Source organism: Neomonachus schauinslandi, chromosome 1, assembly GCF_002201575.2.
Source record: "Neomonachus schauinslandi chromosome 1, ASM220157v2, whole genome shotgun sequence".
NCBI classification, from domain to species: domain Eukaryota; kingdom Metazoa; phylum Chordata; class Mammalia; order Carnivora; family Phocidae; genus Neomonachus; species Neomonachus schauinslandi.
The window spans coordinates 85,254,031-85,326,119 of record NC_058403.1 but is presented as its reverse complement, the minus strand read 5'-3'; the positions used below and the strand labels follow the sequence as shown (position 1 = coordinate 85,326,119).

Here is a 72,089-nt window from a genome sequence, read left to right as displayed (position 1 = left end):
TTAGGACAACTGGAAAAGAAACAAAATATATTTTTCTGCTCTTATTCACTTAGAAAATAAAATATACCCACAAAGCTATAAAACACACACACAGAAACCAACACATATGCATGAGCAGTGCAAAAAAGGGTCCCATGTGTTTCTGGACCAATGCAAGCTTTGGACCAAGCAAGACCCAGGGAAATAAAGGGGAGAGCAAAAGGTCAGAGACTGGAATCTAATCCTGAACGCTGACACCCTGCCTGGGTAACCCTGCACAGAACACTGCTCCTCTCTTAGACCAGTAAGTGAAGTGGCTAGATTAGATTAAAAAATAGTTTGTTTCGGCTCTGATAAGAACTTAATACCAAGAATACCAAAGACTTTCAAAAGGCTTGTTGCTATATTCCACAATGGTTGTTTAAAATTATTAAGCAAATCCTGAGATTTTTCAGTTCAGTGGTGTTTATTATAACAGACTTCATCCAGGGTATCCCAAACTGAACCTTTAAATATATGCAGTATATAGAGTAAAGAACCAACTAGTACAAGGTAGAATTAAACATGGAAACTTCTAGGGGTTTAACCTGAGAAAGAGGGAAGATGGTATGTTTACAACTACAAACCTCCTCTAGAAAAACACACAAACACACATTTTGCATACAATTTTAGAAGATTCACAAACCCTTAGAAAGATTAAATTTTGAGAAAAACTAGAATTTGAAGACGGGAAGTAAGGGGGTGGGGGATTACATAATGGGAGCTTCCTAGCCAGTGAGGGGAGAAGGGTATCCATGTGGTATTTTGCTTAAATTCTAAAGGCATCATATTTGACAGCCACTTTATGATATAATAAACCTTAATACAGCTAGTCTCCAGCTAAAATTCAGATCTCTTGAAACTAGAAGACAAATCCAGCGTTTTAGCCATAATTAAGCTTTTGAAAACATTAACAGAATATTTTCATTCATTCATTCTGAAAAGGAAACGCTACTCGTTTTCAAAGACCAGCTTCCTTTCCATTCTTAAAACACACACACACACACACACACACACACACGCCTGAAATAAGGCATGATGAGATGCCCTCTTCTGTTTCTAAACAGTTAATGCAAGGGTGTTTTGAATCCCAGCAATTTGGAGGATTTCATATTAAACTGTGAACACAGCAGGATTTTAAAATCCGAAAGCACTTCTATTGACCTCCACCAACCGGCATATTTCCTTATGCAGCAGAAGTTCCTCTTTGCCAATTAAAAAGTCCTCATTCCTCTCTCTGTGTAATAGCACACCCTGTTCCTGGCTGAAAAGAAAATGAAATTAACCTTGGGGGGGGGGGGGCTGTGCGCCTGATTTCCCTGGGCGAGTGAATGAGCTCACCAAATGTATAAATAATGTGCCCAAGTCTCCTTGCTGCTCAGGCTTTTTTTTTTTTTATTCATTGCCCAGAAGCCTGGAGCACAATTCCAAACTGCTAATATGTTAATACTTTCACCAGGGCTTGATTCCAGTTGCTGAAAAACCAATAAGATAACAGTCAACCCAGAAGGATGGCCCAAACTTTCTGTTCTTTGTTGGCAGGCTTTGGGTGTGCAGCTTGCAAAGTTTCACAAATTGTGCAAAGAAACAAACGTAAAAGGACAGTTTGGAGATCTAAATTGGGGTGCTGGAGCTCAGTTGTTTTAGTGGAACTGCCGCTGGGCTGCAGCCAGTTGCATCTGGGCAGGAAGGAAATGCAAATTAAAAGGAAAAATTAGGCCATTTTAGAGCAAAGCGATTTTTCAGCAAAAGCTCAGTGCTGACACTAACGAATAAAGAAGGTATTATTTAGTGTTAAATTGGATTGATTGATTCTTTCCTCGGTCATTCTAAACTGCTTCTTTGCCTCTTCCCTGGAGTCACTGAGGTGTTTTGATAAGGGCTCATTATTTCTGCAGACTACCAATTCTCATCTTTGTTACTTCATACAACCTCTTTTTTTAAAGCTGTATTTATTTTAGAGATGGGCAGGGGAAAGGGAGAGGGAGAGAGAGAGAATCCCAAGCAGACTCTGCGCTGAGTGCAGAGCCCAATGTGGGGCTCGATCTCACAACCTGAGATCATGACCTGAGCCAAAAGCAAGAATCGAAGCTTACCAGACTGAGCCACCCAGGCACCCCCATACAAACTCTTTTCATCTCATTTGACTACAGAAAGTGATTTTGTCCTCATGTAAGACCTGTACACTTAACTGAAGTCAAAGCTAATTGCTTTTTTTGTCTTTTCATTATCTTCAAAACTAAACAAACAACTCTGATCTAGAAGATTAAACTTTGGAATCAGAGCAGAATTTTAGACACCTCTCTAGTACTTACCAGTCCCGAGAACTTGAGATCCCTCCACTGTAAGAGTCAGAAATACCTGTTTCGGTTAGATCATCAGGTGGCTGTTAGGATAAAATGAGATACATATGGAAATGCACTTTGATACTATTCTTCACACTTATTATTTATTGACTCATTTAATCCTCACGACTTTATAAAGATAGTTTTATCCCTATTTTACAGATAAGAAAACCGAGGCAGAGAGATTAAGTCACTTGCCAGGTCTCCCAGCTACTACGTGGAACCTCTGAGATTCAGACCCAGTTAGTGTGGGTCCAAAGCTCACACCACCACCTTTACACACACTGCCTTCCAGTATGGATGGCTAGTATTGTTATGCATTCATTTATTCATCACCTCCATATTGACCATCTACCATATGCCTCACACTCTCTGGTTACAACTGGAAAATGACCAAATCAATGAGATTTTTACTGCTTTTCATTTCACCCTCTTTATTCTTTACCCTCCAGGAAATAAAGAAAACAGGGGATAGGAAGAAGAAAGAAGACTCAAAACCCATCGTTGAGACCCTTTTGAAAAATAATCATGCAGAATCTTAAGATGTTGTTGTTCAGTTGGGAAGACCTCTCTGTGGCATAGACTCACCTACCATTGATAGGAAGAGTTGGGGGTGAGCAAGGCAATGATGCATAGCCCAGTGTCCCCTCCACAGGCAGGTGTGGAGGGGGAAGCCTGCAAAAGCACAAAGTAAGTCTGGACCAGGGTGTTCAGCACACTGAACAGCAGAATCACATCATGGCAAACCTCAAAGCCCTAGCCACCCGAGCCTCAGCGTTCTTCACTAGGTCACCACAGGGTCCAGGGGGACAACGTCCGTGAACATGCTTGCTGGACTGTGAAGGGCTCTACAATGTTAGAGGTAAAGACCAGATGACTAACAGCAAGTGACCTCCAGCTTCAACAAAGACTCCAGAATTGGCAGCTCTATACAGGAGACATAGATATGATATTTAATTTTTTAAATGGGGGGATAGGGGGTGAAAATCTCAGAATTTGTTTATAATTATTTAGAAAAAAGTAACCATTTCAAAAAAGGTAAATAACACTTTTAACACTAATAAGGCTTTCTCTTCCAAAGCAGTCTTCTCCAAGAACTTCAAATAAGTTTAACCTCATTAGTTAATCACCTTCTCCCATAGTAAGTGGTCATTGTGATTAGTTACCTACTTTTAAGAAAGGGAAAATTTAAACAAAACAAGAATAAATGGAACCGAAATATAATACAAATTTATATTTTATTTTCATGCCCAGTTCTCACACAGAACCCCAAAAACCCTAGTAATTTCCTGAGTGATAGGGGTGAGAGAAGTGTCTTATTATTCAAAATAAGCCCCTTCCAACCCTACCTGAGTTTGTGCTAAAGTGCTGGCTGCTGGATAGCTTTGGATGAGAGTTAGTTGCCAGGGGAGACAATCATGTGATTAGAAGGTTGGAATTTTCAGTACCCATTCCTGACCTTTAAGGAGGGGAGAAGGGCTGGAAATTCAGTTAATCATCAACGGCCGATGATTTAATCATTTGTGCCTACATAATGAAACCTTCATAAAAAACCTAGATAGTAGGATTCCAAGAACTTCCAGGGTGGTGAATGTATTCATGTGCCAGGAAAGTGGCACACCCCAAACTCCACTGGGACAGAAGCTCCTGCACTCAGGACTTGTCTGGATCTCACCTTATGTACCTCTTCATCAAGCTGTATATTTGTATCCTTTATAATAAACTGGTCATGGTAAATAAAGTGTTTTCCTGAGTCCTGCGAGCCCTTACAACGAATTACTAAACCTGGGGAGGGGGTCATGGGAACCCCCGATTTGTAGTCAAGTCAGATCAAAGTGTGGGTTACCTGGGGACCCACTACTTGCAATTGGCATGTTAAGTTGGGGGCAGGCTTATGGGACTATAAGTTCTCTTAACTCTGGGTAGTTAGTACCAGAGTTGAATTAAAGTATAGGACATCCAGTTGGTGTTGACAGAGAACTGGAGAATTGCTTGGTGTCGAAAACCCACACATGTGGTGTCAGAACTGTTGACAATAGAAGGGATATTTAGGCATTTCTACACAAAGCCAGGGAAAAGAGTCCTCTATCAGGAAGCATGCACGTTCTCTTTACTTGGAAGTACCAATTCCTTTTTGAAATGCTGGCTACATAGGGACTCGGCCTTCTCCTATAATTTGCCCTTGTGATAAATAGTAATAGTATTATTACAGCCATTGCAGTACATTGGGCTCCACAGAGACAGCACTGGGGCAAGTGAGAGCCAGATGGGTACTGGGCGACTCTGTGCCTCGCTGAGGAAAATAATTAAACATGGGCAAAGGAGATCCTAAGAAGCCGAGAGGCAAAATGTCATCATATGCATTCTTTGTGCAAACTTGCCGAGAGGAGCACAAGAAGAAGCACCCAGATGCTTCAGTCAACTTCTCAGAGTTTTCTAAGAAGTGCTCAGAGAGGTGGAAGACCACGTCTGCTAAAGAGAAAGGAAAATTTGAAGACATGGCAAAGGCGGACAAGGCCCGTTATGAAAGAGAAATGAAAACTTATATCCCCCTAAAGGGGAAACACAAAAGAAGTTCAAGGATCCCAATGCACCCAAGAGGCCTCCTTTGGCCTTTTTCTTGTTTTGTTCTGAGTATCGCCCAAAAATCAAAGGAGAACATCCCGGCCTATCCATTAGTGATGTTGCAAAGGAACTGGGAGAGATGTGGAATAACACTGCTGCAGATGACAAGCAGCCTTATGAAAAGAAGGCTGCTAAGCTGAAGGAAAAATATGAAAAGGATATTGCTGCATATCAAGCGAAAGGAAAGCCTGATGCAGCAAAAAAGGGAGTTGTCAAGGCTGAAAAGAGCAAGAAAAAGAAGGAAGATGAGAAAGATGAAGAGGAGGAGGAGGAAGATGAAGAAGATGAAGATGAAGAAGATGATGATGATAAGAGGAATACTGAACATCTGAGTCCTGGATGATACTAATAAACTAATAATTGCAGAGGTTTTTAAAATAAATAAATAAATAAATAAATAAAAATAGTGATAGTATTAACATGGAAAGTGTAACATCCCTCTCTCATCATACCCTTCTCCCCATCTTCTAGGACACCTAGCAAGATGAGGATCATGGGGCCTATTGCTGTCAATCAGTTCTCATCACGCACCACATCACACATACACACGCGCGCGCGCACACACACAAATGCACACATGCAGTGTATGAGAGCATACACACAGTTCTGACCCTGAACTTGCTGATAGTAAGCTTCATGGACATAGATGGAATGGATATGAGATTCCCTAAATTCACAGTAGCCACTCAAGGCCCAAGAGTAATCCCAGGCCCCTGAGTTCAGACATTTACTCAAAGCAACAAATCCAAAATCATCTCAGAAAAGTGAAAGAGTAGACAGAAATAACTCCAGATATTTTTTCAAAAGTAAAGTTGAGGGGTAAAAGGGGCTGTAATTACAAAATGGATAAGAAACAGGAGGCTTCATTGTCAGTGACATTTTCTTACCAAGCAGGGCTGCCATTTAAGAAGCAGAAAGATAATGGAAGGCATCAATAACACACTGGTGCCTAGAAACTTTTCTTTAGATAGACCTATGGGGTCTAGAAAGAGGCACAACATATCAAGAGGGATAAGTCTCATCTAAAAAAGTACCTCAAAACAGAAAGTAGTTAACACATAGGTTTTCCAAGGCTTAACAAGGGAAGAAGTAAATGCTGTAGATTTAGGGGACATATATCCTGAGGGCAGAAGAACCAATTAAGTGACAAGGAATCACAGATTCTTGGACAATGTTTTAGAGATGTAGACACTCATTCTACTCAACATGGCTCCGTACCCTTTGACTGAAAATTTCCAGTGTCCAGAAGGTTACTAGCAAGGCAGTCTTACATTTTTAAATGCTAATTTAAAATATTTGTTTTCTTTTTACATTGGGCTGAAATCTGCCACCGTATAACTCACATCTACGGAAGCTAGGACTTCTGCAATAATGAGAATAAGTGTCCGTGACAGGTCTTGAAAAATAAAAATAGTTATCAGTCCCTCTACAAGCCTGCTTTTCTCCAAACCAGTTACAGTTCTCTTTGAAACTCAGATGGTATGGTTTCTAGATGTCTCAAAAACCCTAGAGGCTATGTTTTGACATCAAATTTCAGTGTGCTTAAGAATACCCGAAATGCTTGTTAAAGATGAAGACTGCCAGTCTCCCAATCCCCCACCATGTTCTGATGCAGTTGGGATATCTGGAACGGGCCCTCAACCAGAATATGTAGGTCTCCCTTCCTGATGCAGGTAGCCTAAGGCCATACTTGAGAAAGTGCACTACTAGTGCATATCCTTGCCACATTAAAGAAAGATACCACAAACTGGACATGGTATTCCAAACTCCCTCCTACTAATTCAGGGTCCAATGAGACCATTACCTTCTCCGATCTCAACACGCATGTCTCTTGCCAAAGCCTCACCTCTTTTGTATAAAATATTTTGTCAATTCTGTCCTTAGAGAATATAACTGCAAGGCACATTAACTTTGATATCTAACTGAGTATGCTTTATGTATGACCCAAATCAGAATGATGAAAGTTGTATTAAGATGTATATTATGATAGACGCAGACATATTTCAAAAGCAAACTTTCAAGTCCTGACTCTGGTCCTGCCTGACAGGGAAAATTCCTGACAGCCTAGGAATATTTTTATATGCTGATCTATTTCTAGTAGAAATTTTTCTTTACTATTATTTTAGTTTCAGAAAGCTATTTACTATTTTAAAAGTTAATCATTTTATATGGCTGTTCTTACTTTTGATCAGAGTCCACCCTGTCAAAATTCTTCATAACCCCCCAATGTCACAAGTTCTGTTGAAAATTACAAGATCCTCTTCTGGGAAAAACAAAGGACAGAACAGACTATTTTTGGCTGGGGTCAAATGGCAAGAGATACGGTGTCCTACCCAGCAGAATAGTGAAGTGGAAAGTAGAAACTCTGGGTTCAAGTATGAGTCAGGAACAAGGTATGATGCACTGTCCGAGCCAGATATCTGATATGCCCAACAGGAGTGAGGCCTCCCCATGAGCAAGGACAAGTGTCCATATCAGATTCAGGTGTGTTGACTAGAATAGAGACTTTTCCTGTCTCTGATCTAAGCAGAGAAACTTTGGAAGAAACTTGTTCAAGAGCAAGGCTGGTTCAGACACTCCAAAAGAATAATGTTTATGGAAATAAGACAGAAGATACTGATTATCAACATTCATAAAATAGTTCAGAGAGGTCCCATGTACACATCAAGCTGTTTCCTCCAAAGGTTAGAATTTATACAACAATAATATAATATCAAAATGAAGAAATTAACATTGGTACAAGTCACAGATCTTATACAGATTTCACCTGGGTTTTTTTTTTCCTTTTAAAAATACCTGAATTTTTAGGGGTTGCCTGGGTGGCTCATTCAGTTAAGCATCTATCTTCAGCTCAGGTCATGATCCTGAGGTCACGGGATGGTGCCCCAAGTTGGGCTCCCTGCTCAGTGGGGATCCTGCTTCTACCTCTCCCTCTGCCCTGCCCCCCCCCCCCCCCCCCCCTGTTCTCTCAAAAAATTAAATATAATTTTTAAATAAATAAATAAATCTGGATTTTTTTTAAGTTTTTATTCAAATTCCAATTAGTTAACATACAGTGTACTCTTAGTTTCAGGTATACAATATAGTGATTCAACACTTCCATACATTACCCAGTACTCATAACAAGTGCATGATTTCATTTGTTTTATATGCACTCATTTGTATGTGTTTGTGTGTGTGTGTAGTTTTATGTAATTTTATCATATATATAGATTCATGTAATACTATATCGTGATACATTATCATGATACATTATGATACATAAGATCATATCATGATAATATTATCAAGCTTTAAATTTCCTAAATATGGTGATTTATTCTTTATACTTCCATATTTTTGGTAAAGTTATTGAATTAGCATTGTAGTGATGTTCAACCTCACTATTAATCAAAGAAATCCTATTTAAAATCCTCTTTTTTCCCTTTAAATCAGCGAAGTTTTTAACTGATAGTATTTAACTTCAGAGTATAGTAAGTCAGGCATTCTCTCTTAGAAGAATGCTGCTCTTAGAAGTCAAATCAGTACAAGTGTTCTGGGAACAAATGTGATCAAGGACCTTTTAATGTTTCATACCCTCTCTTCTAGCAACTCCCCTTCCAGAAATATATACTAAGAAAATAATTAGAAAATCAGGCACTTATTATGAAAAAAGCACGTTTACTTAGTGTTATCTAAATGAGTGAAAAATTGAAAATAGCCTAAATATTTTTAAAAATAAGAGATTAGTTTAATAAATTGAGATCCAACAAAGCAATGCTATATTATACAACAATTAAAAGTGACCTTTTTCAGGCATTATACCCTAAAGAGGATCCCTATAATAAAATGTTAAGTATAAATAGCAACTATAGTTCATAGCTCACTTTTTTTTGTGGAGATATATTTACAAAGCTCTGAACTTCTGCTCCTGGGAAGATGGAGTAGGTGTATTTTTCCCTATTCTTCCTGCTCAGTACAACAAAAAGCTCTGAACATTTTATGAAAAACAAACATAAGAATAATCAGAAAGGTGGAGAAAAGAAAGCAGAATGGCAAGGGATCCCAAGACCCAGGGAATAATATGGTCATGAGTTCTCTGGATTTTCTGTTTACCTCATATATCTCAGACTTGCAGCTAAGGAAGTCAGGTGCCAAGTAAACACCAACAAATGCAGATTTTTTTAAAAGCCTGATGTCTTGCTAAAAGACTAGGAAAGGGGGAGCCAAGCAAGATAGAAAACTTTTAGACAATAACTGCTCTACTCCATCCTACACCAGAGAAAAACACTGTAGTCCCCACCCTACCTATGCCAACAAAGGCTGAGTAGGAAGCCCAGACTTCTAGCCTCACCAAGGTGCAATATCCCTGCCAGAATTGTGTCCAAAAAGGTCAAATAGAGCCTTGAATTTCATCCCCTCAGCCAGTAATGAACCTCCCCTCCAACAGTGTCAGGAGAAATCCCATGGGAGCCTGGACTTTCCCCACCCTCCCCACTGGTGTGGTGTCAGAGGTGGCCTACAGATGAGGTAGGATCTTCACCACTGCCCTGGAGAATGAAAATGACAAAGGAAAGAATCAGTGAAATAGAAAATATAGCAGTAGAAATTATCAAATCTGAACAACCAAAAATAAACAGATTTTTTAAGAAATGAACATAGCCTCAGGGACATGTGGGACTATAAAAAGAACTCAAACATTTGTATCATCAGAATTGTAAAAAGAGGAGAAAGAAGATGGGGCTGAAAAAGGCCTAACGGTGGTAATGGCTGATAACTTCCCAAATTTGGCAAAAGACATAAATCTACTGATTCAAGAAGCATTAAAATCCTAAAGAGGAAAATCCAAAGAAATCCACACCAAGACACCTCATGTCAAATTTCTGGGGAAAAAAAAAAAAAAAACTTTTGAAAATAGTAAGAGAAAAAAATGCATGTTATCTATTGCAGTGGACAATTTGGATGATAGTGTATTTTTCATCAGAAACCTTAGAGACCAGAGGAAATGACATAACATTTTGCAAATGCTGAAAGAAAGAAATGTCAACCCAAAATCCTATACCCAGCAAAAATAACCTGTAGGAAGGAAAAGAAAATCAGGTCATTCCCAGGTGGAAGAAAACTAAGAGAATGGGTCACCAGCAAACCTACCTTAAATAAACAGCTACAGGAAGTTCTTGAAACAAAAAGGAAATGATAAAAATCAGACTCCTTCTGCTCTTCCATTTTCTAAATTATGTTTGAGGGTTGAAGCAAAAATTATAACACTATTTGTTGTGGTTCTAAATGTATAGGAGGAAACCATCAAGACAATTATAAATGGTGGAGGGTAAAAGAACATAACAGTGGGTAAAGTTTCTATACTTCACTTGAACTAGTAAAAAGACAACACCAGTAAACTGTGGTAACTAAGGTGTATATAATGTAATAGCTAAAGCAAACACCAGAAGGTTATGTAAAGAAGATAGTACCAAAACACTATAGATAAATCAAATTTAAATCTAAACAACATTCAAGCAACACACAGGAAGGTAGGAAAAGGAAAACAGAGAAAGAAAAAGCAGAGAAAATAACAGAAAACAAAATAAAATGGAAGATTTAAGCCCTACCATACCAATAATTACATTTAATGGAGCTGGTCTAAATACAACAATTAAAAGACAAAGATTGACAGAGTGGATTAAAAATCATGACTTAACTATATGTTGTCAACAAAAAACTCACTTTAACTATAGCAATATAAGCATGTTGAAAGTAAAAGGATGGAAAAAAATTTTACCATGAAAATACTCATCAAAAAAAAAGCAGTAGTAGCTATATGAATATCAGATAAAGAAGACTTTGGAACAAAGAAACATACTGGAGACAAAGAGAGGCATTACATAATGATAAAGGGATCAATCCACCAAGAAGATATAGCTGTCCTAAATATAGATACACCAAACAATAAAGCTGCAAAAACTGATCAAACTAAAAAGAGAAATAGACAAATCCACAATCACAGATGGAGATCTCAACTTTCCTCTTTCCACAATTACCAGAACAACTGGAGAGAAAATCAGCAAGGATTTGGAACTCAAAAACAGATCAATCAACACGATCTAAATCAACATTTATAAAATATTCCACTCAATAACATAATACACATTCTTTTCATGTTACCACAGAACATATACCAAGATAGACCATATTCCAGGCCGTAAAACAAAACTCAGCAAATTTTTATGTTTTTTTATTATGTTATGTTAATCACCATACATTACATCATTAGTTTTTGATGTAGTGTTCCATGATTCATTGTTTGTGCATAACACCCAGTGCTCCGTGCAGTACATGCCCTCTTTAATACCCATCACCAGGCTAACCCATTCCCCCAACCCCCTCCCTTCTAGAACCCTCAGTTTGTTTCTCAGACTCCATAGTCTCTCATGGTTCATCTCCCCCTCCGATTTCCCCCCCTTCATTTTTCCCTTCCTGCTATCTTCTTTTTTTTTTTTTTTAACATATAATGTATTATTTGTTTCAGAGGTACAGGTCTGTGATTCAACAGTCTTACACAATTCACAGTGCTCACCATAGCACATTCCCTCCCCAATGTCTATCATCCAGCCACCCCATCCCTCCCACCCCCCACCACTCCAGCAATCCTCAGTTTGTTTCCTGAGATTAAGAATTCCTCATATCAGTGAGGTCATATGATACATGTCTTTCTCTGATTGACTTATTTCGCTCAGCGTAATACCCTCCAGTTCCATCCACATCATTGCAAATGGCAAGATCTCATTCCTTTTGATGGCTGCATAATATTCCACTGTATATATACACCACATCTTCTTTAGCCATTCATCTGTCGATGGACATCTTGGCTCTTCCACAGTTTGGCTATTGTGTCATTGCTGCTATAAACATCGGGGTGCACGTACCCCTTCAGATCCCTACATTTGTATCTTTGGGGCAAATACCCAGTAGTGCAATTGCTGGGTTGTATGGTAGCTCTATTTTCAGCTTTTTGAGGAACCTCCATACTATTTTCCACAGTGGTTGCACCAGCTTGCATTCCCACCAACAGTGTAGGAGGGTTCCCCTTTCTCCACATCCCTGCCCACATCTGTCATTTCCTAACTTCTTAATTTTAGCCATTCTGACTGGTGTGAGGTGGTATCTCATTGAGGTTTTGATTTGGATTTCCCTGATGCTGAGTGATGTTGAGCACTTTTTCATGTGTCTGTTGCCCATTTGGATATCTTCTTTGGAAAAATGTCTCTTCATGTCTTCTGTCCATTTCTTGATTGGATCATTTGTTCTTTGGGTGTTGAGTTTAAGAAGTTCTTTATAGATTTTGGATACTAGCCCTTTATCTGATATGTCATTTGCAAATATCTTCTCCCATTCTGTTCGTTGTCTTTTGGTTTTGTTGACTGTTTCTTTTGCTGTGCAAAAGCTTTTTATCTTGATGAAGTCCCAATAGTTCATTTTTGCCCTTGCTTCCCTTGCCTCTGGTGATGTTTCTAGGAAGAAGTTGCTACGGCTGAGGTCGAAGAAGTTGCTGCCTGTGTTCTCCTTTAGGATTTTGATGGACTCCTGTCTCACATTGAGGTCTTTCATCCATTTTGAGGCTATTTTTGTGTGTGGTGTAAAGAAATGGTCCAGTTTCATTCTTCTGCATGTGGCCGTCCAATTTTCCCAACTCCATTTGTTAAAGAGACTGTCTTTTTTCCATTGGACATTCTTTCCTGCTTTGTCGAAGATTAGTTGACCATAGAGTTGAGGGTCCATTTCTGGGCTCTCTATTCTGTGCCATTGATCTATGTGTCTGTTTTTGTGCCAGTACCATACTGTCTTGATGATAACAGCTTTGTAATAGAGCTTGAAGTCCCGAATTGTAATGCCACCAGCTTGGCTTTTCTTTTTCAACATTCCTCTGGCTTTTCGGGGTCTTTTCCGGTTCCATAGAAATTTTAGGATTATTTGTTCCATTTCTTTGAAAAAAGTTGATGGTACTTTGGTAGGGATTGCTTTGAATGTGTAGGTTACTCTAGGTAGCATTGACATCTTCACAATATTTGTTCTTCTAATCCATGAGCATGGAACGTTTTTCCATTTCTTTGTGTCTTCCTCAATTTCTTTCATGAGTTTTTTGTAGTTTTCTGAGTACAGATTCTTTGCCTCTTTGGTTAAATTTATTCCTAGGTATCTTATGGTTTGGGGTGCAATTGTAAATGGGATTGACTCCTTAATTTCTCTTTCTTCTGTCTTCTTGATGGTGTATAGGAATGCCACTGATTTCTGTGCACTGATTTTATATCCTGCCACTTTACTGAATTCCTGTATGAGTTCTAGCAGTTTTGGGGTGGAGTCTTTTGGGTTTTCCACATAAAGTATCATATCATCTGCAAAGAGTGAGAGTTTGACTTCTTCTTTGCCAATTCGGATGCATTTTATTCCTTTTTGTTGCCTGATTGCTGAAGCTAGGACTTCTAATACTATGTTGAATAGCAGTGGTGATAGTGGACATCCCTGCCGTATTCCTGACCTTAGGGGGAAAGCTCTCAGTTTTTCCCCATTGAGAATGATATTTGCTGTGGGTATTTCATAGATATCTTTTATAACATTGAGGTATATACCCTCTATCCCTATACTCTGAAGAATTTTAATCAAGAGAGGATGCTGTACTTTGTCAAATGCTTTTTCTGCATCTATTGAGAGGATCATATGGTTCTTGTTCTTTCTTTTATTAATGTATTGTATCACATTGATTGATTTGCGGATGTTGAACCAACCTTGCACCCAGGGATAAATCCCACTTGGTCGTGGTGAATAATCCTTTTACTGTACTGTTGGATCCTATTGGCTAGTATTTTGGTGAGAATTTTTGCATCCATGTTCATCAAGGATATTGGTCTGTAATTCTCCTTTTTGATGGGGTCTTTGTCTGGTTTGGGGATCAAGGTAATGCTGGCCTCATAAAATGAGTTTGGAAGTTTTCCTTCCATTTCTATTTTTTGGAACAGTTTCAGAAGAATAGGCATTAATTCTTCTTTAAATGTTTGGTAGAATTCCCCTGGGAAGCCATCTGGCCCTCGGCTCTTGTTTGTTGGGAGATTGGATTACTGCTTCAATTTCCTTAGTGGTTATAGGTCTGTTCAGGTTTTCTATTTCTTCCTGGTTCAGTTTTGGTAGTTGATACATCTCTAGGAATGCATCTATTTCTTCCAGATTATCTAATTTGCTGGCATAGAGTTGTTCATAATATGTTCTTATAATTGTTTGTATTTCTTTGGTGTTGGTTGTGATCTCTCCTCTTTCATTCATGATTTTATTTATTTGGGTCCTTTCTCTTTTCTTTTTGATAAGTCTGGCCAGGGGTTTATCAATCTTGTTAATTCTTTCAAAGAACCAGCTCCTAGTTTCGTTGATCTGTTCTACTGTTCTTTTGGTTTCTATTTCATTGATTTCTGCTCTGATCTTTATTATTTCTCTTCTCCTGCTGGGTTTAGGCTTTATTTGCTGTTCTTTCTCCAAGTCCTTTAGGTGTAAGGTTAAGTTGTGTATTTGAAATCTTTCTTGTTTCTTGAGAAAGGCTTGTATTGCTATGTACTTTCCTCTTAGGACTGCCTTTGTTGAATCCCAAAGATTTGAACAGCTGTGTTTTCATTTTCATTGGTTTCCATGAATTTTTTTAATTCTTCGTTAATTTCCTGGTTGACCCATTCATTCTTTAGTAGGATGCTCTTTAGCCTCCATGTATTTGAGTTCTTTCCGACTTTCCTCTTGTGATTGAGTTCTAGTTTCAAAACATTGTGGTCCAAAAATATTAGGGAATGATCCCAATCTTTTGGTACCAGTTGAGACTTGATTTGTGACCTAGGATATGATCTATTCTGGAGAATGTTCCATGGGCACTAGAGAAGGATGTGTATTCTGTTGCTTTGGTATGGAATGTTCTGAATATATCTGTGAAGTCCATTTGGTCCAGTGTGTCATTTAAAGCCTTTATTTCTTTGTTGATCTTTTGCTTAGATGATCTGTCCATTTCAGTGAGGGGGATGTTATAGTCCCCCACTATTATTGTATTGTTGTCAATGTGTTTCTTTGCTTTTGTTATTAATTGGCTTATATAATTGGCTGCTCCCATGTTAGGGGCATAGATATTTACAGTTTTTAGATCTTCTTGCTGGATAGACCCTTTAAGTATGATATAATGTCCTTCCTCATCTCTTATTATAGTCTTTGGCTTAAAATCTAATTTGTCTGATATAAGGATTGCCACCCCAGCTTTCTTTTGGTGTCCATTAGCATAGTAAATGGTTTTCCACCCCCCCACTTTCAATCTGGGAGTGTCTTTGGGTCTAAAATGAGTCTCTTGCAGACAGCATATCGATGGGTCTTGTTTTTTTATCCAATCTGATACCCTGCGTCTTTTGATTGGGGCATTTAGCCCATTTACATTCAGGATAACTATTTAGAGATATGAATTTAGTGCCATTGTTTGCCTATAAGGTGACTGTTACTGTATATTGTCTGTGTTCCTTTCTGGTCTATGTTAGGCTCTCTCTTTGCTTAGAGGACCCCTTTCAAAATTTCTTGTAGGGCTGGTTTCATGTTTGCAAATTCCTTTAGTTTTTGTTTGTCCTTGAAGCTTTTTATCTCTCCTTTTATTTTCAATGACAGCCTAGCTGGATATAGCATTCTTGGCTGCATATTTTTCTCATTTAGTGCCCTGACTATATCATGCCAGTCCTTTTGGGCCTGCCAGGTCTCTGTGGATAGGTCTGTTGCCAATCTAATGTTTCTACCATTGTAGTTACAGATCTCTCATCCCGAGCTGCTTTTAGGATTTTCTCTTTGTCTCTGAGACTCGTAAGTTTTACTATTAGATGTCGGGGTGTTTTTTTTTGATTTTGAGGAGGGTTTTCTGTGCCTCCTGGATTTTGATGCCTGTTTCCTTCCCCAAATTAGGGAAGTTCTCTGCTTTAATTTGCTCCAATACACCTTCTGCCCCTCTCTCTCTTCTTCTTCTGGGATCCCAATTATTCTAATATTGTTTCATCTTATGGTATCACTTATCTCCCGAATTCTGCTCTCATGATCCTGTAGTTGTTTATCTCTCTTTTTCTCAGCTTCTTTATTCTCCATCATCTGGTCTTCTATATCACTAATTCTCTCCTCTGTCTCATTTATTCCAGCAGTTAGAGCCTCCATTTTTGATTGCACCTCATTAATAGCCTTTTTGATTTCGACTTGGTTAGATTTTAGTTCTTTTATTTCTCCAGAAAGGGTTTCTCTAATATCTTCCATGCTTTTTTCAAACCCAGCTAGTATCTTTAAAATCATCATTCTGAACTCTAGTTCCGACATCTTACTAATGTCTGTATTGATTAGGTCCCTGGCAGTTGGTACTGCCTCTTGTTCTTTTTCTGAGGTGATTTTTTCCATCTTGTTATTTTGTCCAGAGGAGAAGAGATGAATGAAAGAACAAACTGCTAACAGGGTAACAACGTCCCCAGAAAAATATACACTAAACAAATCAGAAGAGACCTGAAACTGGGGGGAAAGAAAGGGAAAGAAAGAAAAAAGAAAAAGATAAAGATAAAAACAAACAAACAAACAAAAAAACAGAATATGATCAAATCTGATCAGGCTAGTGCATAGATCAGTGCCACACACTAGATTTTGTGCATATGTTGGTCTGTTAGAAGAAGGTGCCTCCCAAAATTTTAAAGAAAGAAAAACTTATATAGGTACAAAAGTAAGGGTAAATATGATGAAGGGATGGAATATGACTGTAAAGATGAAAATTATAAAAGATTTTATAGAAGGAATTGATAAGATAAGAAGTTGGTTGAAAAAAGAAAGAATAGGGGCGCCTGGGTTGCTCAGTCGTTAAGCATCTGCCTTCGGCTCAGGTCATGATCCCAGGGTCCTGGGATCGAGCCCCGCATCGGGCTCCCTGCTCGGCAGGAAGCCTGCTTCTCCCTCTTCCACTCCCCCTGCTTGTGTTCCTGCTCTCACTGTGTCTCTCTGTCAAATAAATAAATAAAATCTTTAAAAGAAAAAGAAAAAAGAAAGAAGAGAATTTAAAAAAAAAAAAGGAGAGAATGTGGTCAGGCAGGAGACTAGAACAAAGCCATACACTAGAGATTTAGGGTACATTTTGATCTGTTAAAAGAAACTATCTCAAAATTTTAAAAAGAGAACAACTTATATATATATATATATGCCAAAAATAAGGGTATCTACTCTGAAGGGATAGAATATGACTCTAAAAATGAAAAATAAAAATGTTTTTTATTTTTTTTTTATTTTTTTTAAAAGATTTTATTTATTTATTTGAGAGAGAGAATGAGAGACAGAGAGCATGAGAGGGAGGAGGGTCAGAGGGAGAAGCAGACTCCCTGCCGAGCAGAGAGCCCGATGTGGGACTCGATCCCAGGACTCCAGGATCATGACCTGAGCCGAAGGCAGTCGCCCAACCAACTGAGCCACCCAGGCGTCCCTGTTTTTTAGAAAAGGGATTGATAAGATGTTGGTTGAAAAAGGGAAAAAGAAAAATTCAAAAAAAAAAGTTAAAAAAAATAACTTTGGAAGACTAAAGAATCATGGTAAAAAAGCCATGGATTCTATGTGCATTATTCCCTTAGCGCTGGAGTTCTGCCGTTCTCATTGATCGGTAAACTTGGTCTTGGCTGGCTGTTCTTGCTGATCTTCTGGGGCAGGGGCCTGTTGCCATGGTTCCCAAATGTCTTTGTCGGAGGCGAAATTGCCCCGCCCTTGCCGGTCCGGGCTAAGTTATCTGCTCGGGTTTGCTCTCGGGAGCTTTTGTTCCCTGCAAGCTTTCGGTACAGCTTTGGAGGAAGAGAGTGAAAATGGCGGCCTCCCAGTCCCTGCCCGGAGGAGCTGAGAACTCGGGGCCCCACTCCTCAGTGCGCTCCCAGAGAAAAGCAGTCAATCACTCCCATCTCCCAGGTCTCAGGCCGCACTCCGTGCTCACCGGGCCTGTGACCTAGCGTTTCTATCTCTGGCACCCGACTTGGTGTGGAGTCTCCAAACCCAGCAGATCCCTGCAGTGCACTCCCGCACCGCTCCTCCCGGGGATGGAAGGGGAGTCTCCCCGGATCTGCCGCTTGTTGGGTCCCTGCTGGAGGAGCAGTGGCCCGACTGTGCCGCGGATCACGGTTTATGGCAACCCCGAGCTGAGAGCCCGCGCCTGGGCTCTGCCTCTGCAGCCGGCTTCCCTGCTCTGTTACCTGGGAGCTCTGCCACACTCAGGCACCCCCGGTCTTCCTGTGACCCCGAGGGTCCTGAGACCACACTGTCCCACGAGGGCTCCACCCCCCGCTTAGCCACCGGAGTGACGTCCCTCAGCGGAGCAGACTTCTAAAAGTTCTGATTTTGTGCTCCACAGCTCTATCACTTGCTGAAGCTGCCCACGGAGGTCCCCCCCACCACTGTCTATCCTCCCGAATATCGCCTCGGATTCACTTCGCACATCCTACCTTCCAGAAAGTGGTCACTTTTCTGTTCAGAGAGTTGCTGCTATTCTTTTCTTCAATCTCCTGTTGAGTTTGTAGGTGTGAATTCCTGGGACCAGATGAAATTTAGGTCTCCTACTCCTCTGCCATCTTGCTCCTCCCCCCCAAACTCAGCAAATTTTTAAAAAGTGAAATCAGGGGATGGGCGCCTGGGTGGCTCAGTCGTTAAGCGTCTGCCTTTGGCTCAGGTCATGATCCCAGGGTCCTGGGATCGAATCCCACATCAGGCTCCCTGCTCGGCAGGAAGCCCGCTTCTCCCTCTCCCACTCCCCCTGCTTGTGTTCCTGCTCTCGCTATCTCTCTGTCAAATAAATAAATAAAATCTTTAAAATAAAAAATAAAAAGTGAAATCAGGGGCACCTGGGTGGCACAGTCGGTTAAGTGCCGACTCTTGGTTTCGGCTCAGGTCATGATCTCCGGCTTGTGAGATTGAGCCCCATGTCGAACTCTGCGCTGGGCCTGCTTCAGATTCTCCCTCTGCCCCTCCCGCTTATGTGCACTCTTGCTCTCTATCAAAATAAATAAGTCTTTCAAAAAAAAAGTGAAATCAGACAGAGTTATTCTTTGACCAAAGTGTTACCAAACTAGAAATCAACAATAGAAAAATAACAAAATCTCCAAACCCTTGGAACTTAATACATTCTTCACTCTTAAATAATCCATGAGTCAAAGAGGAAGTCTCGAGTGAAATATATATATATTAAATATATATATATTAAACTGACCAAAGAATACAAAAACACTAATTCAAAGGAATGTTTATTGTAGCATTATTTACAATAGCCAAATTATGGAAGCAGCCCAAGTGTCCATCAATAGATGAATGGATAAAGATGTGGTATATGTATATATACACAATGAATATTATTCATCCATAAAAAAAGAATGAAATCTTGCCATTTTCAATGTCATAGATGGAGCTAGAGAGTATAATGCTAAGCGAAAAAAGTCAGAGAAAGACAAATACCACATGATTTCACTCATATGCTCATATGGGGAATTTAAGAAACAAAACAAATGAGCAAAGGGAAAGAAAGAGAGTGAAACCAAGAAACAAACTCTTAACTATAGAGAACAAATGGGTGAAATAGATGATGGGGTTTAAGGAGTGCACTTGCTGTGATGAGCACCGAGTGATGTACGGAAGTGCTGAATCACTATATTGTACACCTGAAACTAATATTACACTGTATATTAACTAACTGGAATTAAAATAAAAACTTTAAAAAATTGACAAACCTCTAACAAGATTGACAAAAATAAAAAAAGAGAAGACACAAGTTACCAATATCAAGAATAAAAATGGGGATATCACTACAGACTCTGCAGTCAGCAAAAGGATAATAAGGGAATATTATGAATGACTCGACACACATAACAAACATTGACAACTAAGACAAAGAAAAACATATCTTCAAAAACACAAACTTTTACAACTCACCTGAAGTATCAATATAGTGCCAGTCTACTCATTTTAATAATCCCAGCAATGGGTTAATTGAAGCATTAAAGCAATGCCTTCTTTTTATTTATTTTCTTATCTTTTTTTTAAAGATTTTATTTATTTATTTGACACAGAGAGATAGCGAGAGAGAGAGCACAAGCAGGGGAAGCAGCAGAGGGAGAGGGAGAAAAAGACTCCCCAATGAGCAAGGAGTCCAATGCGGGGCTCAATCCCAGGACCCTGGGATCATGACCTGAGCTGAAGGCAGATGTTTAACCGACTGAGCCACCAGATGCCCCTATTTTCTTATCCTTTAAAACAAAACATAAATATTCCCTCTAAACCAGTGTGGGCCTCCCTCCATCAGGTTCACCTTAAGTACGTGTTCAAAATGCAGAATCATGGACTCAAGCCCTGGTCTACTTAATCCATATCATGGAGGGTGGGGCTAAAGAACAAGCACTCGGGGTTCTACTGTGCCCTGAAGCTTGAGAACTACAGTCTCCATCCCAAGAAGCCTCCAAGGGCAAAGAGCCCTCTGGTTGTTTTCAGAACGTTGCCTTGTTTTAATTAACTTTTTCACTTTAATTCCAGTACAGTTAACATACAGTGTTATATTAGTTTCAGGTGCGTGATATAGCGATTGAATGCATCACCTGGTGCTCATCACGACAAGTGCACTCCTTAATCCCCTGCACATAGTTCACCCAATTCCTCACCCTCCTTCCCCTTGGTAATGATCAATTTGTTCTCTATAATTAAGAGTCTGTTTCTTGGTTTCTCTCTCTTCCCCCTCCCCCTCTCCCCTTCTCTCCCTCTCTCCCTCTCTTCCTCTTCTACTCTCCCTGGCCCCTCTTTCTCTTTCCCTTTGCCCACTTGTTTTGTTTCTTAAATTCCACATACGAGTGAAATCATATGGTATTTGTCTTTCTCTGACTCTTTTCAATTAGCATTATGACTCTCTAGTTCTATCCATGTTGTTACAAATGGTGAGATTTCATGGCTGAATTATATTCCATTGTAGATATATGCCATGTCTTCTTTACCCATTCATCTATTGATGGACACTTGGGCTGCTTCCATAATTTGGCTATTGTAAATAATGCTGCAATAAACACAGGGGATAAACATAGGGGTTCATGTATCCCTTTGAATTAGTGTTTTTGTATTCTTTGGGTAAATACCCAGCAGTGTGATTGCTGGATCATAAGGTAATTCTATTTTTAACTTTTTGAGGAACCTCCATACTGTTTCCCACAGTGTCTTCCCCAGTTTGCATTCCCATCAATAGTGCACAAGGGCTCCTTTTCTCCACATCCTCACCAACACTTGTTTCTTATGTTTTTTATTGTAGCCATTCTGACAGATGTGAGGTGATATCTCATTGTAGTTTTGATTTGCATTTCCCTGATGATGAGTGATGTTGAGCAACTTTTCACGTGTCTGTTGATGAACATAGATGTGAAAAATCCTCAACAAAATACTAGCAAACCGAATCCAACAATACATTAAAAAAAATCATTCCCATGATCAAGTGGGATTTATTCCTTGGATGCAAGCATTGTTCAGTATTCTCAAATCAGTCAATGTGATACCTCACATCCATAAGAGAAAAGATAAAAACCATATGATCATTTCAATAGATGCAGAAAAATCATTTGACAAAGTACAACATCCATTCATGATAAAAACTCTCAACAAAGTAGGTTTAGAGAGAACATACCTCAACATGATAAAGGCCTTATATGAAAAATCCACAGCTAACATCATCCTCAGTGGGGAAAAACTAGCGCTTTTCCTCTAACGTCAGGAACAAGACAAGGATGTCCATTCTTACCACTTTTATTCAACATAGTACTGCAAGCCCTAGCCACAGCAATCAGACAACATAAAGAAATAAAAGACATCCAAATTGGTAAGGAGGGAGTAAAATTTCTACTATTTGCAAATGACATGATACTCTATATAAAAAACCCTAAAGACTCCATCAAAAAAAATCTGCTAGAACTGATAAATGAATTCAGTAAGGTCACAGGATACAAAACCACCAGATGTCAGTTGCATTTCTACACACTACTAATGGAGCAGCAGAAAGAGAAATTAAGAAAACAATCCTATTTACAATTGCACCAAAAAAGTACCTAGGAATACATCTAACAAAAGACGTGAAAGACCTGTACTCTGAAAACCATAAAACATTGATGAAAGAAATTGACAGTGACACAGAATGTTGCCTTTTATCCCTCATTCTTAGCCTCCCTTCTGTTACCATCACGTGAGTAAAAGGTAAGTGCCACACTGAAGGGCTTTTAGGCTTCTCAATAAGGCAAGGATGACACAATACCATGACAGCCCAAGTGTTTCACAAAAATAAATGTGGAAAAAAAACAGCCATAATGGGGAAATGGGAAAATGCCATTTCCCTGTCCCACATTTTCTTTTCCATTACTTTACCCACATATGCATCCACACACCAGTTTGTTCACTTCGGCTTAAGCTCCAGGTTAAATCGGTAAAATGTCATACGTCTGAGTATTACATCCCCCAATCAGGCACACTAACCTACCATGGCTCCACACAACTATATTCCCGCCTGTGTAAATCGGTTGTGTGTCCCCACAGGATGGTGATCCGATGGTGGCAAGATTCCCACAGACACCAAGGATATTAAGTTTCTTTAATGGCGGAGGATATGAAAACCTCAAAGGGGGCTGTATAAAGCTGGCAATAGCACAAATAGAAGCAAAACTTTCCAGGTCTCCACCACATTCCACAGGGAGATGCACTGCTGTGGTTAAACCACCCTCCCGGGGATGAGAATTTGCTAGGTATGGGACGTCTTTTCCATTCTCATGGAGATCTGATGCCTATCTGTTCTGGAAACCACCCAGCCTATGCCTGACTACAAAATACCACCAAATCCTTCCTAGGTGTTCACAGCAATGCTGGGAAAAGCAAAGGTCCTTTCTCCAGAAGCATGCTCCTCCTGGACTGAAGCTTCTGAACAGTGTGAGGTGCATTCCTGTAACTATCATTTCCAAAACATACCAGAGCCTCAAGTACTGTGCTTTCTGGAAGTGCCACAGGGAACACCAACAAAAGAGGAATGATGCCATTTGGTAAAAGTAGTTTAGTTGCCGAATACTCGGCAATGCGCTAAGAGGCAGGTAAAGTATTACTGGTGGTTCAGGAACTTTTGCAAAATAAGACAAAGGCCAATTTACTCTTCCTGCTTCTTTTTTTTTTTTTTTTTTTTTCTGCCTAGTCAAATTCAAACAGGGTCACTGCCTCCTACGGTCACATTAGCTGGCCTTGTCTCCTGTTTCACTGAGAAAATGTAGGCCAACAGACATAAACCACCTCGGCTCTCTTTTCCCCATGTATTTATTTTCTACGTTAGCTTCCCTTAAGAAGTGATAAGACATAGTGGTCAAGAGCATGAACTCTGAAACCAAACTACCTGGCATCCTGACTACCCATCAGCTGTGTGATCTTGGGCAGTTACTCAACCTCTCTGTGCCTCTATTTCCTAATCTGAAAAATGGGGACAGTAATTATACACATACGTAGCTCAGAAAGTCCTTGGAAGAGAGGCTAACATTTACTAAATATTTTGAAAGCACTTGGAACAGAGGTTGGCACAGAGTAGGTATATGTCAGTGTTTGCCATCGCTATTCCAATCCCGGAGAATGAAGGATCCTTCTTCTTTGGAGGTAGGCTGCACCCCTGATGCCATTCTCTTCTCCAACAAGAGCTGCCCCATGAGCGTCTTCTTCCCGTTTGCAGATCTCTCCCTCTCCTTTAGCTCCCTCTCCTTAGCCTTTAAAGATGCTTGTAGTGGACGAGTTAGAGAAGGGTCCACAGAGGAAGTTAAACTGAAGCTGGCCTTGAAGATCAAGTAGGAATCTGCTTCATGAAAAGGAGGGTAGCAGGAAATTGGGGGGGGGCGGGCAGCAAGAGTGGGCCTCCCACAGAGGAAACCACGCCAGCCACGAGCCTTGCTACTGCATGCAGTGCTTGAGGAGTTAGCTGCTCAGGGCCGTCATGGTGTTGAACACAGGGGATGGGTTCCTCGAGGGGTCGCTAAGGCAGGGTCGTAACCACAAGTGCCTCCAGAGCCAGGAAGGTGAACTGAATGCGTCAAGTAAGCTGGGTTAGGAAATTTGGGGATGGAGGAGGTCTTAGCCTCGGTTCCCACCTAAAAGCAGAGCCTGCAATGGGGGCCCAAATGTGGAGCGTTTATTTTAGGAGGTGTTCCCAAGGAATGAGAGCGAGGAATCAGGAAGAGTGAAACAAGGAGAGGAAGCCAATATTGTTGCGGAAAACAGGCTCTTGTCCACCGGGGACTCTTGAAGAGCTATGTAGGATTACTAATACAGAACACACCTCGGCATTCCCCACCTGAGACATAAAAGTGGGGCGCACCGATCAACTAGCTCTTGATCCTTTTTTTTTTTTAAGATTTTATTTATTTGACAGAGAGAGAGAGAGAGAACAAGTAGGCAGAGAGGCAGGCAGAGGGAGAGGGAGAAGCAGGCTCCGCGCTGAAGAGGGAGCCCGATGCGGGGCTCGATCCCGGGACCCTGGGATCACGACCTGAGCCGAAGGCAGCCGCTTAACCGACTGAGCCACCCAGGCGCCCGCTCTTGATCCTTTTTACTCAAAATTTGCCCATAGGGCATTAACACTTCCACACTTACAGGCACCTGTACCACAAAGATTAGTGACCTCCTTCCTGCCTCCCAGCTCACAGCAGAAAGGAAGCTGTAAAGCAGCCTCTTATTTAACCATGTGCTATTCTAGCTGTGAATTCGTTCACCCAGGATACAGCTTAAAAACCTACTCTAGACAGAGATGACTGGGTGGCTCAGTTGGTTAAGCATCTGCCTTCAGCTCAGGTCATGATCCCAGGGTCCTGCGTTAGGCTCCCTGCTCACTGGGCAGTCTGCTTCTTGCTCTGCCCCTCCACCTGCTCATTCTCTCTCTCGCTCTCAAATAAATAAAATCCTTAAAAAAAAATTAAAAACATTTTAAAAAGTTTTTTTAAACATACTCCAGAGAATTAAGACAACCAATGTTGAAGAGTTCATTGTTGTGGCAGAATTATATTTTAAAAGACATGTCTTGTTTTAGGTGGACAAAACTGTAGGGCCACAGCCTTTCCTGGGGATGAGAGATGTGCCTCTATTTTTGCTTCCAAATTCCCTTGTTCTCTAGTGCCAGAGGCTCACTTCACCAGCAGCCTGGGAGATTTTCATTTGCTGAGCGTGAGACTGTTCTTCCTCTGCTCCCTTCTTCCACCTCTGCAGGAGTGATGAATTTAGTTCTGTAGGAATACTCTTTGATTGCTGACAGGATAGCACCCAGCCAATGGGTTTGTGTTTCCAGCAGGAGCCATAGGAAATAGTCATTGTGTTCTGCAATTGCGCATTCCACCAACATACCCTCCTGCCAAGTCCCTCTTAGTGGACCAAAGAACGGGAATGAGCGGCTTCATATCTCTTTGCATGTGATCACCATTTTATCACTTGGTAGCTGGCAAGCAAAACAGGATTTCGTCTCTGGGCTCAAGGACTTTGCAAAGTCACTATCAGGAAAACTGGGGCCTGTGCCGGATTTTAGGACAGATCTGCATGCTCCCTCCTAACTGCCCTATTGCAGGTGGTCGCCACTTGGGAATTTATGGGCTGATGGGCCAAAGAACAATAGTCAAGCATGTGAAGAAGGGGCACATTTCCAAATAAAATCTCGTCATAACATCATTTGGCTTTAAAACTTTCACTGGTTAGCCAGCGCCAAAAATTTTACTTCTCTTACAGAATTAAATCAAAGCCTTCTTAAAGCAGAGGCCACAAAGCAGCACGGAGTTTGTCTTGCAGATATGTTTTGTTTGGCCCCAACGTGTTTCAGAGGAAAGAGAATTACCAAAAGACCAAGGTCAAGAGACTTAACATAAAAATTTGGATTTCTGCCCATCTTGGCCAGCATTATTGTATAAGGTTAAATAAGATGCACTATAATAAATATTACAAGTAGAGGACATAGAAATTCTTCTCCATAAAGCATAAAACAATATATTTAGAAATATACAGAAAAAGGCTTGGAAGGATAAGCATTATGCTAATAATACCAGTTACCTCTAGGAAGGAAAAAGTGGGATTGGGAAAATGGGGAGTTTAAGGAGTATTTGCCCTTTACAAAAGTGTTGACTATTAGCAAAAATGTATGTATGTCTCCTTATGTGCTTGAACATGAATTTGAGTAATGGAAAAAAAAGAATTTCCTGTCTCCGAGAAAGTTCCTTCAGGTCACATAAATATACTCTGAAATCCAGTTGTGACTCAAGAACTCTGTTGTACAACTATTCACAAAAATGCACAGTGATGGGATAGATGAATAATTAGCCCCAAGCCTCCCCAGGAGTTTTCCCAGTTTTGACTACAATGATACACTGTTGGGGAGAAAACCTCACACCACTAAACGACAAAGTGCTGAGTGATCTTCCTTCTGGAAGCAGGAGCTCTGTGTGCTCCCTGACCATGCCCTGTGGGATGAGCGGAGGGCAGCTTCGCTCTGCAGGTGTCCCAGGCTGGAGGTTGAGTCACGGGTGCTGCAGGGCCTCTCTAGGCACAGAGCAGAGGGATTCACCATCCTGGAGTGCGTTCTTCCCCCTTCTTAACAGGTTCTTCTGACTTTCTGATAAACTGCACTATCCCACGCAAAATTTCAAGGTTTTCTAAAGTGGCAAGGAAATTTCCCAACAAATATTAAGAGAAATAATATTAAGAAAGTGCTTTCTAGGAGATTATCTGATACATAGTTAGTGCCTTCCAAGTGTTTGTTAAGTAAATTAGACTCTGTTGACTAAAAACGAATTGTACTTAAAATAGGATGAAGCATTTGCTCGAGTGTTTTGATAATTTCCTGGATTAAAGTTCCATTATAGTCTGTACCTGCCTGACATAGGCCATTATGGGTAAAACTCTCCTTTCTGGAGTGGCATCCCAGCAAAAGCCAAGCGACACATACAATGCAGTCACAGTTCTATTGGTCCAAGCAGTCATTCTAAATCTTGGCTACATATTAGAATCATCTAAGGAGCTTTTAAAAATCCCTGGAGACCTGGGCACACCCTAGAGCAATTAAGTCAGAACCTCTGGGGATATGACCCAGGCATAAGGCTGTTTTTGCTTTTTTTTTTTTTAACTTCCCAGATGATTCCAAAGTGCCACTAAGTTTGAGACCAACTGCTCAAACTTCAATATGCCTATGAGCACCCTACATAAAGGAAGATCTTACTAAAGATAAGGTCTAATTCAGTAGGTGTGGAGTGGGGCCTGGGATGGTGTATCTCTAATGAGCTCCAAGGTGACGTAGCAAGGATCTGGTTTCTAGAGCCTTTCACACAGATGCCTATGAAGATATGTAAAAAACTTGCATTCACTGCAGTATTGCTTGTAATAAGGAAATATTTAAAGCCACCTAAATGTCCATCAACAGGACAATGAATTAATTGTGGTATATGCAGACAATGGAACACTATATAGCATTTAAAATGGATAAATTATGGCTATCATCATAGATAAATCTCAAAATGTTGAGAAAAAACACAAAGGCATTTGCACATTGTGATGCCATTTACATTAGTTTTTTTCTTTTTTTTTTTTTTTAAAGATTTTATTTATTTATTTGACAGAGAGAGACACAGCGAGAGAGGGAACACAAGCAGGGGGAGTGGGAGAGGGAGAAGCAGGCTCCCCGCAGAGCAGGGAGCCCGATGCGGGATTCGATCCCAGGACCCTGGGATCATGACCTGAGCTGAAAGCAGTCGCTTAACCAACTGAGCCACCCAGGCGCCCGCCATTTACATTAGTTTTGAAAGCATAAACAACACTATGGATTGTTTATGGGTACATATGGTATTAATATAATAATATACATGAAAATAATAAATACCAGATTCAAGACTCTGTTTTATCTGGGGAGGGAGAAAGATTAGAACTGGGGAGAGGTACACAGTGGTCTTCAGCTGATACCATGTTTTATTTCTCCTAAAAATAAAACATACAGCAAAATCCTAGGATTTGATGGTGCTGGTGAGTTTGGTGATGAGCACCTGAGTGTCTATTTCATTATCTTCTATACTTTGCATCTTTGAAATAATTGCTAAATTTTTAAAAGTTTTTAATTTATGTATACCTGTGTTCAGAGCAACATTATCCACAATAGCCAAAAGGTGAAGCAGCCCAAATGTCCATCAACAGATGAATGAATAAACAAAATGTGGTATGTACATACACTGGAATATTACTCAGCCTTAAAAGGAAGAAAATTTTGACATATGCTACCGTACGAACCTTGGAGATATTATGCTAAATAAAATAAACCAGCCACAAGACAACAAATACTGTCTGATCCCACTTGTATGAGGTACCTAGAGTAGTTAAACTCATAGAGAGTAGAATGATGGTTGCCATGGGGCTGGAGAGAGGGAGAAATGGGTGCTATTGCTTAATGGATTATGGGGTTGCAGTATGAGAAGATGAGAAAAGTTCTGGAAATGGTTGGTGGTGACAATGCCCAACAGTATGAATGTACTTAATGCCACTGAACCGCAGACTTGAAAATGGTTAAAATGATAATCAAGTTTATATTATGTTCATTTCACCACAATTTTTTAAAGCTTTCAGTTTAAAAAAAAATCATGGAGGACAATCAAAGAAGGACCAGTAAAAGATATTTTGGAAATCATATGAGGGAATACCATACAGTCAAAAAGAATAAGGTCCACATGTGCTGGTATGGAATGATTGCCCAGGCACACTGGTCACCAGAAATTAAAGTGTGTATGCAATGCCACCTTCCATATTGCATAGAATATCTCTCGAAAATACCTAAGAAACTGGTAACTGCCATCGTTTCTGGGGAGGAAAACATGGGAGCGTGAGTTCAGAGGTGAGCTCTGGACCTAACTATTCAAAAAAACGCAACCAATTTTTAAAGATCAATTCTCTAAGTCATCATTCTCTGAGAGGGATGAAAAGAAATAACTGAAATGCACACTTAATACCCCAATTCGGAATAACTGAAGAGTTAAGTGGTATGTCCAGGAGCACACGGGTGACAGAATAGGCCCAAAGTTATCCTAGTGCACACTATTTCTAAATGTTCGAAATATTTAACAAAAGACTTAAAAATACGTCTACTTCTATATTGCCAACTTATTGAAACAGAAAACATTGTTTTCCCCAAAATGAATTATGTTTGGGAAAACTTTTTGTATTTTTCATTTTGTAGTTTAGTTTTTATATTGTCAGCATCATTTCCACATATATGGTAACATTTGCCCCATATGTAATTTTTTATTTTTAACAATCTCCTTTGATAAGAGATTTTTCTAGTCCTTTGCTTCCAATTTGAGGCTTTCGTTGACAATTACTCCTATTTAGTTGCCATGTTGGCTGTTCACATACCCAAAAGTGCATGGATAATGGATTCTTTTAAAGCAAAATAGACATTTTTAAAAATCACAAAAAATTGGGGCGCCTGGGTGGCTCAGTCGTTGAGCGTCTGCCTTCGGCTCAGGTCATGATCCCAGAGTCCTGGGATTGAGCTCCGCGTCGGGCTCTCTGCTCGGTGGAGAGCCTGCTTCTCCCTCTGCCTGCCGCTCTGCCTATCTGTGCTCTCTATCTCTCTGTCAAATAAATAAATAAAATCTTAAAAAAAAAAAAAATCACAAAAAATCATACACACACACACACACACGTATGTATTCTGATTCCCAATCCACTGCTTTTCCCATTCTGCATACTTTAGTAGCCAATGATGTAAAAGAATACACTCCTTGTTATCCTAAAGACATGATGTCTGCCCTTGCTTCATGGATTAAAAACTCCTCTCCTCCACTAGGTGGTTTTTAGCCAAAGAGCCTGCTGCCGAGGTAGCGTACCAACCACATTTGAACTGCTAACTGTAAGATTTAAAGAGTCCACATGGTGGCACTAGATACCTTTGGTCAAAGTCTATAACCCAGTAAGCTATTTCTAAAAAACAGGGAGAGAGAAGAGCCTCTGGCATTAGCAAAGATTAAAAATTAAAGCTAGTATGAAAGACATCTTGTTTCTGTCTGGAAGGATGGCTGCCAGCCAAAGCATATGTGAAGCTCTAATTACATACTTAAAGACATCCAAAATGCCAAGCGGATATTACAGACTCCTATGACAAAGCCTATTTCTTCCAGTGGCAAACATACCTCTGTTCTTTCAGACATACTTCATTACAACATACATACAACATATTTCCACACACTTCCTCCTAATACACATTTCTCTCTCTGTCCATCTATCTCCATCTCTCTTTCTCTGACACATAGGTACACATATGCATCTACACCATGGAGTGTATTTTTAGGTGATGGGGGGGGCAAGATTCATAATCACATCCCTATTAAATAATCTTTAAAGTGCACAATTGTTGCCTGTCTTCATCTTTTTCTAAGTTCCCAAATTTCAACAGTTCATGAATATCCCACAAAAAGGTATAAAATTTGATGGGTTAAGTCTCAACTCAGATGATAAATATCTTAAAACTCATCACAAAAAAGATCTACTTCTGATCTCTTTACAATCTTATTAATTTATAACAGACTGGGAAATTTCACTGCTAGTCTTCTACATACAGACAATTTTAAAGGGTAACACCCAGCGATTGATCTTGAATAGATTTTCAGCAAATAATCCTCAGAAATGCCTGAAGAAAAGAAAAGCTAGTGGTTTAAGGCTCTATTTTTTGATGCCCATTATCATAGCTTTCCTTTAAGCTAAAAATCTCTTAGAGATGATTTAATAAAATGTGCTGCCTTGAGTGTTTTTACAACACACAGACAGACTCAATGTGATCTATTCACTTCATTCAGAAACATTTTTTTGTGCAGACACAAGAATTTTTCCCACGACAGTAAGTGTATGTGTCTTGCATCCTGATTAAACAAACCGTAACAGCACCTTCCCAGACCTATAATCTACTTTTTAAAATGAGCATTTAAAATCAAAAGCACATTGCACTGAGTAAACCAGAGTTCTTAAATGACCATAGCCCAATAATATATTGTATATATAAGCTAATTATAAGATTATTTTTATATGTGAAACACCCAAAAGATTAATGGGTAGATGCCTTTTCATATGTGTTTATTTTCAGAAGCAGTGATTATGGTCCTGCTAAGCCCAAAATTTCTCAGAATTTGAAGGGAAGATAAATTTTAAAACATATCAATAAAATTGAGAACTCGCTCCAGTCTCAGGCTAACTCCAGTGATGTAGGGAAGAAGTGGGACCAGTTAGGTCAAGCCTACTGTAAGCCCAAGAGCTGACAATACTCTGCACAAGTTCAAGAAGTCCACGGCAGATCACATGCAGACTGATGAACGGTGAACCTACAGCCACTGACCATCGGCACTGAAAATAACACATCAGTGCGGACAGTGTATCTTTTTCCCCGTGATCTCCAACTCAGAACAAAACAATGTGCAGACAAGACTCAGAAACTGTTTTATTAAATTGAACACAAAATACCTGTTATAATAATGTCAAGCTTTTATCAGAAATCAGTACATAAGTGAGGATACACAGCCAAAATGAGCCATCAACATAAGCACTGTAAATTTTAAATAACTTTTGGATTTCTATATTCAATATGCGGAAGAAAATAAAACCAAAAAAGCAATTTCAATTTCACAATTCACAGTTGATTGGTTTTAATCCCATGACACTTTTGCCATTTTATAGCCCCAGAATGCAAACAGATTTCCAAATTGGTGACTGGCACTTAGCCCCAACAACATACACAGATGTTAAACCCCTGTATGACATTTAGAAAAAATTTTAGGAAACAACCCCAATTTCATACAGTTCTGGCTGGCGGTTTTTAGCCATATCCTTTACTAGATATTTTTCTAGTGAAATAGCAAAAGCAGTTTTAAAAGTTTGCCATGCCATTAAATGAAGGGTTCTAAAGTCTCCCTTGTTTGTTTGTTTTTTTATGATTTTCTTCTCTAATTTAAAACAATAACTACACTAAAATGCAACCTTAACAGTGAAAGCAAAATCAGTTTTGCTTCTGGATCTAGAGCATACATCCAAGAGAGGCAACTTATTGCCCTAGCAGATACATGGAATGCTTTAGAAAAGCAGAATCTGACATGCTCTAGTAAGGCATTTCAAAGCAGATACACCATACCCAAACTAAATTATTATGGTCAGCTGAGGATACCACAAGGTGAACACCAATTAACACAGAATCAACATGAAATTCTTACAAAATGACACACTGATTTACAAAACCACAGAAGGGTGCTCAAGTACCAAAGGAAGGCAAAACAATGACCAGCCACTCTAAAAGAGTTTTGTTCCCGTAAATGCCAGATTTGCAGAGTAGAAATAAACTTTATATGTGCTTTGCCCTAGGATATCACTCATCCTGACACGTGGGGTTACTTTTCCTTAAAAAAATATATCATGTAGAGAATATACATTGAATCAGTGATATAGAACATTTATTTTCACTAGTGACGGGGTCACTTAAGCACTTACATAGAAAAAGTTATGAGTAATCATGAAGGTTATTTAAATGCAAAAAGAAATCTGATAAAACCTGCATTATTAGTTGGTATTCAACAGTGAAGTGAGGTTTTTAGCAATTACACTGGCTTAATGAGGAACATGACCGTGAAAAAAATCTTTAAGTTCAAAGAATCATGAAATGCCTAAAAACTAAATAATCAGTAAAAAATACATACTTTCATTTTAAGGTCCCCAAAGGAATGTTCAGTTATCTTGGAAGCCATGATGCTTATCACACAAGCACAAGAATTATGAATCAGGAACAGTGAAGTTCTGATTCTGACTTATCCATTGAATCTTCATGACCTGGAGCAAGTCACTTAAATTCTTCAGATTTTGTCCAAAAAAAAAAAAAATTGGCATAAAAATAAAGGCATGTGTCAAAAAAAATTTTTTTTCTAAACAGTACTAGAGTAAAGCTAAAGATGGTTACTAAGGCTCACAATTTCAACAACTCATTGTACAGTACAATCATTTTTGATCCTGCTAATTATGGCTAGAGGCAGCATGGGCAATGATAATTCTCAGGGAATTCAAAGGCTTTAGAGAAGTTAATGGTTTCAACTTTCAAAACTACAAAACCTTCTTCGTGAGTTGTTTAAAACAGCTAATCATCTATGGGTTTGACTCTCTCCACCTCTCTATGTGCTGGTAGAGCAAGTGAAAGTAATGACAGAGACATGGTTTCATGGAGAAAAGCATCCATAGAATGAAATGAGGTATAAGCTGATTTAATAAACCCCAATCCATAACTTACAGTTATTTTAAAGAAGCTGCATAGTTCAGCAAAAATATATCATAGAAGAGGGATAAAGAAAAAATTCTTAATGGAACTTTAAAAGGTGTGACAACTAAGCATTTAAAATGACCAACACCAGAAAACTTGAGGTTGGAAAGGAGTGGTCTTCCTTCACGCTAAGCACACATAAAAACAGAAACCAGAAGGCTAAAGTCCACAAGAGAGAACAATGTATGTTATTTGGTTCCAGTTATCAACTTCATACACTGCTTTTTAAAAGACAGTCATATTAAACAGATAATAAACTCTAGTTAATGATACCTATGTTGAAGTATTTAAGGGAAATGTACTGTCTGAAATTCACACTGAAATATATATTTTTTAAAACTCCATGGATGGATGGATAGAGGGATGGACATATATGTGGTAATACAAGCCTAGTAAAGTGTTGATGTTAGAATTTGCTGGTGGATATATTGTAAAAAAAAATTTGACTCCAATGTATGTTTAAAATTTTTCATAATAAAATGTTGAGGGAAATGTTACTATTTCTACAATAAAATTAATTTAGCAGTGTGTTTTAAAGACTCAGACAATTTAGAATTGTAAATTAACTGAAGTGGGAATTTTTGCTTAAGGCCTCAAACCCAATTTCTGAAGATCCTTTCTTTAACATCGAGATGAACTAACACAGTAAGTATTGTGGAAAAGACAGTCTCTTCTTCACACACCTCATTTGCAAGTAAATAATTCTCTCCTCCCTACAGAATAGACAAGTTTTGAAAAGACCACTGGAATAAAGTTTTTCCAAATATCAGTGTCAAGCCCTTCCCAATCCACCATACTACTATTCACTAAATATAAAGGCAACACAGATCAAGGTGAAAAATAATCTATGACTATTGTCAGCCTGGGACAACTGGATTTATTTTCAGGGTGTATGGTTCCTGATCAATAATGTTAACAGTTTTACTCAGTTTCAAATTGAAATCGCATTAGGCCAAAAAAAAAAAAATGCAGAATGCAGAATTTACACAGACCTTTGCTATTCCAAGCCTCTGTTTTATGAATTCTGATTAATGACAATAATTTTATCATCTCTTCTCTCTGTGAAATGCTAAAACCTGCTAAAGGCACTCATATTCTGGGCTTAATGGGGACAGGGTCACATGGGACCATAAGCCAGTATTTTTTTTTTTTTTTTTTGGTAGCTACCCAGAAAGGGAATTTACAAATGATCCTCCCATTCATAATGGGAAGAAAAAGTCAAACAGCTATCAGCAGAAACGTCATATGAGAAGCTATTTACACAGCTATTTGTCCATTCAGCTAGACTGCTAGTAACAGCTTCCGATGAGAGAGGTCTACAGCCAAGAAAAACCCCCAAAAAACAAAAGCAACAACAAAACACTATTATGTACGAAACTCCTGAACAATAATTTGGCTGGTTAAAAAAAAAAAATGGTAAGGTGGAATATTTCTTAAGCATTTGTTCAAAAGCCTGCACTAAACTTTTGCCTATATTGACAAAATATTTCTAAAGTTCTATTGTCTTATATATGCCTCACCAAGTTCTTTAGAGAGCACTTTCAGCCTACATTCCAATATCAGGGAAACAAAACAGGTTTCACACCATCCCTAGGCCTCTCTGTAGAGGATACCATGCCCAACAGTTATGTCTCCCCTGACACAAGCAAGACTCATTTTACACAGGTCACTGGACAGTCCTCAAACTGTCGTTGCTCACAGTCCCAGCCAACTCAGGAGTGAAGGAGTCATAATTCCCACCACTAATCCTTAGAATCTATCTACAGAGGAAGATTTAAGCAAATATGTTTGCTCAAACATATTTCTCCCATTCCCCTCACTGAAAGTGTAGACAGTAGCTATAAGCAAGATATCAGTTCTGTAAAATAAGGTGGAAGGAAGATCTCATGCTTCCCCTCAGCTGTGTAAGTCAGAGGAACATAAGAATGGTCTCAGACAGCCATGATTCTTCATTCAATCTTAGAGTTTCAAAAAATCCTAAATGGTTTTCTAAGACTCATTAGGAGGGGAAATAATGAGGAAGAGTTGGAGAAGGAACTTTTTCTAAATGAACAGTATAAAATATTATGCATCTTGCAATTCAGTGCAATAAGAGACAAGCAGACAAATGTAATAAAAAACATGCACATATTTACAAGTTGTAGTACATGATATACAAAGACAAGACCAACAAAGTATTTTCTGTTCAGTGTGGAGCCAAAAGGATTTACATGGTACACTCCGTTTTGTAGCTTAACTTGTTGAAAAAAACACTTCAAACGCTGCATAGGCAGTCCAATCTTTTAATTGGAACATGGAATTTTGCCTTTACAACTTCTTGGCCCTCAATATCTTAAGAAGAGTTTCTAATTGTTATCTTCTAACATGGACTTCAAATGACAACTTACACAGAGATATTCACAGAGAAAAGAGACTTGGATGCTATGAGTTCTTCTTGCGGATGATTACTAAAATCTATTGACTTGCCTAAGGTCTTCCATTGTTTAGGCCTCTGTCCGTCCTTGTATACAGCATATAAAAAGATACTAACGTGACTCCTGGGCAGCACAGGGTGCGGATTCTAGAGCACATTACAAAGCAGGACTGGACTGCACAAAAGGAAACCAACGGAGATCACGTATCACTGACTATGGTAGTAACAATGGCCTTCTTCAACAGGGAAAAAACACTGTCTAATAGAAATGCATGAAGGTGAGAAACTGTACCATGCAGACATGTATTTATTTAGGTATTTCCTTTCTGACCACCTCTGTCACCTTTGTATCACCTATGGAGCGCAGGAGAATACTGCAAGGTAACAAGCTCAAAATAACCCACTGTCATAGAGATTTGCGATTTTTTGGGGGGGGGGGGATGTGTATGTAACCTCTATAAATGATCATGGAAGTTATCAACTTCCTACAGTTTGGAAATTAAGGAACAAACCGAGTTATTGTAGGCAATATGGTATCTAAAGTGTCATATAAAACAAACACAGCTCTTTTTTAGTGCAAAGAAATAGAGCAAGTAAGAAATAACACTATAAATCTAACTTTTTTCTTTAAAGAAAATGCATTTATGCATTCATAACATCCATTAAGGGCACTGGGAGACTGGAAACCTGAATATGCAAGGCCAGGAAAAATATCAAGGCCTTTAAGTCCACTGCTTTTTGTATATATGTAACAAAATTGTTAAGTGGGGAGAGTGGGGGAAATCCTTCAATTTTGTTTGCAAAGGAAAAACTGAAAGTGGAAAAATGACACTTTTACAAACTGTAAATTCTTATCCATGATCTTTTACTATTACCTGAAATAAGGATCCAATGAAATCTTCTCTATGGTATCACATAAATATATATGTATGTGTGTATATATGTATATAAGTACATATATATACATACATATACGTGTATATATATACACACACACACACACAGACTACAGAAAGGGGAAAAATAAGATTTTTAAATAATTATAGAACTAAGTGGCCAGCACTGTAATACTAAATTCTACCCACAAATTATACTTAGCAGCAAAATGAGTAACCTACTGACCAATAAAATAAGTTCTAAATTGCCCTAAATTAATCGATTGTATAAAAGGATTATTATACTCAGAGTCACAGTTCTAGATAGAATCTCAATAATGTTACTCATTCTCCTGTTTCTGGGAGGGAAAAAAAAAATGTAGGTTCTATTTTTCAAAAAACCACCACTTCAACAGAAGAGCAACTTGATATTTTACCAGTGGTTATCCCAAAACTGAATTTTAAATATGGATCTAGGTTGCTCAAAAACTGTTCATAAAGATTAAAGGAAAGGAATGATGATTATAATTTCCTTCTCCCCATCTCTTTGCCTATAGAATTCTCAAAGAATAATAGGAGTTTCATTTTTAATTAGTAATAAAAGCAATCAAATGTGAGTTGACCATAGTGCAAAGATACTGCTCATTATAAACTTCCTGGTGGATGTGGCCTTTCAAAAAAAGTATGGATGAGCACCAGTCTTATCCATGTAAATACAGTAAGTAGATAAAATACAACTAATGAAAGTTCATAGGGTACTCCATTCGTTTATCTAGCCATACACTAGAGCTTATTTTTTTAAAAAAATAATAATAGTAATACTGTTATAATTATCAGATACCAAAGTAATCCATAATGTATTTCTATGACCTTTAAGGAAGCTGAATTATAAAGAAGGAAATCAAAGTTCATGTATTTTACTACTGGAAATGATGATACTAAAATCTGGTTAACTTTTTTTTTTTTAACTCCTCTCTATCTATGAAACAGGAAGGGGGTAGTATTTTTCAGGGCAACCAACCAACTGGCAAGACAGGAAAGAATGTAAATAAACCCTAAGGATCAGTTCATCGAAAAAGTCTGCCAAAACAAATATCAAGAGATCTGAACTTAAAATCGAAACCATCATATAAGTACGTTATTATCAATGAATAACTCTAAATTGAAAAATCAAACACATCTTTACATTTCCCAAAACCACCTGAAAAATATTTTTTAAAAAAATAGCATATCTATCTTAAACACATTGGATATTGGAACGAGGGCTTGGAAAGCTCACAACATAGCTGGGGCATGAAAATGAGCCTATTAAACAAGCTAATTCAACTGGGGCAGGGTGGGGGAAGGGGGGAGGAAGGAAGAAGCCTGCATTTAAATGTGTGAAATCCACAAGTGAAAATGAAATTTCACCATTTGGAAGTCTACAAGCACATTGGAAGTGTATGAATCCAAGAAAATCTGCATTTCAATCAATAATGGGAAGACAAGGGGAAAACACGTACTGGGAAAGACCCTAATGCTGCTTATAATCGTATATCCTACTGGCAAGGCATTGCGTTGAGGTGGTTCCAAAGAAAACTTGGGAAACCAAAATCTCTGCTTACCAGTTTTTACCGTTATCTGAAGTAAGGAGTCAATAAAATTCTTTACTTAACAGTACATAAAACTAAAACTGCAAAAGAAGGTGAAGTTTTTAAATAGTTAAAGCTCTAAGTGACCAGGCTACTAGTTGACCAGAACTTGGTCAAGATAAAAAGTTATTTCTTGTGGGGTAGGTAGGTCACATGCTCTAAGTAACTCAACACAACTGACCTGAAAACGCATCATGACCTAAGAAGCACATTCTTTTCCTTCCCCAGTCTTGACATCTCATGGTACCACTGCAGGTTACACGTATTAACATTAAGCAGAGGAATGGACTCAGATCAAAAGGACCACAAAAGCAGGGCATATTGACAGAAGGCAAACAACAGGCAGGAAAAGCTGCTCTATCTGAATACAACGACCACTATACGTATCCTAGATTCTCCATCTCGTTTCTGTACCGCTGTTCAGACACCTTGCTTTTATGTTGCTTGCTCTCTAAATGCTGCCGGAACTCCATCTCTTCACCAGCCCCAACATTACACATGGAGCAGTAAAACTGGCCGCTGGGAGTAACACACATGGCCAGATCACGCGGGATTCTCTGCCGAGAGCGGGGATTGAAGTAAGGACCTGCTAAAGCAAGAGATAAAAATGATGTATCCACTTCAAAACATTCACTAAACAAAGGACGACAGTCTGATTATCACTGTAATTTGCCATGCTGAGCTCAGATTATAAAATTCACGGACTCTCAGCTTTAAATGAATGCAAAATTAATAGATTTTTTTAAATTACAATTTTAGGGCACCTGGGTGGCTCAGTTGGTTGGGCGACTGCCTTCGGCTCAGGTCGTGATCCTGGAGTCCCTGGATCGAGTCCCGCATCGGGCTCCCTGCTCGGCGGGGATTCTGCTTCTCCCTCTGACCCTCCCGACCCTCCCCCCTCTCATGTGCTCTCTCTCTCAGTCTCTCTCTCTCAAATAAATAAATAAATAAAATCTTTAAAATAAAATAAAATAAAATAAATTACAATTTTATACAGGTTCCATCTAAGAAGTGAAAATGATTCCTCCAACTACTGTCAGAAAGGTTACTGTAGAACCAAACCCCAGCCCCAGCTCCAAATGACAATGTCTCTAAAGAGTAAATAAAATTTTAAAAATTGTTTAACTTCTAGACATTATATGAAAAGTTTTATAATTATGCTAACTCTTTAATCCAAAAATTCTACTTCTAAGAATTATCCTAAGAAAACACCAAGAATTTTTGCATGGAGATTTATCAACCAGGACATTATTTCATCAGTGTGCATACAAGTTTTTATGGGAGGATGTGGGAAAGGGAGAGATCAAATACATGATTTGAAAAATTATGGTAATGAATGCAACGGAAAACCATGCAGTCACTGTAAGTAATGAAAACTCTTTGATTTTCTTTGATTACATGAAAATGTGATTATGCTATTAAGTGAAACAAGAATATCACAAAATATAATCACATTTCTACTTCAAAGAAGTAATATACAGAGAGATGGGAATGACATATACAAAAATGTTGGTGGAATTATTGGTAATTTTTTTTCTTTTTACATAACTGACTTCTTTTTAACTATGTTAAACTGAATTTACTGGCCTGTTGCATTAAAAAAAAAAAAAAAGCTAATCTATAATTACCTGAATAAATTCTCCTTCAGCATTGAATATACTCAATGTGACTTATTTGTAGGTAAACCAAATTAAAACTAATGTATTTTAGGTTTGGGGGGTTTTGTTTGTTTGTTTTTATTGAAGTATAGCTGACACACACTGTTACATTAGTTTCAGGTGAACAACATAGTGATTCAACAACTCTATACATTATGCATGTTCACACAGTATAGCCCATCTGTCACCATACAACACTATTACAGTACCACTGACTATTTTCCCTATGCTGTATCTTTACCCCTGACTTATTCACTCAATAACTGGAAGCCTGTATCTCCCACTCCCCTTCACTGTTTTGCCAAAGCTACCCTCCCCTCCCCTGGCAACCATTTGTTCTCTGTATTTACTTAGCATAATACCCTCTAGGTCCATCCATGTTATTGCAAATAGCAAGATCTCATCCATTGTTATGACTCTGTGTGTGTGTGTGTGTGTGTGTGTACACCACCACATCTTTATCCATTCATCTATCAAGGGATACTTGGATTGCTTCCATATCTTGGCTATTGTAAATAACACTGCAATGAACACAGGAGTGCATGTATCTTTTCAAAACAGTGTTTTTGTTTTCTTTGGGTAAATACCCAGTTATATAACTGAATTCTTAAGTTGGACCATTGCTTATTAATTCTCTGCTTTCTTTTCTACTATAATAAATATTTAAGACTTTTCTCAAAATATTACTTTCATTGTATCCTACAAAGTTTAATATATTTTTATTACTGTTTGATTTTAAGAATTTTAAATTTCCAGGTGCCTGGGTGGCTCAGTCAGTTAACCATCTGCCTTCAGCTCAGGTCATGATCCCAAGGTCCTGGGATCAAGTCCCGCATAGCCTCAGGCTCTCTGCTTAGCTAGGAGCTGCTTCTCCCTCTTCCTCTGACCCTCCCCCCTGTTCATGCACAAGTGCTCTCTCTCTCTCAAATAAATAAATAAAATCTTTTAAAAAAAGAATTTTTAATTTCCAGTATGATTTCTTCTTTGATCCAGGAGTTATTTAGGAGTGTTTTAAAATTTCCAAACAAATGGAAATTTTGTAGGGTTTTTTTAAATATATTTTTTGTTGTTGACCTCTCATTTAATTGTACTCCAGCCAGAAAATGTAGTCTAAACTGCCCTCTGTCCTGAAGTTTATTTTATCTAATATTAACACAGCTGTCTCAGCTTCCTTCATTTTAGCTAATTTTTTTATTTTTTCGTTTTTTTTATTTTTTAATTTAAATTCAATTAATTAACATATAGAGTATTATTAGTTTTAGAGGTAGAGTTCAGTGATTCATCAGTCTTATGTAACACCCAGTGTTCATTACATCTAAGTGGAACCTTTTTTTTAAAGATTTTATTTATTCATTTGTCAGAGAGAGAAAGAGAGAGCACAAGCAAGGGGAGCAGCAGAGGGAGAAGGAGAAGCAGGCTTCCCGCTGAGCAAGGAGCCTGATGTGGGACTCGATCCCAGAACCCTGGATCATGACCTGAGCCAAAGGCAGAAGCTTAACCAACTGAGCCACCCAGGCATCCCTCAGCTGAATTTTTAAATCCAATCTTATAATCTTTGTCTTTTAACTGGGACTTCAATAAATTTACACTTACTATAAGCACTGATACATGTTTCAACTTTTATCAATCATATTACATTATGCTTTCTATAAGTCCCTTTTTCTATGTTTCTCTTGCCTTTCCAATTAACTTTTTTGTTTTTCATTTGACTTACTGTTCACATGAGTTACCCCTGCTGGTGTATGTGTGCGTTGGAGGCTGTGGCAGGGGGAGGATGAAGGACTATTCAGTTCAACTCTCCCTACTGGAGATAATCAGAAAATGCAGAAAACATTCCTATACCGCAGCAGTTCTGAACTGAAGGTGTATATCAGAATCACTGAGCAAGCATTTTCAAAACACACATATGCCTGGGTCCCACTCCGAATTTACTGACTGAAAATCTCTAAGTCATGGTTCAGGCATGTGTATTTTGTAAAAACTCCCCCAGTAATTCTGATTCACTACCTCAGTTTAAAGCCACTGCTCAATCTTTTTATTTTCCCCAACAAATGGAGACTTAACATGGTGCAACTTTAAACCAAATAGCCCATTTTTATAATGAATTTTACATTTCTCGGCTGGCAAACATCAGAAGCAGTATAAAGGGACTATGATCAAAGACCTTAAAACATAAACTATGATTTAAAATCAAAACAAATAATATACTAAACCGAAAATAAATAAATAAATAAATAAATAAATAAATAAATAATAAGACCTGAAATAAATACCAGCTTGAAAAACCACTAGACAAATGGAACAAAACAATTAGCTAACCCCAAATTCTCAGGGCTATCTATTACCGTTAAAGGAAATAAAAATAAAGAAGACCATTTGCAGAATGTAGCCAAGGTACATGGAAATCCACAGGATACCTGAATTATTCTGTACTGTATACATATTCCTCCTATTAGGCATCATCTTATACTCATTCCCTTCTTTCCGGGTCCGCCGCTGACCGGCCTCTGAGGATTCCCTGGAGAAAAGAGATTTTAAAAGCGTGAGACTTCTAAACAAGGATCCCTTTGGACTCTTTTTCTCTAAAGACGGTCAGTCTTACACAGCACTTTGGCCTGAGAGAAAATGGCAATACCTACGAGAATGAGTTACTCTGAGCTTCCGCCAGCCGCAGCCTCTTGGCGTGATTCTTCCCTTGATAGTGAGCCTGAGCCACAGCCGGAGAACTAAAGGAGGCATCACAGAGCTTACAGTAATCGTTCTCTGTGGCCAGGATCACTCTGCCTCCCGGCTTAAAGGAGCCCATCTGACATCAAAGACACAAGAGACAAAGTTAAAAAAATGTGGAGCTTATGCCCTCCTTGCCCTCAAAATTCCTTCTAAGAGTTGAAAGATAACCAAAGGTGACAGTATGACCACAAGCACTCAGCTTTATAAGGAGAGGATGTAATTCATTCCAGAAAAAAAAACAACAAAGAGAAAAAGAAAAAAAGGCTGGGAGACAATCATGGTTTTGTATTACAATCACCTTTGTACCAAACCGGTTAATGGCTTGTTGCTATCTCCATGGAGAAATATTTTTAAAAGAAGCATAGAAGATTCAGGGCAGTATAGGGAAAGCCTAAAATCACATTACCAGAAAGGCAAAGTCCTTCTAGAATCCATCAACGAGAATTTAATGAATGCCTACTGTTTATAGGGCTTGCTACCTAATGCAGAAGGGATATGTAGACATATATTTACAAATGAGCCTCTGTCTCCCAAAAAGTCTACAAAATAGCTGTGGATATAATATACCTAGGGAAAAATAACCAGCAGATTCAGGCAACTGTATCCAGGCTGAGAAACGAGTTCAGAGAAACCTAACACAGGCCTGGAAGATAGTATATACTCAATAAATATTGATGGGACAACAAAAAAAGACAAACTAGATTTTGGCTAGAGGAGAATAAAATACATAATAAAGCGTCTGAAAGCATATCCTAGCAGGACCAGCTGAAGGAAACAGCACTGTTTCACCAGGATGGGAAGACTTCCTGGGGGACAGAAAAGCAGTCTCCAAAAAACCACAAAGGGCTATGCTAGGAAAGGCTATTTGCTCAGGGAGGGGGTTGGGGAAAACAGTTGGGAGCGGCTGTCCTGTCCAGAGCAGGAATCGGGGCCCTGAAAACGGCTCAGCCTGAAGATCTGTCTGGGTATTTTCCTGTTCTCTGATTCTGTTTTTACCCTCTCTCATTTACCCCACAAATTCGTGAGGATGGAGGAACAGCTGGTATTGCCATCCACGTTTTAAAGACTGGAAAACTGATGTTCGGAAAAGTAAATTTACACCCTGGTGGTTAGGAGGAGAGGTGCAAGGTCAAAGAAATTCTTCTTCCACTATTTCACAAAATGCATAACACCATGGACAAGTTTCTTAGCTTCTCTGAGTTTCTAATAAACTTCCAGGTGAGACAAATGCTGCTGGCCCATGAATTACACTCCAAGTAATAAGGCCAATACTTCTAAGCTCTTGGAAGCATGAAATGAAGTTTAGGGCCCAGGACTAGAAGGAGGCAAGGCAAGCATTTACCATGGGCATGAAATTTAAGAGTGCATCAAAAATCTCAGCAATCAAGATAAATAATATGTTAATGGACCATTTATACAAATCAAACCTAACACAAGAAATCACTGTAAACAAAATATCAAGATTTTAAATAAAGACAGGATCAGTCACAGTGCCATCCCAAGCCATACTGCCGCCTGAAGCAAAAGGAAAATCAGTAATACTTACCCCAGCTTTAAGTTTTTGACATTTTGTTTACCACTGATTTTTTCATATTAATTTGATTTTTAAAATATTACATTAAAATATTTATCTTCATTACTGAGTGTTTTGGCTCCCTCTTAAATTTTGTGCCTCAGTCAAGTGCATCCTTCACCTCACCTTAGTCCCAGCCCTATATGAAGCAATGTATGAAAAGTGCTTAGCAGAGTGCTCAGCATAGTAAGTACTCAATTAGAGTTATTATTATTTATGACCACATATTGTTCTATGGACAAAGACAGATTAAGGAATACAATCCATATTTCAGAGGCTATTAAAGTACAGCATTATCTTGCCTAAAAACGTACTTTATCTACCAAACAGTGAAAGGAACTTGGATCTCAAGTGTGTGTCATTATACTGAAGTCCAGAAAAAGTTTATACAGTCTCTCTCCGTAGAGGTAAGAAAGGGGCAATCTCAAAAAACTGACCTTGCTGGAAGGCAAATATAAACTAAATGGGATTAACTACAACAAAGAAATAAATGTTGAAAAACCGCTCTTTTCATTCAGGGCATAGCCTAGACATTCAGGGTCTTTTAACCCAGAATTCTGAGACATGCCAAGAAAAAGACACACGTAACAATATTTCTTCCTTCATTTCATGCATCACAACCAAAGCCAATGAGAAATCTCAAGGTCACGGATGTTCGCATGCTTTAAACCTGGCACTACAGTTTGAGGCGTTAAAAGTGCCAAGTAGAACCCTGCAGGAGTATCTGCCCAACTGTACCTTGATGGGCTCCTTGGATGACAAACTTCATCCATGAACATGTGTGCAGAGGACAACTCCCACCCTGATACATGTGTCTCACCTGCGGGGGGACGGGAACAGCTGGAGTAGGCACAGGTTCTACCACATTGCTCATTCTGGCAGGAGGAGGACAGCTGTTAGCTGCATAGTAATTTCGGAGTTTCTTACCATGATTTTTACCCTAGAAGTAAAATGAAATGAGTAATCAACATGAAAAAAATGTGCCGCGCGCCTGGGTTGTTCAGTCGGTAAGCGTCTGCCTTCAGCTCAGGTCATGATCCCAGGGTCCTGGGATCCAGCCCCCACATCGGGCTCCCTGCTCAGTGGGGAGCCTGCTTCTCCCTCTGCCTGCCCTTCCCCCATGCTTGTACTCTCTCTCTCTCTCTCTCTGACAAATAAATAAAATCTTTTTTAAAAAAGTGTCAATTCAAGTTCACGTATTCATTTAAAAAAAAAGAAAAAATGGAGGAAAAAAGCCCAAGCAATATTAACTACATTTTATTCTTGCAGATATACACAACACTGGGGCAAAGAGCCCACTAGATCTTAAAGTAAAAGAGTCTACACTTTGGTTCTAACAGAATGATTTATCTGGGAAAGATAAGAGAACAAAGCCAAAAGAAGTTAATTTCCTATATATTTCTGGAAAAGTATCACACTTTCCAGTGATCTACTTCCTCCCCCAACTTGTTGCCATTCATATGCCACTGCCTAAATATGAATTTTATTACACTATGATCTAATCTATTTTATAAGTCAGTAATGAAATGGATAACCCAATTATTTTTACAAAAATAGCACTTACAGAGTATCTTTTTACTTGCAAAGGGCTCTCGTGTGCATTAGCTCATTTGCTGCTCACAAAAAAATTCCTGTAAGAGGAAGTTGTTAATATTATCCACATATGACAGCTGAGGAGCTGCAATCCACAGAGTGTGGAGGACTTGCCCTGGCACCTTCCTTCAGCTGGGCTAGGTAATGGAGCCAGAGACTCAGGCAGACCCTCTGAATCCAAAGCAAGACCCTTTGGTGCTACTTCAGGATGGCTTCAGGAGGCACTGTGAACCTCTATTAAAATGCACTTGCCTCTCTCAGCACGTTTTGTTTAAGTAGTTATTCACATTATTATATTCCTTGAACTGACAGAAACTTGTGGGAAGGGGCAGTGGTCTGAAAGCATTCTAAATGAGGGTGAAACAATATGTTACTCTTCAGACTGCACTGTAAACTTCAAACCTGTATGCAAACTTTCTTCCACCATCTAGTATATGCTAAGCCCTAGAAATAAAAAGGACTATCACACGCTCAAGAGGAGAAGACAGATATGTAAGCAGTTAATTAAAGTAAGGAGATGAGTTCTATCTTCTGATCACTGGAATGCCCTACAGGTGCTCTTGCCATGGTCGTGGTGACCTCCAGGGAGTCAAATCCAGGGGTCACATCTGTGGCTTCACTGTGTTCTAACTCTAGGCAGCACAACCCCATGGATACTCCCTTCTATTGTCTCCTAGGATGCCCTCTTACCCCACCACTTCTCATTCTCTCACCCTGCAACATCCAAAGCTCCACCCTTGGCTCTCTTCTCCATCTACATTATTTTCCCCTGTCTCATAGCATGAAAATATAATTGACAAATTAGTAGCTCCCAAATTATCTATCTCCACCTCTGTTACGGACTGAATGACTGTGTCCCACCAAAATTCCTATGTGGACATCTAATCCCAATGTGATGGTATCTGGACATGGGGCCTTTGGGAGGGGATTAGGTCATGAGGGTAATCAGTGCCCTTCTAAAAAGAAGCCCAAGAGCTCCCTCTCCCTCATTCTGCCATGTGAGGATCCAAGGAGAAGTTGGCTGTCTACAGTGTGGAAGAGGACCTTACTGGAACCCAACCATGCTATTATTCTGATCTCAGACTTTAGAGATCAGAATATACACTGTGAGACATAAAACTCATTCTAGCTCCAGGCCCTTTGTACTTGCTGTTCCTTTTGCCTAGAAGCTTCTTCTCTCAGATCTCTGCTTGGCTGGCTCCTTCTTACCTTTCAGATCTTAACTCAAATGGCATCTCTCTGAATCTGAAGTGTCCCGCCATTCTCCCCTACTCTACACAACACACTCTCTATCACACAGTCTGGTTGATCCTACTGCAACTTAGAACAATCTAAAATATTGTTTGTTTACTTGTTTGTTTCTCTTTTGTACTCTCTGGAATGTAGACTCCTTGAAAATAAGGACCTGTCTTGTTTACTCTTCTATCCCCGATATCTAGAACACTTTCTAGCATACAGTGGGCCATCAGTAAGATTTGTTGAGTAAATGAACCAAGTATTATAATGGAGAAAATGAATAAACTGCCAGGAAAACAGAGAGAAGGAATTTCTTACTTCTGCCTAAATGTGTCAGAGAAGGCTTCCCTGAAAAGGAGAAAATCAAGTCATCTTTTGAAATGAGCAAAAGTTTACCAGGCAGGTGAGTAAGGGAAAGAAAATTGTGAACAGAGAAAATACTATGATCAAAAGTCCAGCCTGCTATGGTGAGAAGCCACAAGGAGAGATGGTCTTCTGGATCCTTTGGAGAAGAGTAGGAGTCAAGATACTTAGGGAGCTTAATGGTGAAACAGAAGGGAGCCTCTGAAGGACTTTAAGCAAAGTAGTTATATAATTGGATTGCATTTGATAAAAATCAACCTGGCATTAGCATGGGGGATAAATGAGGGTAGATCAAGCTAGAGCTGAGTAGACAGAAGACAGCTAAGGACAAAGCCCCAGGACAGTATAATATAGACAATGAGGATCCAGAAAATGAGATTGAGAATGTCTGGCCTATCAAATAAATGAAAACCGGACAAGTGGGGGGTATGATGGAAGCCTAGAATAAGGTGTTTCAAAAGAAGAATCTAGTTAGATACATTATGACCCAGGAACTATACTTCTAGGTATCACCAAACAGAAACTCACATACAAGGAGGTATCTATAAGAATGCTCCTAGGAGGACTAGTACTTACACTGAAAAGTAAAAATAATTGAAGTGTCAAGGCACCTGGGTAGCTCAGTCCGTTAAGTGTCCAACTCTTGATTTCAGCCCAGGTCATGATCTCAGGGTCATGGGATCAAGCCCTGCATCAGGCTCCATGCTCAGTAGGGAGTCTACTTCTCTCTCTCTCTCTTTCTCCCTCTCCCTCTGCCCCTCCCCCTCAAACTCTCTCTGTCTCTAAAATAAACAAATAAATCTTTAAAAAATAAAAAATAACTGAAGTATCCACTATAGGATAACGCATAAATTATAGTCTATTCATACAATGGAACACTATACAGTAGTGAAAATAAACATTCCAGGGCCAGGCATGGCAACATTAATGATTCTCCTAACAAAATGCTAAATGAAAAGAACAAGTTGCAAAAAAAGATATGTGAGAATAATTTTTTTAATATGGGACTTAAAAACATGAAAACCACCACATATTACATAAGAAAACACATATGTAGCAAAAGTGCAAAAGAAGTAGCGGAACAATAAATATCAATTCGGTATAGTAGCTACATCTAGGAGTACAGGAAAGGATACAATTGGGAAGGGATGCTTGGGGGCTTCAGTTGAATGAACAGTTTTCACTCTTTCAGCTAGATGGCAATATATATGTTCACTATATTATTTCTGTACTTTTTTATGTCTGAAGTATTTAATAATAATTTAAAACAACACTAACAAAAAAAAAGGAGTTGTTCACCAGGTCGAATGCTACTGAGGGGTTAGTAACATCGGGACAGAGAAGTAATGCTTGGATTTAAAATGAGAGGTCAAGAATAACTTAGAACCATTAGAGTATTAGGGATTAAAAAGTCACACAGAATGGCTTGGGGAGACAATGGGAGATGTCAAAGTAGAAAAAACAGGTATAGGCAACTATTTACTTATTTATTTATTTATTTGTTTTTTAGAAGAGTTCTGTGACAGGGAGCAGAGAGATAGGGTTGAGAGTTAGAGGGGGAAATGGGTAAATGGAAGATTGGTCTTAAAGATGGGTTTTACTTAGGCTCATTTGCATGACAACAGAAGAAGTCAGTAGGAACCAAAGAACAGATGGTGCAGGCACTAAAGCATGTCCGTGAAAAGGCAGAAGATCAGGTACATAGTACTGCAGGAAGGGTCAACTTTAGATAGTATCAAGTATTTTATTTCCAAAGGAGTATTCACAGTTTTCAAGCCAATATTACATCTATAACATAATGATAATAATGGCAACTAACAATCTTTGAGCACTTATATGACAGGCAGTGTTCTAAATACTTCGTAAATACTATCTCGTGCAATCTTCATGAAATCTCTATCAGGTAGGTAAAATTATTATCCCCACTTTACATATGAGGAAACTAAACTCGGAGAGTTAAAAACTCGCCCAAGAGTTTCCAGCAAGCTCGGCAGCAGGTGCCTGGGTTTGTGTGTCCCCATCTGCCCTCTACAAACAATGCAGGATAGTAAGAAAAACAAATAAAATACAGAGAAGCCATGCCCTCCACAGAACCAGAAGCCACAGAATGCCCAGACTTCAAAATAATTGTAAGTAAAAAAGAGAAAAACATCAAATCCCAGTGAGCAATCGCTTATGCTCCTGCCACAAGCATTCACAGCAAGCGAGAGCAGTCTGACCAAAACTTCAGGAAAGAGAGAAGGGAGCTAGCAGCAGGCCTAGAATTGCTTTCAAGCCACTACTAGGAAAAATAAACCCACCCTGTCTGTAAATACTAAACCATGATCTGGTGGAGCAGAGCACTGACTGCTGGACAGGGGCTTAAATGTACACATGACCTAAAGTGGCAAAGTGGCTTCTGGAGGAGAAAGAGAAAAAAAGAAGGAAGAGGCCCCTTTTGGCAACTGGGAGGTGAAGGGGGGTAAAAAGCAAAACAGGAAAAGCTAGCATCCTACAAAACAAAAAAGAGCAAAAAAACAAAAACAAAAACTGGAGGACATACAAACCCTCCCCCGACCACCACAAAACCAAAAAACAAAACAAAACAAAAAATTATTGAACAAGTGAACTTTACTACAGTTATAAAAGAGATTGCCATTGAATTAAGACTCTCATAAACCACCCAAAATCCACATAATGAACAGATGAAAACTAATCAATTCTATACAAAATTATTACCAAAAAAATCAACATATCTCAGCAAGTGAAACCTACCCCCAAAAAACACATGAAACAGAAGAAAACTATTAAGACAACATTCCAAATTGAATTAAATATATTCAAACAAGAATTTGGGAATATGAAAAATCACCTTCAATCAGGAATCCAAAATGTACAAAGAAAAATGGCCAAAGTGGTAAGAATTTTTTTTGTTAAAAAAAAGGGTAATTAAACTCAGGAAAGAAAAAAGAGAATTATACTAAAAATGAGAAGTAAATACATGCCAAAGGAGAATAGATGCAAATGAAAATGTAGTAAGAAGTACTGAAGAAAGACAGAAAAGCAATCACGAAAATAAAACAATATAAAGAAAAAAATTTAAAGGGTCATAGAGGAAGCAATGGAAACAGGAAACAGGTAAAGAAGAAATACTTTATGTCAAACCAGAGTCCCTGAAGACAAAAAAAAAAAAAAAAACAAGCAAACAGAACTAATATTTGAAACTATAACCCAAGAAAATTGTCCAAAAGTAAGTGAAGACCTGAATCTACATATTGAAAAGGCATACCAGGTATCTGGGAAAATTAATACGAACAATCAGATCTGAAGTATATCTTTAAAAAGGTATGACACTTCAAGCTCTCCAGGCAAAAAGATCAAATAACGTACAAATGTATAAGAATTAGAATGGCATCCATAATATGTAAAACAAGGCAGTAGTTGAGAAGTATTTTTTTTAAACTTTAACGGAAGTGTGAACTAAGGATTTTATGTATTGCCAACTATCCCTGTATCAAGGGTCAAGACTATAGAAAAGCATTTTAAAAATAAACAACCCTAGGAATTCAGTACTCAGAAGTCCTGCTTGAGGAATCTTTTGGAGCTTCATCCAACCAAGAAATGACTGGGAAAACTTCAGCAAAAAGGCTGATGGTGAGTATTTTTATAGATATAATTGTAGATCAAAGACTAAATTAAAGGTGGAGATAAGGGTGAAAGATTAATGTTCAAATAATACATGTTATGACACACTGGAAATAATGCAACAAAAAAAGAGACAGAAAAAGGAAGAAGAAGGTAGAATAAGTTCACTGAATCTGCAATAGGCAATTTAGCTGGGATACCATTAAAAACTGACAAACCCAGATAGTAACACATTAAATAACTGAACAGGTTAGTAAAATCATTTAAAAATGTATAAAGGATGCCTGGGTGGCTCAGTTGTTTAAGTGTCTGACACTTGATTTCAGCTCAGGTCATGATCTTGGGGTCATGGGATCAAATCCCTCGTCAGGCTCTGCACTGAGTATGGAGCCTGCTTAAGAGTCTCTCTCCTCCCTCCTCCCTCTGCTCCTCTCCACTCTCACACACTCGCTCTCTCTCAAAAAAAATAAAAATAGATGAATAATAGGGTAATTAGAATGGACTACAAGCGATGGTAGGGTGTGGCACTTTTCTACAAATACTTTTTTGTATAGTTCTAACTTTTATAACTATTTTAACATTTCACAAACTTAGAAAAAGAATCAAAGTCAACAAGGATTGGGAAGGACCCAAAATGAAATACAAATAGAAACAAACAAACCTAACTATATAGAAAAATGAATAATATAACCATACTGAATGGGGAGGAGGGGAAAAAAACTATTGGTCTTGAAGTACCTCCCCCATGATACTCATTATAAACACAAAAAGAAAAATAGTAACTTGACAAAACAAGAACCTTAGCAGGTAGCAACTCTGTAACCTAAGTAACTTTGTAAAACAGTATTTTGACTATATATCATGCTAAAGACAAAAAGAACAATACACAAATGCTATCCCCTGGTTAGTAGGTTTGCTTTTCATGGGGATATAACTTATCAAACTCCAAACTATATATACTGAGAGAGAAAGAGAAGGGGTGTGTGTGTGTGTGTGTGTGTGTGTGTCTCTGTGTGTGTGTGTCTGTGTGTGTGTGTGTGTGTGTGTGTTGCGGTTAATGAAAGCCTAGGTTTTTCCCTACCAAAGAAAGAAAAGATGGAAGGTTAGGATGAACACTGTCGTGTTGAATTAAAATTGGAAGTACCAGTCTGAACTCAGTTTTCAACATACGTGCATGTAGATAAATATAAATGTGTGTATACATAGATAAATATTACTAGCTCTACCACTGAGAAGATCTAGAAACAATAACATCCCAGTACCAAAAAGCGTACCCTGTACTCAGATTTTAGATACCATTCTCCAATAAAAGAAACCTGGCTCCTTGAAGAAACGGCTGGCCTGGGGAAAATACAAGAAAATCCTGGAATCTTTTGTATTCAGGAATTAAGGAAGTATGACAAAAATTACAGGGACCTGTCAAAAGGACACAAGCACCAACCAGAAGGGGCTCACACTGGTCAAATCTGGAAAAAAATAAACATCAGGATAAACAATGATAGTAATAGATTATATCCCAGAATAAAACAAGAATCCATAATCCATGGTGATTGAATGAATGATGAATGAATGAAAGCAGAAAGTTCTTCCTTAAAGTAAAATTCCAACCAATAAATGTAGAAAGAATAATTAAAACAGAAAAATCACCATTTGGCGACACCATAGTAATAATCACTGTAGGGAAGAATCATCAATGAATGCTAAAATTACTGAATGAAAACACCATAAGAAATAAAATATTTACGGGCGCCTGGGTGGCTCAGTCGGTTGAGCGACTGCCTTCGGCTCAGGTCATGATCCCAGGGTCCTGGGATCGAGTCCCACATCGGGCTCCCTGCTCTGCGGGGAGCCTGCTTCTCCCTCTCCCACTCCCCCTGCTTGTGTTCCCTCTCTCGCTGTGTCTCTCTCTGTCAAATAAATAAAATCTTTAAAAAAAATAAAAAATTAAAAAAAAATTAAAAAAAGAAAAAAAGAAATAAAATATTTACATAGTCTCAAAGTATCTCCCCACATGATACTTACTAAACACAAGAAGAAAAACAGTAACTTTACAAAGAAGAACGCTGGCAGACACCATCTTAACCAGTGACCAAAGTAATAGATAGTACCAGTGATGCAAAATATTCACATCCTTCCTAATATGATGCACTGGGAAAGACACAACATCACTTCTGTGGTATTCTTGCCAAAAAAACAAACAAACAAACAAACAAAACACATAACCTGAATTCAATCATGAGAAAACATCAATCAAACCCAAATTGGGATATTCTACAAAACAACTCTTCAAAAATTGCAAGACTGTAAAAAAAAACAAACTGAGGGTTCTAGAGGGGAGTGGGAGAGGGGGATGGGTTAGCCTGGTGATGGGTATTAAAGAGGGCACGTTCTGCATGGAGCACTGGGTGTTATACACAAACAATGAATCATGGAACACTACATCAAAAACTAATGATGTAATGTATGGTGATTAACATAACAATAAAAAATTTTTAAAAAAGAAGAGGGGGAAAAAAAAAAGCAAAGAAAAACTAAACCTGTCCAAATTAAAGGAGACAAAACAGCCACATGCGAAATTTCATCATGGATCAGATCCAGGAACCAGAAAAAAGGACACCATTAGATAATTGATGAAATGTAGTCTGTAGATTAGATAATATTATTGTTATCAGGGTTAATTTCCTGATTTTGATAACCCTAGGGCAGTTACGTAAATATTAACATTTCAGGAATCTGAAATGCAGGTACATGCAGGAATTTTTTGTAATGCTTTTGGAACTGGTTTGTAAGTGAGTTATTCAAACTGAAAAGTTAATAAAATAAAATAAAACTTGCCCAAAGCCACAAGTAAATGGCAGAGCTGGGGACAATCTCATTCCAGAGCCCATGCCACCATGTTCCACTGCACCCTAGGAAAACCCAACAGTAGTAGAGACCATCTCAGATACCAGGAACTGTTCTAAATGTCTTATTCACACTAGTGAGCAGGTATCATTAGTATCATCATCAAATTCCTCTTCATGAGACACAGAGAAGTTAGGAAATATTTCTTCCAATGACCTACATCTAGTAAGTAGTAAGACTACAATGTGAAGACTAGCCTGACCCCAAAGTCCATGATTTCATAGCCTATAAAACAGATGCTAGCAAAGGGAATAATAAGAAACAAAAAACCCTTAAAAATTAAGGACATAAATGTCAAAATTTTTAAAAAATCAATATAGGGTTAGAATTCAAGAATACCACTCAGGAACAAATAATACATTATATGTTTAAAAAAAAAAAGAAAGAAGATAATAGGAAGGGAAAAATGAAGGGGGGGGGAATCAGAGGGGAGACGAACCACGAGAGACTATGGACTCTGAGAAACAAACTGAGGTTTCTAGAGGGGAGGGGAGTGGGGGGATGGGTTAGCCTGGTGATGGGTATTAAGGAGGGCACGCTCTGCATGGAGCACTGGGTGTTATACGCAAACAATGAATCATGGAACACTACATCAAAAACTAATGATGTAATGTATGGTGATTAACATAACATAATAAAATTTAAAAAAAAAAGAACACCTCTCAGGAATAAAGGAATGATAAAAGAGAGAAGAGATAAGCAATATAAAGAATCAAGCCAGCTAGTCCAGGCTAGCACTAATAGAATTACCAGGAAAAAAGACAGAGAAAATACAGAGAAGAATATTATCAAGGAAACAGTATCAAAGAAAACTCCCCAGAGCTCAAGAGAAACAGGAATATTCAAACTGAAAGGAATTACCAGTGCTGACCAAGACAAATGAAAGAAAGATGCACAACTAAACACAGCTATCATTGTAAAATTTCAGATACCAAGGATCAAAAGGAGAGCCTAAGAGCTTCCAGGAGGAAAAAAGCCCAAAATTAAAGTAGGTCAGCCACAAAAGAATAAGAATCAGAGTAAGATTTCTCTTTAGCAATACTAGATAAAAAAAAAAAAAAAAAAAACAAGCAAACACACACATGCACACACAATTAAGTAAGCCTTTAATATTCTTAGGAAAAGTAATTTTCAACCAGAAAATGAATGGTCACATATGAAGACATAATACACACATTTTTAGACATACGAGGGCTCAGAAAAATTTATTTCTTATTACTCTCTCACTTATTTTAAAGACAGAGATGTGGGGTGCCTGGGTGGCTCAGTTGGTTAAGCGACTGCCTTCGGCTCAGGTCATGATCCTGGAGTCCCTGGATCGAGTCCCACATCGGGCTCCCTGCTTGGCAAGGAGTCTGCTTCTCCCTCTGACCCTCCCCCCTCTCATGCTCTCTCTCTCTATCTCATTCTCTCTCTCAAATAAATAAATAAAATCTTTAAAAAAAAAAAAAAGACAGAGATGTGTTGTAACATACATTTATATTTAAAATTCTTCTTCCTTCGGGGAGCCTGCGTGGCTCAGTCGTTAAGGATCCCAGAGTCCTGGGATCAAGCCCCACATTGGCTCCCTGCTCGGCGGGAAGCCTGCTTCTCCTTCTCCCACTCCCCCTGCTTGTGTTCCCTCTCTTGCTGTATCTCTCTAGGTCAAATAAATAAATAAAATCTTTTAAAAAAATAAAATAAAATAAAATAAAATTCTTCTTCCTTCAAGTAATGTGAAGATGTACTCCAACAAAACAAGATTGAAAAATAAAAAGAAAGCATGCATATTTAGAAAATTATAGCCCAAGCCAGAGGGCAATGAAGAGAAATCCAAATTTGACAGCTGTGTAGCAAACCCAGGTGGCAATCAGTTGCAAATGGAACAGGAAGTTGGGGGGATCTAGGATAAAGCAGGGATTCCACACAATGGAAAGTGTAAGAGTTTGGAGGGGGGAATGAGGTTATGATAAAGATACATTATGAGAGAAAAAGAAGGAAAAAGAAGAAAAGCAATTAAAAACTCTAGGATATACAATAAGCTACACAATGAAGTCATGATCCAGTTACGAAACAACTAGCCCAAATTAGAACAGGAAATCAGTGGGTTTAATGAAGATAAATGAAATGGATTTTAAGCAATAAAAAGAAAGATTAAGAAGCTAGTAGTTGTTTCTTATAAATGCATAAGATTCTTCTCCCTGTTTTTTTGTTTGTTTTTTTTAAAGATTTTATTTATTTATTTGAGACAGAGAGAATGAGAGAGAGAGAGCACATGAGAGGGGGGAGGGTCAGAGGGAGAAGCAGGCTCCCTGCCGAGCAGGGAGCCCGATGCGGGACTTGATCCAGGGACTCCAGGATCATGACCTGAGCCGAAAGCAGTTGCTTAACCAACTGAGCCACCCAGGCGCCCTTTCTCCCTGTTTTTTAAACTGTCAGAAACTCAAGGAAAAACAAAAGGTTATTTCTAAGTTACAATCCACATATGAAACAAACTAAAAAGGGCATGATTTTGAGCAATTGGTGGCATTCAAGAAAGGGTCATCCTGGGGCACCCGGGTGGCTCAGATGGTTAAGCGTCTGCCTTCAGCTCAGGTCATGATCCCAGGGTCCTGGGATTGAGCCCTAATGGAGCCCTGCATGGAGCCCCACATCGGGCTTCCTACTCGGCGGGGAGCCTGTTTCTCCCTCTCCTTCTACTGCTCCCCCTGCTTGTGCTCTTTCACTCTCTCTGTCAAATAAATAAATAAAATCTTTTTTTAAAAAAAAAGGGTCATCCTGGGGCTCCTGGGTGGCTCAGTCGTAAAGCACCTGCCTTCAGCTCAGGTCATGATCCCAGGGTCCTAGGATGGAGCCCCACATCGGGCTCCTTGCTTGGTGGGAAGCCTGCTTCTCCCTCTCCCACTCCCCCTGCTTGTGTTCCCTCTCTGTGTGTCTCTCTCTGTCAAATAAATAAAATCTTTAAAAAAAAAAAAAGGGGGTCATCCATTTGAACATCCCTCTTGAGTAGCATGGGATCATGACATTGGAAACACAGAGAAGAAAACAGCTCTTCAGTGAACAATATTTCCCCACCTATAGCAATGCAAATGCTGAAAGTCAATTTCCAACCATTAGAATCAACCTACAAATAGAGCATGGAAAACCTAATTTGACTATTGAGTAAACAAAAATGTGATCAACCTTAACAGTGTCAAAGGAAAACTATAGCCAAAGCAAGATGAGAGGTGGAAGGGAGAATGGAGAAGAAAAGGTGGGGATGGAAGAGGAAGGGAGCACAGGTGATTACTGCTTTTCATTATACGCCCTTTGTTCCATAGGCACTGGTTTTTTTTTTTAAGATTTTATTTATTTATTTATTTGACAGAGAGAGACAGAGTGAGAGAGGGAACACAAGCAGGGGGAGTGGGAGAGGGAGAAGCAGGCTTCCCGCAGAGCAGGGAGCCTGATGTGGGGCTCCATCCCAGGACCCTGGGATCATGACCTGAGCCGAAGGCAGATGCTTAACAACTGAGCCACCCAGGCGCCCCCATAGGCATTGTTCTGAGTTAAAATTTCTTTAAATGTTTTGAGGAAGCTGCTACCAGTGGCAAATGCTACAAAAGGTCAAGTGAGAAAGAGCTAGAGTTGGCCTGTAAGGTCATAGGAGACCATGGAGAGGACCCTCCCAGTAGAATATTGGAATGAAACCAGAATGCAGTGGTGGGCTGGGGAATGGATGGGAAATGAAGACCAGGAGAGGACAATTATACTTGTCAGAACTCTAAGGAGAGGAGAAAAGTTGCCAACGAGAGGGATTAAAAGCAAAGGGAAGGCGGCTGTTGCTATTTTTATTTACACAGAAAAACTTGAGCAGGTTAATTTGATTGAGGTAAAGAAGTGATGACAGGTGATGAAATCCACACTCAGGGTGAGGAATCAGCCTGTCAGAAGAAGAGATATGTACTCTTTGGAACTAAGAAGAAACGAGGTAGGGGCACTGGGATGGGGAGGCAGAGAGCTGCCGAGATGCAGCTACCAGCAGCGTCATGGAGAACTTCTGCTCCCTAATGAAGTGCATTTGACTATTCTCAGTCCATTGCAAGTTCATCTGGAAAACAACCAGGTGCGAGAATTTTGAAAACATAAAATTAGCTGAGATTAGAGCTGTTGATCATGCCATCCAAATCTGAGTGACCAATGTTAAAATATAAGTGCTAAAATCAGTATTCTAAATTTTGGGATAACATCAATTGCATTCTCTGCATGATGAATTAAGATCACTACAATCAGCATCATAACTCTAGAACTACTTTTTTTTTTAACCTGCATTCTGTCTCTCTTTCAAATTAATCTAATTAATACGGTACATTGCTATTTGGCTGCTAAGTATTACAAACAGAAATCTATGTTTATGACAAACTTTAGAAATGTACTTTAAATAACTGAGTAGTTATTTTTCAAATGGACACACAAATTAGCAGATACATGGGTTGACGTTATTTTACACTGTGGATGCCCTAGCAAAATTTATCCATTTTTGTTTTTTGCTTGTTTTATTTCTGTTAATGACCTTCCATCCGAAGTAGTTCTTCCTCTGGGCATGTATGCTGCTAAAACAGTGTTGTGTTACTGCATGCCAGGCTTGCTGCCCTAAGTAACCTGAAGCCTGTGGACAGATTTTAATAAAATGAAGACATGATTTTTTCTTCCAAAGGTTTTATTTTAAGATATAACTAAAGCCATAATTTTGAGACTGTAAAAATAAGTAATCTCATTAAAAACAAAACAACAATTCAGGGTGACAAGTCCTGGGAATAAAACTAAATCTGTGGTGACCACAGATATACATGGGTCATTACTAAGGCAGCCCCAACTTAGGAACAGCAGGACATCAGAGAAAGAAGGTAGTAAGTTTAAAGGGAAGCATTTATTGAGCAGCTTCCAATGTGTGTCCTGGATTTCTGGAATATGATACAGTTAGACTCCAGTATAACACTGCTCACATCAGACTGAAGGTTGTTTACAATACCATGGGCAATTTGAAACTTTGCGATTTCAACAACGGTACCAACTCACTCAACCGTTCGGAGAAATGTAATCAACAGTGATTTATCACTTCACACAAATGTGTTTCTAGCTTATAAACAGGCTACCACTGACCCCCTTTATCTCACACATAACTGAAATAGTGAATTTGTGGTCTTGGTACTCTGTATTAAAAATTATAAAGCAGGTTTTCAGAAATAAAACTTTCCATCATCTCATCTACCACTTTGTTGTATTAGTCTACTTAGAATCATTGCCAATCTACCTATTCCTGGCTCTTGGTAAGCCTTACTCGCTGGTCCTACCCTTGTCTTCAGTAGCCTTTTTTAATCACTGTCTATTTATATACCATGAATGGTGCCTTTGCCGCATCTTTCGGGCTGATATTTCTATGTTTCCCTTATGGTGGTTTCACCCACCTCTAAGTTATGTTCATGCTCTGATTGTTTATTATTCTGATCTGCTCTTTGATCCACACTCTCTCATCTTGACCATATCTTTCTTGAAATCCAGATTTTACCTCTAACGTTAACTTTCTTCTATACTATCCCAGTGAAATTGCTCCATACTTTTTTTTTTTTTAAAGATTCTACTTATTTGACAGAGAGAGACACAGCGAGAGAGGGAACACAAGCAGGGGGAGTGGGAGAGGGAGAAGCAGGCTTCCCACCAAGCAAGGAGCCCGATGCAGGGCTCGATCCCAGGACCCTGGGATCATGACCTGAGCCGAAGGCAGACGCTTAACGACAGAGCCACCCAGGTGCCCCTCCATACTTTCATATACTAACTGCTTTGGCTTGTTTCTCTGTAAAGAAAAAAAAAAAAAAAAAACTCCCTCTTCAAGAATAACATTGATTTCATTCAAATCTTTGCTTCTAAGCTCTTAGAAACAAGCTCTTAGAAAAAAAAACCCAAACTTTTAATTTTCCATTAGGTTCTACTTTCTTAATACCCACTAACTTCTTCTTTACTCTATCTTTACCCTAGTTTTTGGCTGCTTAAATTATCCACTATGACAGGCTGTCCTTCTCCTCCAACTTTTCCACTTAAAAATTCTGATTATTGGGGCTCCTGGTTGGCTCAGTCGTTAAGCGACTGCCTTTGGCTCAGGTCATGATCCCAGGGTTCTGCGATTGAGCCCCACATCAGGCTCCCTGCTCGGCGGGAAGCCTGCTTCTCCCTCTCCCACTCCCCCTGCTTGTGTTCCCTCTCTCGCTGTGTCTCTCTCTGTCAAATAAATAAAAAATCTTAAAAAAAAAAAAATTCTGATTATTGAGACATTTACCTAAATTTCACTTCCCTATTCTCATATTTTCTAATTCCTATATTTACCATATCTTGGACAGAGCTGAAATTAAGTATAATTACTAATCTTGTCAACTAAAAAGTTCACAGCGCACGTGTGCGCATGAAAACGTAGAATCAAAGAAAAAAACCCAAATAAATGCAGATTCTGTTTCTTATCTAGTTTAAGCCTTATAATCCAATGACCCTGCTCAAATTGAATCCTCTCTACGCATAACCAGAAGCATCCATCACTGTCTATAGAGACACAAAGTGATATTAGGAGGAAAAGAAGGCAGGAGATACAGGTAACATATTAAAATTACACGTTGCCCAAGAGTTTTACCTCATAAAAGTAAACAATTCTTCTTTAAAGGGCAAAAAGGTGGGTTTCCTCTCAAGTTAATATCTTACGAGGGGCTTTATACAGCTAAAAATCAAAACTTTAGAACTCAAGCTTGATTTTTCAAAGTGAGTCTTAGGCTATAACACTGAATATTTCACAGGAATAAACGAAGAGGAAAGGTAGCACTGTGTCTTGGGTTTGAGAAGCATCATCCTAACCAGCTCCCCTCAAACAGCAAAATAGGCAAAGGAAGACCCTGTACCAAACCACTGTGATTTGGAGACTGATACACAGAGGGAATGAGAGTGAGGTTGAAGGAGGGGGGAAAATGTAAAAATAAAACCAGAAGATGCCTTTATGCACCACTGAGGACATGTGCCAGGATCTGAGTTATAATTAACTCAATGCTCTGCACCTGAGGGCAAAACAAACCCAAATAAAGGGAACTCCAGGGAAGCAACACATTATATCTTCCCCTCAATCCCAGGGACAACAATATACCCTCAAAATATTTCTGAGGTACAATCCCAAAGTGACACAATCATCAGTCTTTAGGATCCAAACAAAACAGGAACAGATTTCCACCTAGAGTAAATAACAACTTTACGTTAGAGACAGAGCGTCACGATAGAAGAAATACCTGTGTTAAGTCATCTTTCTACCATATGTCTTATGATTGCAGCTATTCATGCAGAGAATAAAGAGTCAAATCAATGCTGACCCAGAAGACATTCTTTCATTCAGTGGCATTTGGCCTCAATTGCTTCTCAGGTCCCCTTTCTCCAAAAAAAGTAAACTATATAATTGTATACGGAGAGCAATCTAGAATAAAAAGAAATACTGTACTCTCTCTTTCTAGCCAAAGGTTAGCTTTCTATTTGTTCTTAGGTAATAACACCCTTTAAAATTGTCCTTCCCACTAGATATTCTACATGGAGGTGAAAGCTTTAAATCTTAGAAACGATTATCAGGTCAGAGTATGCTTCCTATGAAGGGTAAGGTTCAATATTCCAATGTCATTTTATTCCAACTACAGAAAAATACCTGTGTTTTCCTTAGCAGCAATAGGTTATATAAGAAGAGCCAGAGGTCCAAGAGAGAAAGCATAACATTCATAGACAGATTACCTCGAACTAATGCAAAGTGTATTAGCTGGAAGAGAATATTCATAAGGCTAATTCTCCTAAACAATTTGACACTGAATTGAGTTTGGTACATCATGTTTCAAAAACTATTCACCTTAGGATCACAGGTTTGTACACAAACATAGATGATGTACATTATTAGCCTACGACGACTAGTAAGCTATCAAAAGCCACACAGTTAGGTTGAGACCTCATTCTGTGAAAAGTGATGCATTCTTTTAATGTAGGAACATTATGCTTTTAATCAAACTAATGTCTAAGTTGTTCACTAAGCCATCTTGATTATTCCAGGCACAACTGGTCATATCTGGAGAGAAGACTGAAATGGGCAAAGCCCTAAAAGTTCTCTCACTAAATGCCTGGCCTTCTTTTCTCCCCTTACCTGATAATGAGCCTGGGCCTGCTGTGCGGAGTTCAAGGTGACATTGCAGAGTTTGCAGTATAGGGGTTTACACAGCTCCTCCAGGGCAGAGTCTTGCTCCCCTCCCTTCGGTAACTCTTCTTCCCCTGCCAGAGGCAAGGAAGCCTCCTGCCCAAAAGGCTTCTGTGGCGGAAGCTGCAAGGTTCCTGTAGACCGGGGGGCCACTGACATAGGAGGAGAGGATGAGGGCCGCTTAGGCAGAGGAAGCCCGGCGTGTTGCAAGAGGATCATTGGGTAGGAAAGTCTTGGGCATAATCCAATGTGTGAGGAGAACTCAGGTCTTCAAATCTGAATCAACAGCAAAAAAAAAAAAATGCTCACTTAAAAATGCGACCTCAGCAATACAATATGTAAATGACCACACACCACCTGACCCCTTCCTCTACTTCTCCAAACCACCTTTGGATTTCTTTTTGCCTCATCTAGGAGACTTCCCCTATCTGTTAATCCATGCTGACACTATGCTCTTCCACAGAGAACAGCTTTATAGATTTTGCTTTATTTTGCTTGGCACAGTTCCAACTGTGGCCCCTCTGACCCAAGAACATTAATAGCATTGCATCCATGGCTAATTAAATCTACAAGTCACACGGCTGAAATGGACATCAAAGGTCACCTAGTCCAGACCCCTTCCCTCAGGCACACTTACACTTAACTACAATCGATGATAATATGCATAGACAAAAACACCACCAGTTACGAACCTCAGCAAATGTCTCCTTTCCATCCAAACTAGTCTCTCCATCCAGATGAATCAAAAAGCGAAATAAAGACTTCCATGCCTCAGAACCCTTAAAACACTTCTAGAGCTAGCTAAAATATCAAGGAAACCTAGGAATAACTCAGTTACTATGTAACAAAAGTAAATAAAAGAGTTCCTTCCCATCAACCAGTAATATTTATTTTTTTTTAAGATTTTATTTACTTATTTGACAGAGAGAAACACAGCAAGAGAGGGAACACAAGCAGGGGGAGTGGGGGAGGGAGAAGCAGGCTTCCTGCCGAGCAGGGAGCCGGATGCGGGGATTCGATGTGGGGGCTCGATGCGGGGATGGATGCAGGGCTCGATGTGGGGCTCAATGCAGCGCTCGATCCCAGGACCCTGGGATCATGACCTGAGCTGAAGGCAGATGCTTAACGACTGAGCCACCCAGGCGCCCCATCAACCAGTAATATTTAAATAGGTAAGCCAGTGATTCCTCACAGCAGAGCCACAGGCAACGTGTAGGCCACATGCAGCCTCAGATGTGCTCTGTTTGGAACATAGAGTGTTGTGTTTTGCTTTCACTTTTTAAATTGAATTAGTCATCAACATTTTAAAATCAAGAGATTCATGGCTCCTCCTGATAAAAGGATGATCTGGCAACATTTGACACATGGTCCTCCATGGACAATTACCTAGATAGGGCGGAGAGGCACTGTCCCCAGTAGCCAGGTCTGTCTTCTCCAACCACCTGCTTCCCACTTAGCCTGCTATCTGTATTTGTGTTACTTACCTGCTTCCTGTAGGCCTTTGAGTTCAGGACCCCACCTCATATGGCCTTAAACTATATTCATGAGTCTGCTATAAAATCAGAATATCTTCTCTCCCTCTAGCCATAAATTACCTGCATAAAACAATGTATCAAGTAAATGTCCTCTGAGGTAATGGATCACACTGTCAGAAGCCCCCATTTAATTCTAATCCCTGTCTTTCAGCAATTTCCTTTTCCCTTTTTATTAAGTAACTGTTACTCCATTTCACTCAGAAAAGATCCAATATGTTCCAATACCTCTTCGATTTTATACATGATTTCTTCTGCCTCCCACCCAGATGGTGCCTTCTAGCCCTGAGTATCTCAAAATGAACCACAGTACACGTTCTGAGTTCCCATGATTCTAATTAACCCAAATTAAAATCCCTATTTCAAAATACACAATTCCTTCCACTCTCTCAATACTATTAAAACCTCTTTCCTTGGTCAATAAAATATGGCTATTTTAAACGGCAGAAATTTTCCATCTGCAAGAGAAATATGTATATTTTCTGACGATAATACATTTACTAAAATTAACCACAATTTTAAAAAGTTAAAACTCTCTTTTACCACATTTAATAAGTATACACATGGAAACTGCAATCAAGTAACAACTTTTATACTAAATTCAGGGTCTGGGGGCAGCAGAGGATATCAGTGTGATGGGAAAATAAAGTAGTTAAAGGCAAAGTACAAAAATTAGTCATAATATTCAATGATACTTCTCATTCATTATAACACTTAAAAGAACAGTATTTTTTATTCTTAAGCAGAAGTATGCTGTCCATATCTCTGGTAACATAAAGAAAAGCAATACAGACTGAGGACCTTTAAAAAGTCAGATTCTCTGTAATCATAATATTCCTCTCAATTAAATCAAGCCAAGACAGGCATGGACATTTTAAAAAGGAAAACTAAGGAGACAAAAATCACTTATTCAAAAAGTTAACTACCTAATTATAATAATTCATAATATTAAAAGACTACACATACCACCTGTACAGAGACATACTGATACCAAACTGCCACAAACAAGCTTCCAGTTCAGAAGAGAAAATGGAGGAGGGTGTTGAAACATCTGTATAAAGGAAATCAACAATATAAACAAAATCAAATACTACCGATTGCCTAGACATGTCTGGACTTGTTTTATGAAAGCTCACTCCCACTTGAGGAAATTCCAGCACGCCTCTCTCCCAGTGTGGTCTACAGGTTTCCATCAAAATAAAGGCCAGTCTCAAAGCCCAGAGGTACGAGAGGCCCCCCTCCAGAAGTGATAAAATCCCCTCCATTACAGAAAAAAATTCTTGCCCAGTACAGACATACCCATTATCACATTTTATCTTTATAATTTTTAAAGAATAGCTAGATATTCCAAAATTATTTCTTGTAATATTCAACAATCGAAATGATAATGTAACTCCCAAAAAGGCTCTGTGCATGACAACTACATCAGGTCTTACTATGCTAGCAAACAAAAACTGGCTAAATCGAAAAGAAATAAAACCAAGCCTTTAGTGAAAGCCTGAATGGTGGAATAGAGAGAGACCCAAAGCATAGGCAACTACAAGGATCCGTTCAACTACTGCATTAGATGAAAAGAAACTAACTCGATAGCTGATGTAAATAAAATATTCCTCAGATCTTAAAAACCATTCAATGTGATGCTTGAAGTGACATAAATGAAGGATTTATGGTGGTGAATGTCCTGGTTTGGAAGGGGTTTTTGAGGAGACAATAAAGAAAGCCAAAGCTTCATGGTGTACCCTGTTTAAAGAAAACGGATGATCATAGCATAGTTTTCATGATTGGACTGGGGCCTACTCTTCACATACTGTATTAAAGACAATCACTTTCTCATTTGGAGAAATCTACAGAGGAAAGAGAACAGTGTAAAGGAACAGGTTATTGGCACCTCAGCAAACTAGGGAAGTCTGTACAGTAATTGGGAATTCTGGAAACGAGGGGAAAACAGTGAGCATTATTCAGAGGTTATCAGAACGCATCGGGAAGGAATGAGAGAGAGAGAAATACGAAAAATAATCAGCTGAGGCAAGGTATATCATGTAAGAAGACTCAAAAGAACGCAGGATCTGGGGGAGAAGAGGCCTTGGTGAATTGGCGAATGTTTTCCAGTCTCAGCTATGACGGTTCCTAATCCAAGGGAATCGTTTACACATTTGAATCTAAGCTACAGACACTTCAGCATCGCCCACATATACCTTACATTCCTAATATGTGCCTGCATACACACGAGCGCGCACACACACGCACCTCAATCCCGTAAGGATGCCATCACGAAAGATGGAATCCCCCGTCTCCCACCGGGCGGGGGGAGCGCGAGGGCCAAGGCAGCAGCACGCCTAGATGATCCAAACGGTACACGTGAAAAGCTCAAAAACAAACAGATAGATAAAAGCAGCGCAAGTCTGTCACGTGGAGGGCAGGTGGAAAGCCCGCACCCGAAAGGAACCGCTAGTCGCCTTCGCTCCCGGCTCGTCCTAAATGCCCCAGGCTCACGATCTCCCGCACTCACCGGAACCCTCCGGACGCGCCGGGAGTCTGGGCGCCGCGTCCACCCGGGGACCCCTCCGCCGTCTGCCCCGCGCGCCCGGCTCGGCCCGGCTCGGCCCGGCTCAACTCCGCCTCCCTCGGCGCAACTTTCCCGGCTGGCCCCCGCCAAGCCCCCGCCGCAGCTAAAGGCTGACTGTCAAAAGTCAGTCCAGCCGGACCCACAGGGAAACAGCTGCAGGAAGTGACTGCGGAACCGGGAGACGGCGGAGGAGGAGACTGGAGGCGCCGGCCCGGCGTCGCCACTGCGCATGTGCCAGGCAGGGCAGGCCAGGCGGTGGCGACGGCGACGGCGGCGGCGGTGGCGGCGGCAGCGGCAGCAACAGTGTCGGCGGCGGCCGCGCGGGTGGCTCCAGCATCCCTGACAGGCCAGGTGCGCGCCGGACAGGTGCGGGCACCGGGAGCGCAGGGGCGCTGGGGCGGGATGGGAAACAAGCACAAGGCAGAAGGAGGGTGCACCACCCAGCGGACAGGTCCTAAGACCTAGCTGTTCCTCACGTACACCCTGGAAAGTTGATCCAGAGCAGACGCTTGGGTAGAGCTTTTGCAACTTTCATCTCCTGTCATTGAGATCCAAACCTTCTTCACTCCAGCCGCGCCTTCAGTCCGCTGGTTGCCGCGTAAGGTCCTGCCAAATTGTCCAGGATCCTTTAAAGTGCCGTGACAGAACCTTTAAACGGCACCTCTTCCCAGGATGGAGAAAGAAAAGCGTGACTGCGGTTAAGTGGTCTCCAATCACACAAGAGCGCGTGTGTGCGCGCACGTGTGTACACACACACACACACACACACACACACAGACTCCTATACTACAGTGGGCAAGAGATAGAGAAGACTTTCTCCTGACTCCTGGATCCTTACCTGCAGGACAGAAAAGACCAGGAAGAGATTGGCTGATGCTAGAATGTCACATCTTCTCCTAGTCAACCTCGACACCTGTAGGGTTGGCATTGAGAGATGAACTGAGGAATTTCCAGCTCTAAACTTCTATTAATTTGTAAACTATTCCATAGGAAGATTTGCTGGGGGGGTGCAAAATATACATAAATTTACTGTTTTCACCATTTTAAGTGTATAGTTCAGTGCCGTTAAGTATATTCATATGGCCATGTGCTCATTGTTTAATCATTAATTAAAATGTCAAGGAGATCTAAGTACAGCAAGATGTGCCCTAGTAGTAGGCAACTACTGCAGGAAATTAAGGCTGTTTCTTTGACGGAAACACACCATTCAGTACCACCACCAACAAACCAGATTGGACTGTTTTCCAGAAATGACTTAATAAACACAATGATTATTTAGGAATCATGCACACACAGCTAGTGTACACAGGCCATTTGGGGAGTGATCTATCATGCCTAGGTAGAAAACAGAATTTTTCTGAATTGATTCACTGTCTATGTATACATACTTTATGTGTCAATACCTTAAAGGGACACATTGTTTTTATAATAAATGCTGCTGAAATCCACTTTCCAGCCCTTTTTCTGCACAGTCTTTAGTCATGTCACAGTCTACACTCTTTAGCTAGGACTGCAACTGGACCTCTACTAGCCTTTCTGACCTGCCCCTCCTACTAGTCTCCTAATAATGAACAAAATAGAGTCACTCATATCTACTCGTTTACTCATGGATAGGCCCCATCCATGGCACTCACTTTTCTGCCTCTGTAACTTAGCTTATCTGTATCTTGAATGCAAAGTGCTTTTTGTCCCCATCCCTGTATTTCTAAATCCTACCTATCCTTCAAGGCCTCTTCTTCAATGAGCTCCATAGCACTTCTCTGCACACCTTGATGACACACTTAATATTTATTGCTCTGTATTATAGTTACTTAAAGAAATCACTAATCTGCCCTACAAATTCCTTAAGCACAGAAAGGATACATATCTTGGGAGTTTTCAAATTGTGTATTTCATTCTTTCATTCAGTGCTGTATGTCAGGATAAAAATCTGAAATATTAACTGAAGTACCTCACCATCCAGCTCTGTACATACACATACATTTCCATGTCCTGTGCCTCTGGTGTTATACTCTTCCCAGACAGGGCATTTCCTCCTGCCTCAGGGAGAAAGAAGAAGGCAAGTCTCAGATGTTTGTTTAATAGATATTTGAAGCTCATGATGTGACAATAGTCTTATAAGTCAAAGGTTTGGATTTGGAATAGCTCTTTAGGAGCTGAAAGAAAAAAAGAAATTAGACCACAATGTATAAGTCAGCTTTGTTGTAAAAGCAAACAACTCCCAAATCCCAATGGATAATTACCACAAAGGTTTATTTCTTGCTTATATTGGTAACGTGCTGTAGATCAGCTCTGTAGGTCTTCTTGTTCCAGGCCCCAGGCTGAAGAAACAGCCCCTATATGGGACTTGGCAATTCTCAGGACATATGGGAAGGACCAGAGAGCTGACAGAAACACATGAGGCCTCTTATAGCTGCTTTTTCAGTGTGTCATGATATGTCCACTCAAATCCTATTGGCCAAAACCTTTCATACAGTCAAACCCCAAGTCAGTGGAGAAGTCTATAGCTTCCATAGGCAAATCACATGTCAATGGACATGGATTATAATCTTACAGAGCAGTGGTGGGTGGTGGTTAATTATAAACAATCATGCAATCTGCCACAAACTCAGGGAAGCATTTTTCTCATCCTAGAGGTTTTGGTGTATATCTTCAAGAAGGGGTTTATACCTCCCCCTCATAGTCAAGATTAGCTTGAAAGAAACTATGGAGTTAGAAAAAACAGAACCCCCCAGATACCTTTCTAAGATCTGAAGACAACGGAGATCTGAGTTCTATTTCTAGGGTGGAGATCAGAAAAACAACCAAGGTCCTGGGGCTTCTCTTTAATAAGCCAAAAGAGAGCAGCATGTTAGCATGAAGTATTTGAGTATGAAGAGCCAGAGGAATGCCCCAACACCTGTTCTTTAGTATCTATGGCATTAAAGACCATTCAAAGGGGCTGGCAGAGGACTATAAAGGGTGGAATGACTTAGAGGTCAAAACGAAGGACAGAGCTAAGTGCATAAAGCAATGGAAAAGTAGACATCAGTTTCTGAGGTAAAGCTGAGGGCGTTCGCATCTGTGAACCAGGTATCTCCCCTTGCCACCTGCCTCCACACCCCACCCCAAAGAATTTAGTGGCTACCCTGAGAAGAACAAGGGGGAGTCAGATCATTATAAAGGGATTACATTTTAACCAGAAATGATTTGGGGACAGGAGAGATTTGTGGGTAACAGAAGTACATGTGGAATTGGCCAAGTTAAGTTTTCTGGCTTTAGGAAGAGTTAGATCTTGACACTGAGACTAATTTCAATTATTTTTTTTAAATATTTTGCACTCTTGAGTTTTATGACCTGATTTAACATAACTAGTATATTTTGTATCACCATGCTTAATTGGATAAATGGATGAATGAATAAATGAATGAATGAGATATTTCTGTTTCCTCCCCTCTATAATAGGGATTATAGTGCCTACAATTATACTTCATAGGAATGTTGTCTCCTTGGTGAAACTATTATGTGGAAAACTCTCTGAACTTATCAGAAGGAAACTCCCATATTGAAATAAGGATAGTTATTTTTCATTACATTAGATCCCTTACTGAGAAAATCTACATTTTACATGAGTTTATTTACCAAGAAGATGGTTCCAACATACTTTTGGTGTCATGGCTTGAGCCTATGGGGAATCTAAACCAGGAGGCTTCATGCTATTCCCAAAATCAGAAAAAAAGGGAAATACTCATTCTTCTCCATGGACTGATGTAATTTGTCAGGTCAGATCCCTTTGGAATGTAAATTTCCGTCGTTCTTTGAGACTACATCCTTTACTCTCATGCCCAGGCTGTGACACATTATATCTTCCAGATCTCCTTCATTCTTTAAATTGTAGAGAAAACCTCTAAAATTATTTGTCTCTCACACTAACCCCTGCTTTTCAACACAATCCTTCCTTTCTAATCAAAGCAGTACAACAAAAATCAAACAAAATCATCTCTCAGGCATTTTAATAGCATTTTAACATTTTTTACTTAAAAATAAAGTGTGAAGAAATAGTGGGAAAATGGTGATAGCCCTGACATGAGTTTTTAACCTCCCTAAATTCCCCTGATTAAAAAACTAGACAAAGTAGCAAACCCAAAACTCTGTAGACAACGACTACCATAAAGTATCCCCACAACCCAAAATACAAGTGATAATACGGCAAACCACCAAGAGCTACAGAGCTGTGTGGTTTCAGCAAGAGAAAGCAGAGAGAAACAGCAGGGACATCGGACAGAGAAACTAGCTGACTGGGACTCACTGGAAAGCTCAGTGGGCCGATCTGAGGACAGCAGCTGAAACTGAAAGGAGCCCCGCCCAGTCCAGGAGCAGATGCATGCAATGGGTACTGAGTTCTGAAAGGAATGGAGCACTTTGAGGCCCATCAACTCTCAGAGTTAACTAACCCTAATTCCATTCCCAACTGAGGAGAAAGTGCTGGGAATAGAATGCAAATAGTGCAGATTAGAGAAATAGGAAAGAGATGATCCAGAATTGAAGAGAGGAAGGAGCCAGGAGATCTCAGAAAGTAAGCCAGGAGCCTGGTGAACATAACATGAGGAAAAGAGAAGAATGAGCTCTAAAGCCTGAAGTTGAAAATGTATCTTAAACCACCCATCCTTCAGCTCCTGATCAAACCTGTAGATTCAATACCAAACTAGCAAGGCATAACAGAGGGCAGAGAAACATGTTAAATTGCATTATGGGGATGCACTCAACAAAATCCAGACATAGGACAAATGACCTGATTTCTTTAAGATTAAATTACACAGCAAAATGGGGACAGGGAAAGAAGGGGGGTGGAGTATTTTTTAAAGTCTTTAACCTGCAGATTAACATTTCCCTCCAGGAGGAAGAAATCTCTATAGAGCTAGGAGCACCAAGGGCAAGAGAAGACTAATATTCAGCTCAAGCAGTCAGGAAGAGAGAAAGCAAATTCTTCTTCCTCCATCTTTTTGTTATAGTCAGTCCTCAATATATTGGATAATGCCCACCCACATTTCAGGGGTTGGGAGGAATTCACTTTGTTCAGTCTACTGACTCGAATGCCAATCTCTTACAGAAACACCCTTGAGACACCCTGAAATAATGTTTTAAACAGATATGTAGACATCTCGTGATCCAGCCAAGTTGACACATAAAATTAATAATCACACCATGTGATATAATGAATGCTGTTTTAAGCTGCTAAAATTGGTTAATTTGTTAAGCAAAGATAACCAATATAAGCCTGCCCCTTTTAAAAATTTTGTAAACTATATATAGTTTATATATATAAAAATATATATCTCACTACTCTTTTTTGGTGTTGTTTTCTTGCTTATTATTCTTTGCTGTTTATACTTCCCGATTAATGTTAGAATCACATTGTCAAATTCCCCCAAAAAACAAACCCCATTGGGCTTTTAATCCAAACTGCATCAACCAATTAATTAATTAATTAATTATTAATTTGGGGAGAAGTTAAAATTTTACAGCATTCTCTTCCTAGCCATTCTACAATGATTCAAGACTTGTATGTCCTTCACTAAGATCTTGTGATTTTTTTATCAATAGGTACATTATTTTATGTATTATTACAATTATTGAAATAAGTGAAATACACATTTTGTTTTACTGAATGAAACCTATTTTCTCTTAGTAATTATTGCTGGTATATAGAAAAATTAGCAAAGCCTTGTATTATACTCAAGCATTTAAGTAACTTTATTATCTGCTTGTGCTATCACTAGAGTTGTACTTTCTGCCTTGTGGGTAGATTTATCAATATACAAGAGAGAAAATGAATACTTTAAATA

The 72,089-nt window shown here is 39.3% G+C and overlaps 1 protein-coding gene and 1 pseudogene across 1 annotated transcript; one reads left to right on the top strand and one right to left on the bottom strand.

Moving 5' to 3' along the window:
- The first annotated feature begins 4,617 nt into the window (after nt 1-4,617).
- Nucleotides 4,618-5,331, top strand: LOC110582605 (annotated as a pseudogene).
- Nucleotides 5,332-38,647: 33,316 nt separating this feature from the next.
- On the bottom strand, nt 38,648-66,243 carry ZMAT3 (zinc finger matrin-type 3). Its single transcript, XM_021692575.1, has 6 exons — nt 66,208-66,243; nt 62,116-62,442; nt 45,052-45,171; nt 42,568-42,734; nt 42,346-42,446; nt 38,648-38,859 (listed from the first exon to the last, which is right to left on the bottom strand). The coding sequence occupies exons 2-6, from the start codon at nt 62,383-62,385 to the stop codon at nt 38,648-38,650; spliced, it is 870 nt and encodes a 289-aa protein (XP_021548250.1). The 5' UTR covers nt 62,386-62,442; nt 66,208-66,243.
- Between the last annotated feature and the right edge of the window lie 5,846 nt (nt 66,244-72,089).

What these genes read in the sequence shown, in the direction of transcription:
- ZMAT3 (XM_021692575.1), bottom strand. Translation starts at nt 62,385, where the DNA reads ATGATCCTCTTGCAACACGCCGGGCTTCCTCTGCCTAAGCGGCCCTCA. An exon ending in AGGCCCAGGCTCATTATCAG is followed by an intron (nt 45,172 to 62,115) that starts GTAAGGGGAGAA and finishes TTTTACTTCTAG; the next exon opens with GGTAAAAATCATGGTAAGAA. An exon ending in TACAGTACAGAATAATTCAG is followed by an intron (nt 38,860 to 42,345) that starts GTATCCTGTGGA and finishes CTCTTGCTTTAG; the next exon opens with CAGGTCCTTACTTCAATCCC.